Below are 72,089 nucleotides of genomic sequence, written 5' to 3' on the forward strand. Positions count from 1 at the left end.
GAATGGAAAATATGCTGAGACAAATAGGAAATTTATTCTATACTTTATCCCATTTTGTATGGCTTTCATCTTACTATTTAGTATTATCTATTACATTTCAATTTTTCTTTAAAAATTAGCATTATATTAAAATTGTGTGTATTATGCAACTTAAATTTATAAAGAAGAAAGCCTTATATATCATTAAATATTTTATATAGCATAATAAAAAGAATAACAACTGGTAAGAATAACAAAAATAATATACCCTGTGAAAATAAGTAAAATATAAAATGCATAAACTGGTTAAAAAAAACAGTGTAACTATATAAATATGTCTTCACAATTTGTTACATCTTATTAATTCTTCAATACAGGCATTACACCATTCTAGGTGATATAATACACAAGACATTATAGATCTTACACTGTAGCATGGAGAGAAATGGTTATTAATAATACAATTGTAGAACTGTATTATTTAATTGTACAGATGCATTATTTAATTATAATTATCATAAATTCTTTGATGGAGAGGAAATCAGAATCATATGTAAGAAGACTTCAGCCTTCCAAGAATGATGTCAAATGACCCCCTTCATGGTGGATTATGCACTTATTTACTATGAGATATATTTCTTCTCCAGAGATTCCTTGTTTGTGTATCAATTGTAGATTTTTGGTTTGCAGTTATTTGAAGTTTTGATATAAGAGTCTGTATGTTTTAAGTTGTTGTTCTCTTAATTGCAAGTTCATCTCCAGTGTCCTGCATTAGTACCCACCTCTTCTCATGATTTCTGATTTTGGTGGTATAATTGTGCATGGATGATTTTGAGTCTTTACTGTATATATACCTTTACTGGTGAGCCTTGTCATTTGTGGAATTTTTGGTTTCCTGTTGTTGTCTTTTCTTTTCTGCCTAGAGAAGTTCCTTTAGTATTTGTTGTAAGGTTTAGTGTTGCTGAATTCTCTTAGCTTTTGCTTATCTGTAAAGCTTTTGATTTCTCCTTCAAATCTGAATGAGAGCCTTGCTGATAAAATAATCTTGGCTAGAGGTTTTTTCCTTTCATCAAGTATATCATTCAAGGAGTTAATTGCTGGCTAAGTTCCAAGAATAAGTATGTATTTGTTTTACTTGTTTTGCTTTTTTTTTTTTTTCATTTGCAAATATATGGGGGTAGCGATTGGCTGTTTTTGTTTTCTTTTTCTTCTTTTCCTTTGGCTTTTTGTTGTCATCAGAGAATGACATAGATTATTTCCTGTTGGTTGAAAACATCCTTTGTGTCTTATGGAATCAATTTTAATGAATGTTTTATGAGAGCTTGCAAGTCGTGTGTATGTTCTATTTATTTGATACAGGGCTCTATACATGTCCTTTATATATCAAGAATATGACTTATACACTCAAGTCTTTCATAATTTTACTATTTTTTTGTCTACTTGATCAATCCATTTCCTAGAAAAGAGACTTAACATGTTCCACTGTGTCTGTGAATTTGCTGATTTCTCCTTGTTCAGTGAACCCCTTATATCCATAGATTCTGCATCCTTGATTTCAACCAACCACAAGTTGAAAATATAAAAAATAAATTTCAGAAATTTCCAAAAAGCAAAACTTGAATTGGCTATGTATAGACAACTCTACACAGCGTTTACATTGTATAAGGTATCATAAGCAATCTAGAGATGATTTTAAGCATATGGGTGGATGTGTATAAGTTATATGCAAGTATTACATCATTTCATATAAGGGATATGTGTATTTTGGTATCCTCTGGGGTCCTGGAACCAATCCCCCCAGATAATGAGGGAAAACTGTACTGGTGACATTTTTTTTTGTCTTATGTATTTGAGCTTATATTTTGAAATGAATGTAAATTTAGATTTAAGCATTCAGAATTCCTGAAGACTTGTGTCCTTTAACTCACAAACTTCTTTCTACTATTTTTTTCTTTCCTTAAAGTCTATTTTGTCTGATATTTTTAGACACATCAGTTTTTTGTTTTTGTTGATTTAGGGCTTATTTGTGTATGTTTTCCATACATTTACTTCTATATTTTCTGTATATATTTTACTTATGTTTCATATAAACACATGCAGCTGTATTTTCTAAAAGTTTATGTTTTAAATAATTTCAAACATGCATAAAATTTGAAGGAATAAAATAGAAAATATTACTACCCTTTCCTAAATATATCAGTTGTTTATATTTTGTCTCTTTTGCATTTCTATGTATGTTACACTTTTTTTTAACCGAACAATTAGAATGTAAATTGCTGGTATCATACAACTTCACTCCTAAATTGATGACTTATGCAAAATTGTATGTATTAAATATGCACACACATTCATATACACATATGCTAACTGTTTAAAAGTTGACTGCTGGAGTTCCCATCGTGGCGCAGTGGTTAACGAATCCGACTAGGAACCATGAGGTTGCGGGTTCGGTCCCTGCCCTTGCTCAGTCGGTTAACGATCCGGCGTTGCCTTGAGCTGTGGTGTAGGTTGCAGACGTGGCTCGGATCCCGCGTTGCTGTGGCTCTGGCGTAGGCTGGTGGCTACAGCTCCGATTCAACCCCTAGCCTGGGAACCTCCATATGCCTCGGGAGCGGCCCAAGAAATAGCAACAACAACAACAAAAAAGACAAAAAAAAAAAAAAAAAAAGTTGATTGCTGGGTAGAACTTCATTGATGGATAGTTCACAATTTGTTTTATCCATTCATCCATTGAAGGACATTTGGTTGTTTCCAGTTTTTGGCTAATACAAATTAAGATGCTATGAACATTTGTGTATATATATGAACAATGTTATTTTTTCCTCTTGTATAAATCCCTAGGAATGGAATGGTTGGTGGGAATGGAATGGTTTTAACTTTTTTAAAAATTGTCAGTTTTCCAAAGTGTTTGTACCATTTCCATTCCCAGCAGCAATGCATGAGAATTCTATTTCTTTCACATCCTTGCCAACACTTACTTTGGTCAATCCTTTTGATGTTGTCTATCTAATAGGTGTATATTCACATCTCATCACAATTTTAACTTACATTACCCTAGTGATTGTGTATCTTTCTATGTTCTTATTTGCCATCAGTATATATTCTTTGATGAAATACCTGTTTAAATCTTTTGCTCATTATTATTGGATTGTTTGTTTTCTTATTACTGAGTTGTTTTTTTTTTTTTTTTTTTTTTTTGCCTTTTCTAGGGTCGCTTCTGCGGCATATGTAGGTTCCCAGGCTAGGTGTCTAATCAGAGCTGTAGCCACTGGCCTACACCAGGGCCACAGCAATGCAGGATCCGAGGCACGTCTGCAAACCTACACCACAGCTCACAGCAACGCTGGATCTTTAACCCACTGAGAAAGGCCAGGGATCAAACCCGCAACCTCATGGCTCCCAGTCGGATTTGTTAACCACTGCGCCACAAAGGGAACTCCTATTACTGAGTTTTGAGAATTCCTTCCATTAAAATTTAAAATGTATGAGAGACTAAATTAATCAATAGTTCTTATCCACTTTCCAAACAAAACTCTGACCTTGGCCATCCCTGTTTTGTTTTGTGTTATTTAGAGTTTTAGTTCCACTTTGTTTCCATATGTTCATTTATCTATTTCCCCCTCATCCATCCACCTCACCTCCTTAAACTCTCTGTCCTCTTCTTGTGGAACTCCACTCAGAAATGTTTTAATTTTTCAATGTATCATTTATGTCTCAATTCAGCTTTCATGTTTTCCACTTCTTTATATCTCTATGTTGCTTTCTGGGGACTTTCCTCAAAGCCACCTTTTTATTCCTCTCCTGAACTGTGGCAGGACAACTATTTTATCTCCTATTTTAAGTTTCTTATTTTCATTTGTAGATGATTTGGTTTTCTTTCTTCTTTTTCAAGTTCATTTATCTTCTTCTTAGTGTTCCATTTCTAGAATTTCTTTTACCTTTTAAATGATCACAAAGAACATATTGAATAATTACTCTCATTTTGGTCTGTTACTATGGTTCTTCAGTTCTAACAGTCCTGTTTGTATATCAGCTAACTCTCTCAAATGGTGAGTTGTTTCCTCAGGTCTTTGTAACTCACTTTGTGTCCAGGGACCTTCTGTGGGTGTTATTTTATCTTGAGTAATTCCTGTGTCCTAGTTGTGAAAGTGTCACGGTTTGTTTTTATTCTGGTAGGTTCCCAGGGGTTCCAATAATACTGAATCAGTCTTTGTGTTAATTTGTTTCCTTGCAGCTCCCACACAATGCAGGTAATATCAATTTAAATTCCATTTCTGGCACAGGCTTGGGATTAGTTTCTTCCAGTTAACTTTTTGCTTCTTTCTACCTAAGTCTTCCAGAAAAGCATGAGCTTCCTTGAGGGCTCCATGTTCTCCAGGCGGGGTATTGTCTTGTTTCCTTGAAATGGAAGTGGCATCTCTTAGAGGATCAAGGATTCTTGAGGGAGTCCCTGATCCAGCTTCCCACCAGCTAGGGCCCAGTATCATGTCTTTAGTCCATGTTTAGTATTAGAACCCTAACCCCTGCCCTTAGAGCTTTTGTTTGTTGGGATTTTGGGAAGACCCAAATACACTATTCCCCTCTTCACCACATGCCATGTTGCTGGAAATTCCTCTTGACAGTATTTTTCACAAAAGAAACAGGGTGGCCTATTATAATAGACAAGTCCTGGAGGAGAACACATCTTTCTAGATCCCTTTCCAACCCTTTTCTAGACCTTTGCCACAAAATAATTATTTCCTAATATTGATTCTTCCCATCATTAGCTTTAATACAATAAACATGGTTGTAAATCTGAACATACCTAAATATATATATAAGTATTTATGTATATTTATTATATATGTAAATATATGTATATATTTACCTTCTGAGTTTAGTACATAAACACACTTTTAAACATGTAAATACAATTTAAATTTCCTGCCTTATGTCTTATATCTTGCACAATGCTGTTTATGCTCTCATGTTTGTCCTCAATAATCTGTTGTCATATAGTATCAAGGATGCAGCTTCATCAAAACACCTTTAAAATGGGATTCCTTGACAATATTTGAAAATACTTCATAGCCAATGGTTTTTGATGAAATTCCTTTTTTTTTTAACTGATTGAATTCTTAGTTTAAATATACTTTTATAAAGAAGTGAGAGGAGTTCCCGTCGTGGCGCAGTGGTTAACGAATCCGACTAGGAACCATGAGGTTGCGGGTTCGGTCCCTGCCCTTGCTCAGTGGGTTAAGGATCCGGCGTTGCCGTGAGCTGTGGTGTAGGTTGCAGACGCGGCTCGGATCCCGCGTTGCTGTGGCTCTGGCGTAGGCCGGTGGCTACAGCTCCGATTCGACCCCTAGCCTGGGAACCTCCATATGCCGCAGGAGCGGCCCAAGAAATAGCAACAACAACAACAACAACAAAAAAGACAAAAGACAAAAAAAAAAAAAAAAAAAAAAAAGTGAGAACTAAAAGGATTTATAAAAACAGTAGTCTCTAATCTCTTGTGCATTTTGTATAGGGAAATGTCACATCCCTCCTCCCATCCTCATAAAACAAAACAGAAGCAGCTTTAAACTGAATAAAGCAGAAACTTACCTGTGCTGCCAAGTCTGACTTTAGTTTTCTTCTTGGAAACTGGCATAAATGTAGAGTTTTCCATCAACTTCAAGTCTTTCAAGTACAGAAGGAGAAACATTACAATACAATAATGCAAAACAAGTGGAAACTTTTATAAACATTTACTTTGATAGGCACTGTGGAAACATGTTCTATGTTTACTTTATGTGGTCAATTGTAACTACTTACACAAATCTTACCCCATTTTACAGATTAGGAAACATGGGTTCCCAGAGTTTGCTGGCACCCGGGTGGTGTCAAACGGACTGTTTCCTTTATTTAAACCAAAGTACAGTCTGGTGCTAAGAAACAGTGATACCAAAGGTAACAGAGATAACACACAAAGAAAGGTCTTTGGGTTGCAAAAGATCTAAATTATGCAAGCTGCAGAAATACTGGATGGACATCATGATACCTCTTAGATCATCTTCCACCCTCCAGGTGCCAATGTACCACTATGGATTCGATTTTTTAATTCTTTTTTGGGAAGTTTTTTTTTTTTTTTTTTTTTTTTCTTTTTAGGGCTTCACTCGAGGCATATGGAAGTTCCCAGGCTAGAGGAACAGTTCCCCACATACTACACCACAGCTTATGGCAACGCCAGACCCGTTAACTCTTTACTGCTGAGCCACAAAAGGAACTCCCTTTAATCCTTTTTTTTTTTTTTTTTTTTTTTTTTTTTTGGTGTCATGGACTTTGGCCTTCTGGGGAATCTCATGGATCCCTTCTCAGAAAAAATGTTTTAAAGTGCATAACAAAAAAATAGAATATTTTTCTTGTATCTGATCCCTGAGGTTTTCAAGTATTTCTGCTCTATCCATCTCACCTCCCACTTCTACCAAACTGTTTTTCTGAAAGGAAAAGATTTTCCTTCAGAGAAGTTAAAGGAGAGATACCCAAGCAGCATTGGAGTGTGTCGGGTTGGGGAGGAGATATTTCTGAGATGACATTAGTGTCTTCCTTTTCCCTTTCGTCTAAGCCTCTCCACTTCCTGGCGTTTTCATCGTTCCCCAGAGCAAGTCCATCGTTTCTCTAGTTTTACTTCTTTTCCTTCCTCCCCCAAGTCTTGCTTAGCCCTGTGCAATTTTCCAAGCCAGGCTTCTCACCGGCCCCGCCTCCTTTTAGGTTCCTCCTCCCAAATCCCGCCTTTCTCCAGTCACTTTTCAGTTCCCTGCCAATCAGGCTGGGTCACCCTCTCGCCCCGCCCCCGAACACGAACCTAGCCTGTCCCCAGCCTTTCCTGCAGGCTGAGGGGCAGCTGCTGCGGAAGAATGGACCCTGGGGCTGGCTGCTTCTCCGAGGAGCAGTTCCGGGAGGCCTGCGCTGAGCTCCAGCACCCTTCACTTTCCGGGGCCAAATGGGAGCTGCTGGTGGAGACGTTGGGCATCAGCATCTACCGGCAGCTGGATCAGGTAGCTGTCAGCCCGCTGGAGGACTAAGGGGCACCAGCACATGGGGCCCACTGTCCGCGGGGAGTGAGGGGCTGCAGCCAGCAGTCCGAAGGTCTTCTGAAGTTGGGAGGAGCTAGCCTCGGGGTGCCTCCTGCTGACTTTGTCCCCTGCGGTCCCAGTCGCGGTGATTGAGGAGGTCATCTGAATTTAGTCTCAGGTCTGAGGCCAGACAGGGCAAGTGGTTTGTTAGAAGTTAATAACAGAGTAAAAAAGCGGATGAGCTGATTTTTAGCTTCATGCATTTATCTGCAGAGGATGTGGAGTCCATGAGCTGGGTTGATGCTGGTGGTGTGTGTGGCTGGGTATATTTTAGGACTGAATACAGGTAGAAAAGAGACTGGACTTTTCAGAGAGTGGGTGTGCACGGCTACATGTGTGGAGGGAGGTGCGTTGCTGAGAAGGGATCTACTGTCAGCTCTAGTCATTTTAATAACTTGCTTCATTTGGCTGCTGCCCCCTCCCTTGTAAACGGCCCTTCCTAACTTTAGTCTGAAGCTTCTGGAAGAAAGATTAACTAAAAGCGTAGGAGGAATGGTGTTGGGGGCCTGCTTGGAGGCCTTTGGAGCCAAGTAGCTAGACAAGAGGAATGATGGCCAGTCACCAGATGCTCTGTGTGCTAGGAGCTGCTTGGCAAGTGGGATAAAAGTCAACTTTGGGCAGAGTGAGTGAAGTCAAGGTTTTCTGGCAGGGGACCAGAGTGCTGAAGTGTTGGAGAAGGGAGGAGCTCTGAATGTCTGTGAGCACCAAGGCCGCTGTGTATAAGCGGACGAGCAGGAAGCTTATAATGTACAGCAGGTAGAATTAATTTCCAAATGTCCTTCCAACAGTTACCTTGATGCAAAAATGGACATGTTTTCAGACCACATCCTTGTATCTTCTGACCATTCCATTTTCTGCACCAGCCATGCCCAGACATTTGCCAAGTGTTGTCAGTTCTCTGCTCAGATGTGTCTGAACTTGTTTCCCATCCTTTTCTTTTCTTTACCTTTGCCACTTTGGGTGACACCTCTCACCTACAATTGCTGTGACCTCTTAACTAGCTTCTTGGCCGTCTACTTCCCTAATCCCTTCCATCTTACAAACACAGTCCAATCAAGCAGCAGAGAGAGAGGGGCTGTGATCCTATCAGTTCTCTTCCAGTGGCCTGTTGATTGCAGAATTATTAATAATAATAACTACTATAGTAGATAATGTATTGTATGCTCTGTTAGGTTTCAGGCATTGTTTACATGCTTTGCAGGCATTGATGTACTCAATTCTCACATCAGCCCTAATGTAACGTACTAAGATTGTCACTTTTTTGCCTATATGGAAATGAAGTTGTGGAAAACTTGATTGCTGGAGACTCAAACTTGGATTGGAATGTGGCTGTCTCGCTCCAGACCTGTGCTGTAAATATGCTCCTGCACTGACTCTGAAAGAGGGCAAGTGCTGCAGGTGGAGTACGCATGTAGAGCTACACTGGTCCAGCTTTATCCCCCATGACTCATCCACACACCTTCTGTCCTCCAGTCAACCCCAGCTACTTTCCCCACCTCACCCCATGGGCTTGTGCTCTTTGGTTTCTATGCCTTTTATCTCACAACATCCACTGCGTGAGCTGAGACAGAATGACTAGCTTTGTCTTGTGTATTGTTTCAGTTGTGTGTTGTCCTGTGCCAGGACCCAGCCCCCTCCTTTGAGGATGATGGGAGTGGTGTTTAGAATAGTTCCTATCCCTACCAACCAAATTGTAAGGTATGTCTTATTTCTCTATGTTCTGGGCATGAGGGCAGTCATGTTACATTGATATGTTACAAGTCTTTCCAGAAAACTTCCGTAACTTTGGAGGCCATACAATTCCCAGGTGTTGCCCTTGAGCCTCAGCAGCTAGGATGGAAGGCTCCTGCCCCAACTGTATTAAATGTGTGGAGGTCCTACTGGGACAGGTACAAGCCTTTTCCTAGAACCCTTAGTGGGTTCTAGCATATCCAGCATTATTTTCTGCCTGACCCATTTCATTTGAGCCTCATTTTCTTTCCAGGTTGACCCCCATCCTTGACTTTCCTCTTCTAAAGGAATTTCCTCTAATCTCCCGTTAGTAAGTTTTATCTTCTGAATACTGCTCCCCATCAAATGTGAATTCACCTTGTCCCACACTCTGCCTAGACTTGTACCTACCTGCCCTAAAGCCCTTTGCCCTTTTCTGTTTTGTGGTCCAGTATTATTTCATCCGTCATGCATGTTGCTGCCATTATGTGCTTCTTCTTCTTCTGTCACCCACTTTACTTATGGATGCGCATATGGACTTGGGTCCTGCAGTCCCTGACTAGAGGTCAGACCATAAGAACCTGTTTCTTTTGTCATGTTCAACTTGATTAACATTCCTGACTATTGCCCAGGCAATTCCAGGTCAAGTTCTTCTTGGCCAAATTTGCCTTCTGGGTACTTGGAATGGATTTGTTTCAGACCCTTTATTGTTGAGCCACCCAGCTTTTGATAATGCTGCGTTAAGACCTTTACTTCAGCCCCATCAATAGCCACTTCATTCATCTTATTTCTTAATAACCATCTAAAGATTTCCACTCTGCTAGAATGAGTCCCTTGATTCTCCCTGCTTCTCTCCATTTTCTTTTTAATTATTCTTATTTTCTTGCATCTGTAAGACTCATAAGGGGAAGCTGAGACAGGTAATCCAATAAGGCTTCTTAGATTGTGCAGTAGATTTTTGTAGCAGTAAGGTTGCATGTGGTACCCCTGCTGAAGTGACCCTCTTCATCAACGTTTTAACCATAACTGGGTAAGGAGCATATGCAGTGGATGAATGTCCTGATCATGATAAAGACAGTCCATCATGGTTTGTATACAAATCATATTAGCTGCTTCATCAGGAATATACCATTTGCAATTTATAGGATAGGGTGAATTGTACAGTCCTCCTTCTCAGATTTCACAGTGGATTTTATGCAGTTCAACTAGGCTGGGTATTCTCTAGGGAATAACCTGCTACCAGTCTTCTGGATCATATATAGCCAACAGTGATTGGCCAAGAAGCCACAGTGAGCCTTAGATCATGAATTTTTTATTTATTTATCTATTTATTTATTTATTTATTTATTTTTTTGTCTTTTTGCCATTTCTTGGGCCGCTCCCGTGGCACATGGAGGTTCCCAGGCTAGGGATTGAATCAGAGCTATAACCACCGGCCTATGCCAGAGCCACAGCAACACAGGATCCGAGCCGTGTCTGCAACCTATACCACAGCTCGTGGCAATGCTGGATCCTTAACCCGCTGAGCAAGGGCAGGGATCGAACCTGCAACCCCACAGTTCCTAGTCGAATTTGTTAACCACGGTGCCATGACAGGAACTCCGATCATGATCTTAATGATGCTATAACAAAGTTACTCTTGGATGTTTTGAAAATACTGAAAGAAGTGTAGAGACACTTGAAACAGTTTACAATGTAACAAATATTTTTAAATTTAAAATATTATGGCTTCTTCTAAGTAGACACAAATTCTGAATCTTATTCTTTGCTAAATGGCTACTTGTGATATACAATATTGTGATACTTCGTTTTCTTTTTTTTTCTATTAAATCACAGATTTTAGACTTAGAAAACCTTTTCAAAACCATTCTGTCCAATACAGCCATTTTTTTTTTCCTTTTGCTTTATTTCTACTTTCTTTGCCTATTCTGTTTCCTTCTTCTCACCTTCTTTTTTACCCCTCTCCATGTGGTAATGCTAATAACTTGTTTTTACAAGGTGCTGTAATATACAAAATTTCATTTATCCCCTCTCAACAAATCTGGAAGATAGTCAGGGATGGGCTTATTTTCCTGTTTTATAGATGGCAGTTAAGACCCAGAGTTGTTAAGTAAACCACACAAGATCTCATAACTAGTAACTAGACATGGACCAGTCTACTTTGATAAACTCAGTACCAGATATACAGCTTGCTTCAATTCAGAACTATGTTCTCTTTCTGTAAGCAAAGCAAAACTGGAGCAGAGCTGCCATGTATTATCTTATGTGGTAGCATGGGAGAGCATAGGTTTGGGGGACAGATGATCTTGGTTAAAATCTCTGTTTTGCCCCACTATTATTCATTTGTTCATTCAGTAGATATTCATCAAATGCCTCCCATGTAGTACTGCCCTGGCAGGCACTGGACATAAGCAGACAACAGGAAGTTGGAGCTTCTGCTTCAACGAATGAGCTTCTTGATCAATGTACTGTATTCACTGATGGGAATAAGGCTATAGTATATAATGAAACGGCAGCTGAAAAATGCTGCAAAGAAAGCAAAATGGGATAAAGGGATATAGACATGGCAAGGCAGGGGGATATCCAAGGTTGATGTGATGCATTTTAGTTAGCAGGAATCTGGAAAGTCCCTTTGCCCTGAGGTAACATTTAAATGGAGCTACAAGTGAAATGAGAGATTCTGTTGGGCAAATATCTGGAGAAGAAATGGACCAGAGAGTGTTTCTTAAAGCTCAAGTACATTAGATTCATTTGGGGAGCTCTAAGGACATCATCAAGCCCTACCCTAGAGTCCCAGATTGAATTGAGCTGGGGTGGGGCTTGGGTGGTCATTTTGAAAAGCTCCCCTATCACACAGAGGTTCATTTTTCTGTCCTCTCTACTTTTGTGTATGTTTGAAATGCTTCACAATAAAATATTTCATGGTCATTTCTTTTTGTCTTTTAATGTTACAGCTTTCCAGGAGATTTTAATGAGCATGCCGTGTTTTAAATTTTTGCAGTAGAGGGAACACTGAGTACTTAGTCCCTGAGCCAAGCTGAGTTTGCCTCTTTTTCCAGGAAGAGCCAGAAGGACACAGGACGGGGGTGAAGCTAGGGTTGGGGAGTGACCAGGAGCCAAATCTCACTTACAAGCCAGGTCTTATCAGCAGTTACTATTCTATTTGAAAATCAAATATCAGCTTCACTTGCAAAACAGGTGTAACAGTTACTTTTCAGGATTGTTGGCTTCTCACAAACATTGAATGAAGTGATATATGGCAGGGTAATCCTTGATCTTGTCCATGTACTAGACTCACCTGCAGGGCCTGTTGAAATTCACAATCAAGACCCCACTCCATTTCAGATCCAGTGGGTCTCAGTGGGGCCTGAGAGTAGGTGTTATATTCTCTACTTATTTTTCCATCTCCCTTTCCTTTCTTTTCCCTTCCCCTTCCTTCCTTCCTTCCTTCCTTCCTCCCTCCCGCCCTCCCTTCCTTCCTTTTTTCTTTCACATTTTTCTTTTTTTTTTTTTTTTTTTTTTTTGGCCATGCCTGTGGCATGTGGAAAGTGTGGGGCCAGGGATCCAATTTGCTCTATAGCAATGACCTGAGCCACAGAAGTGATGCTAGATCCTTAAGTGCTAGGCCACTGGGTCACTCCTGCATTTTATTTTTAACCAATTGCCAAGTGGTGCTGAAGCTTCTGGTCCAGGGCCCGCGCTCTGAGAACCACTGATGTAGGATGTGTGAGAATCTTGGTGCTCAATGGGGTGCTGACATGGAGAGACAGTAGAGGGCCCTAGAGATGAGAGGCAGTGGGAACTGAATGTAAGAACGAGAGAAAAAGAATACCATGAGACAAAAGCAATGTCCACTTTAAGACTCTCTCTCCTTGATTTTTAAATTAGTGGCTGCTTGGGAGCGAATGTGGCTCCCTGAACAGTGCTGAGAAGTTTTCCTGGCAGTGAGTCACTTACAAAAGCTTTCCCAGTAATCTGCAGTCAGGTTTCTTGGGCGATTTAGGCTGGTTACCATGCCAGTAGACACTGTGACTTGAAAATAGGTGATGTGAAGCTGGCCTACAGAGGCTCACATCACTGATTTGGACCAAGAAATTGTTGGACTGAAAAGATCTGGCTGATAGCTTGACCTAGTATGTTTTTAAACAAAGTGCCTGGCACTGTGGGAACAGGCTGTCCACACTGTGCCTTTGTCCTGCTAATCAATGAGTTCGGTGAGGAGCAGACAGTACTTTCCCAGGGTCTGTTCTTTCCTATGCTGTTGACCTACTAAAATACTGAGAGCCTGGTATTACTGGGGAAACTCTGTGGTTAGCCAGGCTTGGTTGAGAGAAAGTTTGCCCTTTCAGAGGGAAGAAGAGATTTAACTGCCACGGGAACAGATTTACCTCAGTAGATGAAAAGCTTCCATTCCCATTCCCCAGCTGGGATCATAATTCCGTTTGCATCAGGGGCTTCGTTATTTCTGCATGTCAGGACTATTCTGCTCCATTCTCCCACCCTTCTGCCTTTCTGCTTAGGGAGGAGTAGGCACCAGCATGAGTGATGGGACAGCTGTTGCACCCAGGACACTTAATGGAGCCACATATACTAGTGGGTAGGGCCATGATGTGTTTGGGCAAGCTGAGCACCCATGTGTAGCCTCCTTTTACTTCCTGCCTCTGATTGAAGTCATCCCTCTTTTCTTGGTCTCTTTCTTTCTCTCTCTCTCTGCTTTTCCATATTCCCAGAACAAGTGGATAGACATGTCAGAGCCTCAGCTCTCCATCTCCTCACTTCTCACTCAGGATTAACATATGATATGAAGCAGTAAAAGGATGCTTGTCCCAAGATACAGATTTGGATGAATGAAGGGAGAAGGGTGAATAGGACCTGCCACATCTGTCTCCAGGAATAAGTCAAATTTTCTGCTCCCAGCCTATCTATCACCAGGTCCCTGCATGAGGATCATTTGAGGTGACAATTAATAAACCAATACTTTAATTTTTACTGGGCTTGTGAAACCCTTGAGAGGAGAGGGGACTGGTAGGATTTGAAATTCTAGATCCGTGGACATAGCACCATACCAATACTGAGTGAACGAGGGCCTGAACTGGGGCAATGCCATGTGGAGGAAGGTTCTTGCTTGGTCTTCCAACCTGTCTTTAATTACAAAATCACCACCTATGGTCAGAAGGAGAATTCCAGAAGGCTCTGGAATTTTTACTTTGTTACTCCCCAAGCTCACCACTTGCTGGTATAACCCTTCATGGAAACTATGCAAATATATTTTTGTAAAAAAGGGAGAATCCATGTAAATATGAATCTTTGAATTTTATCCTGAGACTTGTAATGTGTTGTTATGACACACAAAAGAAAGCTTGCCTTGCCATTGAGTTTAGGAAAGACATCTTTCCATGGCTGCCTTTGGGTTGATTGTACCCTAGTGAGAATATTGGTTCATGTACCCATCCAAGCAGTCTTTCAGGAACTCTTAGTGATAGTGATGAATAAGATAAAATTCATGCCTTCCAAAAGCTTTAAGACAATAAAACAGGCACTTTTAGATTATGTAGATTTGAGTTCCTGACCTATACCATTTTTCTCCCTGAAAATTTTCTTTTAGTGTTTCTTCCAAAGTAGCCCTACTGCTGCTGAATTCCTTCAGTGTTTACTAGTCTGAAAAAGTTTTTGCTTTTTCTTCACTTTTGAAGGAAAGTTTCATTAGATATAGAGTTCTAGGTCCATGGCTTATTTCTTTCAAAACATTATATGTATATTTTTGCCACTCTTTTTTTGCAGAGTGGTTTCTGTCTGCTTTAATTCTCAGCTGCATTCCTCTGCAGGTAAAATACTCACCTCCTCCCACCAACTTTTTTTCAAGATTTTCTTTTTATCTTTGGTTTTCTGAGTTTGAATATGATTTATTTAAGTTTATTGTGGTATTTATTCTGTATGGTGTACTCAAGTTTGGCACCTTTACTCTGAGCTTGCATATTAAACCCCCATGTGATTCAAAATAAAATGTTATAAATTGGGGGCTTATGATATAAGTGTAATTGCTATACAACTCCATAGTCAACCCAGCTTTCCTGGGTTGTACGTTTTAGAATGGTGGAGGCAATGGTCTAAAACAGGGACCATGAATATGTTTTTTTCCTATAGAGAGCCAAATAGAAGATATTTTAGGCTTTACAGGCTAAGAAGCAAATCTGAGGTTATTATGTATTGACTTATATAACCACTTAAAAGTGGAAAAAAACTTCTTAGCTGGTGAACTGTGCAAAAATAGCCAGTGTGACAGATTCAGCAACCCTTGGTCTAAAGTATAGTTTGGACACTGAATTGCTCTGGGATTTTAGGATTTATAAACTTGAGACCCTCGCTGAATTTCAGCTTCCCTATCTGTAAACTGGATAGAATTCCTGTTCTGTCAAATTTGCACAGAAATCCAATGGATACATTTTGAAGCATCTAGGAAATTAAATGGTGTTTGGTCTTGACCTAGGGCAACTCTGTGTCCCAATATACCCTGCTTTACACTTGTCCTGGTGAAACATTTTATAACACCCCTTTCACTCAAAAGTGTTATGGTTGGAATGATAAATTATAAGGTCACCCTGTCTATAGCTATGTGCACTATGGAAGCTTATTGTTTATCTAATGATATGTTTGGAGAGATCAGTGACTATTTCAGGCTGTGTCATAGACTTTGAACTCTGCTGTCCTATCACTGGCTTCAAGTCTACGTTCTGTTGCAAATAATGACTTCAAGTTAAGTTTATTAGTTGTGTGACCTTGGGTGAGTTTCATAACTTCTTTTGTTTTTAATTTTAAAAACTTTCTTGAGATATCATTTAAGTAATGTAAAATCTGTTCATTTGAACAGTTCAATGATTTTTTGTACATTTAGGGAGTTTTGAACTCTTCTCCAAGTCTAATTTTAGAATATTTGTGTTATCTCCGAAAGGAATTTGTTGCCCATTTGCAGTCACGTTTGCATTGGAACAGCTTCCTCAGTAGTAAATTGGGGAGGCTTCCTGGTCCCTGAGTAATGGAAATGAGCTCTTTGTGAGAGGCAAAGAAGCTCCAGTGTGTATTTACAGGATTAGAGAGATGTGATTCACCAAGGCTGTCTTGTAGTTAATGATGTACATGCAGATACTTAAAAAATTCATAATAGTTATTAGAATGAGTGATGCCTTTCTCTGGGTCAGGAGGCAGAGTCTAAGACAGTGGCGATTACTCCTCTGCAGGAATTACTCTTGTGTGGGAATTGCAAGTGTCAAATAGAAACATTATGTCATTCTGACATTTATCGTCTGTAAACACATTATCTCTAACAGAATTTATTCTGCTTAGCATAAATAAGTGTACTATTAGCAATAATGTTTCTCTAAATATTTTAACCCTATAAATGCATTTGAAAAAAATTTGCAGTTTTTTAAAAATGCATTTGAATCACCATTGCTGAGATATATATAAGCTTGAGGTTTAGACAAGTTAGCCAGAATAACAGAACCTCTCAAAAATTAGTGATGGCAATAGCAAATTGCTGAAGCTTACCTCCACACCCCTGCCACTGCTTCACTGATCATGTGGAGATAATGTGATGCTTATTTCACAGGAATATTGTATTAATCTTTAAGCACAGTGGCAGGTGCTAGAAGTCAAATAGTTCCACCAAAATGAGCATTGCGTTATGGTTCCAAATCCTCAGTTTTTATTTATTTATTTATTTTTTTGTCTTTTTGCCTTTTCTAGGGCTGCTCCCATGGCGTATGCAGGTTCCCAGGCTAGGGGTCCAATTGGAGCTGCCGGCCAATGCCAGAGCCACAGCAATGCCGGATCCTTAACCCGCTGATCGAGGCCAGGGTTTGAACATGCAACCTCATTGTTCCTAGTTGGATTTGTTAACCGCTTAGCCACGACGGGAACTCCAGAATCCTCAGTTTTTTAATCTGGAAAAAGGAGGTCATTATTATACCTGCCTTATTTGTGAAAAGATGTTTAGTACTTAGATAGAGACACCACAGTAGGAGCTTTAGGTGGATTATCTAATTTAATCCTCATCATCATTCCTTTAGGTAGAAACTCTCAATAGACCCATTTGCAGCCGAGGAAAGCAAGGTAGTAGGTGGATGAGCTTCGACCATAACCCAGGCTGTGATTCCACGTCTGTGCTGTACCAACCACTCTATATTTCCTGGTGACAGTGTTTTTGAGATGAGTCTGGAATAATTTATGGGAAGACAGCAAGCACAGCCCTAGTTCATTGAAAGTGATAATATTCATTCCTGCCTTTTTCCTGGTCATTGTGTGAAGTCCTCAGAAGCAGCTTCTAAAAAGTACCTCTTCTGGCTGTTGGAGGTCTATTGGCCAAACACACCAGGCTCCAGGGTGCAGGGGAGCATCTCAGTGGGAGGTCCATCCTGGGGGGCCTGGGGCAGGAATGCTGGCTTGGGGACTGGAAAGAACAGGTTCCCATCCAGGCTTTGCCACCAACAGTGTCATTGGCTGACTCTTGGAGGTCACTCTCACCTTTTACATAAAGGGTGTAAAGGGTGTAAGGCTTTTTCAAGCTCTAAAATCCTGTGTCGTCTTTACTGGAATCAATAGCTTGTGATTTGGAACAATGGCTTGGAGCAAATGTGCAGGGAGAGTAAAGCTAAATTAGGAGACACTGTGGGAAGAAGGGGCCAGTGTCACCCTCTTTCTGGCTGTTGCACATGCTAACTGTAGGACTCAGGGAAGTGATGTAGCTCCTCTGAGCTTCATTTCCTCATACAAAGTGAAGATGGCACCAATGTCACTATTAGTATCACAGGGTATGCGGAGGTTACACGAGATACTGCATATAAAATTGGCAACTGCACAGTGTTTAGAAAAACGGATACTAGTATTATTGAAAGAATTTATAGCAGGTCGAAGTGATTGGAAGACTTCAAGTGCAGAATACATGGGTGTTGCAGTGACTGCTGACACATCACCAGGGAAGTACATTCCAAGCTGAAAAGTCAAGTATAAGCCTGTGCCTGTTTGTTTTCTCAGGGCCAAGAACATAGAGGGTCCCAGCAAGTCCATAAATTTTTTCCGAGTCACTTAGTCGAAGGAGGTGAAACTTTCTATAATAGATTGTGTGGAGTTTCAGACATCTCTGTGCATAACTAAATATACTTCAATTTAATATCCATTAATAGTGTTCATTATTGCTTATTTCTCTTCCTTGACAAGACATTTCAATAACATTTGTATATTTCTGTACTCTCTTAATGAATTTATACACAATCATATTTCCTTGTAAATGTTCAAAAGTCTTATCATCACTACTTTGTCAGTCTACTTTTCCACTAGCTATAATGGTGAAAATAAAAATCATTATCAATGAGAAAAAAAATGTCAAATAAAAAGCAAATCTTAGGAAAGATTTTCATTTAAAGGGATTATTGCCAAAGACTAGGGTTATGGTAAAAGGGAGAATACTTTGACTATAAGGTCCATGAGTGTCTCAGGAGTGAAGCAGGAAGGTCTTTCTTTTAGAGAGAGGAGGCAGCAAGGCTACAAGCCAGGTGCAGGGAAGGAAGAGAAAAGGTGACCTGAATGGAGAACAGAACAGAGAATATTTTACCCTGAGACCAGGCTATTCTCAGGAGGGCCTGCATGCTGGCTCAGGCTGAGGCTGGGCCAAAGTTTAGGGGTCTGGAGGAAAGAGGAAAACGTCCAGTTTGGTTATTAAGCATTTTGTTCCTATCGATCAGTGGAGAAAATGGTTTAGCTGATCTTTTATGGGGTGGTCAAAGGGAATTTAGAGGCATTGTGTCTGGCCTGGGGATAGGTAAACAAGGGGTATGTATGTGAGTCTCATCTAAGTCATGGGGGGAAAGTGGTTCTTTTAAGCTGTTTTTTTGTTTTTTGTTTTTTGGGTTTTTTTGGGCGGGAACACAAAGGGTGGGGGAGTTTTTTTTTTTTTTATTTCCCCACTGTACAGCAAGGGGATCAAGTTATCCTTACATGTATACCTTACAATTACATTTTTTTTCCCCACCCTTTGTTCTGTTGCAACATGAGTATCTAGACAAAGTTCTCAATGCTATTCAGCAGGCTCTCCTTGTAAATCTATTCTAAGTTGTGTCTGATAAGCCCAAGCTCCCTATCCCTCCCACTCCCTCCCCCTCCCATCAGGCAGCCACAAGTCTTTTCTCCAAGTCCATGATTTTTTTAACCTCCACCGTTTTGCAGGGTCATAAGAAGCAAGTGAAATTCTCAGTAAGAATCACTTGTAATAATGTGGATTGCTTTTAAAAAAAGCTACAGAGAAACAGAGGACTGGAGTGACAATAATTGAAATGAAGAAGGGTTTATTTTTCTTACCTAACAAGTGGTTTAGAGAGGTCGGCAGTTGGTGGCAATGGTTTATCTGACCAATGACACCAGTAAAACTCTTTGAGTCTTTTTACTGAGCCTTCTTATGTTTGTTGTCTCTTAGTCTCAAAAGAGCTGCTGCCATTCCAGACATCATATCCATATTCAAAATAGGAAGGAAGCATCATATAGCCACCTCTCCTTACAAAGGAGACCAGGAAAGTTTTGAGCTGTGCAAGTGGCTGTAAGGATTTTCTTAGCATGAAAAAGAGGATACCGCTCTAACTAATCTTTTGTTTCTTCTGGGAATTGTAGTCTACACATGATATTGACTGATTCTTTACCACTGAATAATCCTACTATATGATGTATAGGAAATTAAATATCCTATATATGGAGCATTAGAAAAGTATGAAGTGTGGTTTACTTTAGATAAAGAAACTGAACTATTCTTAGAAGTAGTTTTCTGGACTCAGGAAGAGCCAAGAACCTCTTGAGTAAACTTGTTTGGAATCGTTTATTGAAATGTTAGTATGCTTGGACACATATCTGCAAAAAATGTTGCACAGGAATTAAACCTGTAATTTGAAGGAATCCTACACATCAATAAAAAACAAAAAACATTGTCCAGATAAAACTTAAGATTTATGTTTTTTTCTCCTATTCCATTATTTATAGAGACAACACTTCCCCATCCTGGTGAGATTCTCCTTTGACACTGTTAAGAGTATGAATAAACAAAAAAAAAATTTTGTAAAAGTTTATAAAAAGTATAAAGAGCCTTAAAATGTTAATGTCCTTTATCCTAAATTTTATCTCTATGAAAGTATTCTGCTTTCCTAATGCAAAAGTTAGAATTATGAACCAAGTTGGTCCATATTCAATAATTGTTCCTACAATATTTATAATTGTAAAAGCATACAGAAGCAGAAATAACTTACAGGAATCACTGAATTAGCTCTGATTGTTCAGCTCTATAACTGCTAAATAATGTTGTTAAAAAAGCAATACCAGCTATTTATAACATATGACACCCATTTTGTAACATACAGAGTATTTATTTACACAAAAAAGTCAAATATTACCAGTTGGTACTTGTGGATTTTGGAGTTACATGTTATTTTAGTTTTCTTTATTATTTGCAACATTTTCTAATTTTCTTTAATGAATATGAATTATTTTTACAATTATAAAAAAATCACCTTATTTTTTAAAAGACATAATGAAAATGTGAGAATGTTTGCTGAGACTTTCTTTGGAAAGAAATGATGGGTGAAATGTGCTTTGACCCATGAATTTGGGTGGAGCTGCTCAACTCCTGAAAAGAACCTTTTCTTGATGGTCTAGCAAAGGTGTCATCCAGCATTTGTCCTCTGGGGCTCTGGCCTTTCTCAGTTCTGCCAAGGAGGGAATGTTTAAAGGAAGTTGTCACAATAGTTCATTCTTCAGTATTCACATAAATCATATTGCTCTATTTTTCTCTTCCTAGAGGGCTTTCTGTTTTTCCTTTCTGTGATATGTACAGAACTGGGGTCACTAAGGGCTGAAACTACACTCAGGAGGGAAGGAAACCAGTTCCAGGAAACAGTTTGTCTTAATTCATCCAAATAACCAGAGCCAACTCGTATGAACTTGGGGAGATCATTATCTCTACACATAAAAGGGATACTTTTGCTCAGTTATGTGTAGAAAATGGGGCCCCATTATTCCACAAAATAAGCTGATTGTCTCCCAAAGCTGATTAAAACATGTAGGTAAATGTGTGGTGTGTATAAGCCCTTACAATATTCCCATCTGTGAGCATGGGGAGAGGGGTCAGGATGGGTCCGGGGGGGAAGGAGATGTTTCTCCTTGGTCCTGCTTTCCGTGGGGCATCCGCGGCACAGCACGTAAGGGGTCAAGACCAAGTTTGTCATGTGCTTGTTGGAAACCCTTGGCATAAATTCATATACTTTTTTTTTCTTTTTATGGCCACATAGAAGTTCCCAGCTTTCATCAGAGCTACAGCAATGCCACAGCAACACCAGATCTGAACCATATCTGCAACCTACACCATAGCTTATGGTAACACTGGATCCTTAACTCACTGATCGAGACCAGTGATTGAACCCACATCCTCATGGACACTAGTCGGAAACCTGCTGAGCTACAATGGAAACTCCCTAAATCCATATATTTTTAGAGCTGAAACATCCTTATGAATTCAATTTTAACTTTGCTTTCCCTTCCCTTCCTGGTACTTCCACATACACCTGAGATTCCTAAACTGGGAAATACTCATCCTTGTGTTATGTCATTTGAGTCTGGAGACCTTGAAGCCTCAGAGTCTGTAGAAAAATTCACCATATTTATCCCTTGACTTGACATAAATCCTCCACAGGAACTGTACTTAAAAGATATTTTCATTCATATTCAATTAGCTAGTAATATTGCATTGGTATGTGGAAGTTGAAGTCTGTCTGAAAGCTTCATTTTGGTTTGTTTGTTTTGTTTGTTTGCTTTTGCACTGAGATTAATCTAAGAACCATTGGTTCAGGCTTTACAATAGGTCTTTTAGGCAGTGAAAGGATCAGGAATTGCTAGGTGCCATTGTACGGAGAGGGAAGTATGTAGTGTGCCTGACTCTAGTCTGTAACCCTCACAGATGAGGATATGGCTTAGCTTGAAAGCAGGGAAATCTCTTGTATGTAGGCATCTAGAAATGGTCTTTTTTCAATAAAAGGGACTAGTAGATTTTGAAGCTGACATTTCATCCCCTTTTCATTCTTTTATACATGTCATTTATTAAAATAAAAAGGAGAAGCAGCAGTTCTTGAAAATTCTGTCTTGGAATTGGTAAAACAAGGTGCTAGCTTTCATTACACCAATGGCTATTTAGAATAATAGTCTGTGCTCTGAATGCTAGCTGCCTAGATGAACCCCCACGGGTGTTTAACAAGCATCTCAAACTCAACATGCCCTAAGCAGAACTCTTAGTTATCCAACAGTCCACAAACCACATCCTTTGCAAGTTTTCTCTATCTAGAAATGAATCTTTCCTCTACTTGGTTGCTCAAGCATAGATTCAAAGAGTTATCTTCAATTATTTGCTTTCCCTGTGTCCACAGCCATTCTGTTGGCAATTCCTGTGGACATTACTTCCAAAATATGTCCCTAAATCACTGACTTCTTCCTATCACTGCTGTTACCTTCCTGATCAATCACCGTCATCTCTTATTTGGAATATTGCTGTATCTGGTATTCTACCCTACTCCTTGTTCACATATGATCTATTTTCTGTCAAGCAGCAAGAATTATTTTTTGAAAAATCATCCCCCTATTTAAAGTCATTCATTGGTTTTTCCAGCAGTTAGGATAAATCCTTTCCCCTGTATTCTGGTTTACAAAGCCCTTTGGGGCCAGCGTTGGTTACCTCTCTGACTCAGCCCCCCTCACTAACCCCCCATCAAGTTCTGTGTCCCCCAAGTCTTTCTTTTCTTTGATCAGCCAATCCATCAACCTGAGGGCCCTTCTCCCCCACCAGGAATGGGCTTTCCTCATCTTCCATGGCAAGCTAATATTTAGGACAATTATTCTGATAAATTCCTCTTGGAGGCATTTCCTAAAAACCAGATATATATATATATATATATGGAAACTACCACCCTAAACCCAGGAATCATTTATCACATAGTCCCTCTTGTATCCTACTTAAATTACCAGTTAGCATATAGCTCTCACCACCACTGATGCCTCAGGCCAAATCTAAGACCCATGAGAGCAAGATTCTTATCTGTCTTTTTTTTTTTTTTTTTTTTTAAACACTGTATCACCAAGACAGTGGAGGAGGTCCTCAATAATGGTGTTGCATGAATAACTGTTTTTCACACGCTGTGTAATCTCAACTTGGAAATAAATAGGCTGCCTCTGCCTGTTCTGTTTTTACAGCAGACTGGGCTTTATGAGTATAAGGTCTTTGGCGTTCTGGAGGATTGTTCACCAGAGCTACTTGCAGATGTCTACATGGACTTAGACTATAGGAAACAGTGGGACGAATACGTTAAAGGTGAGTGACACCTACACTTTTAAAAAAACAATTACAAAGCAGAATCTTGGTTATTTATTCTAGCCAGTAGAAAGCAATAGGTTTAATTTCTATGATGCTATGTTTCATTTTTAATTTTGGCCTCTTGAATTTTGACTTTACTATTCTTAGGGCTTTCTCTTTGCTTACTCTTAGAATCACTCTCCAGTTGGCTCTGAGGGCTACTTTGCTCTTACTGTAAGTTCCTTGTCATCCCATGGACCTGGGTGACCATGGAAGGCTTCTTGGAGGAGGTGATACCTAAGCTTTGTTTTAGAAGTTGAATCAAAGCTTTAGAGACAATAAGAATAAGACAATGAGAAGTGAGGGAGTGAGTAGTTTAAGGGCATTTGAGGCACAGGGAATAGCATGAACAAAGTGAAGAAGGCATGAAAGAACATGAAATGTTAAAACTATGTGAGCAATTAGGTGCCATCTTATTGTTGGGATAAAAGAATTTGGAACTGGAGTGGGAGGAAGGTTCAGCTATCCAGGGGCCTTGGCTGGCCACCAGGTACAATTCTTAGATTTTCCCTCTAGGTGATGGAGAGTTATGAGGGACATTAGATGGGAGATCTTCCTGCAACATAGAGCAGAAACCGGCTTATACCATCCCAGTCACAGTGGAATAGATCCACAGCTAGTCCAGGGGCACAGAAACTCTGACAGACCCTTGCTGTTGTCAGGACACTTGGCTGCAAATAACCAAGGTAATGCCTGGGTGAGGAAAGGAAAAGCCTTTCTTGGTTCATGGCATTGAAGTGCATGGATGTCTGGCTTCCAGGACAGCTGCATTCAATACTTAACTTCTCTGTCTTGACCCTGTTTTCTTCTGGGTTGACTGAATTCTCAGGCACATTCTTGTGTCATGGAAGAGGTGGCCACCAGAGATATAGGCTTACATTCTAATCATGCATGTAAACCTAAAGGAATAGGAATTTTCCTACTGATGCCCTCAGAGTCCCAGGATTGGCTCTCATCATTTCAGCATGGCTCATGTGTTTACTTCCTGGGGACATTTGTCACAGTTTTGGGTCCCTTACTGTTGTCAAATACCCTTCCTATCTTGGGCGAGTTGTGATGCTACCTATTCAAGGGAGAAGGTAGATATTCTCTGTCCACCTCCCAGGTAGCTGTGGTTCAGGCATGTGCTGTAGACATTGGCAGAACCTCTGATGTGTGGGACTTGGCATCAGCAGTCCATGCCATGGAGTAGAGTCCAGTGGCAGCAGCAGTTTGGGTTCTCTGGAACAATCTTGATGTTTTAAACTTAACTTTAATCCTCCTTGATCTTCTGTGAACTACTGCACTTACTAATCCACGTTTGGGGCTAAACTTACTAGAGTGGCAAGTTCAGACTGTGACCCGATGTGCCAGCCCTGAGCTATTCACCATGGCCATGTCTGGCTCAATTTCCCAGCTGTGTTGGTCCTGCTTATACCACACAGTGATGGAGGGAAAGATGATGCCCTGAAGAAGAATGAGATGCTGGTCCAACAAGGGGAGAGTCAAAGCTGAGCGGGCAAAAGCAACAGATATCCAGTCCTCCCCTTTCTTTCAAAGGCATCTTAAGCTTCTTGTGCCAGTGGGCTGGCAAGCGCTTTACTCCAGGGCCTACTTCTCATAGGTTTTCTTTTCTGAAAATCTAAAAGCTCACAGTCAGCATCTCCTCAAGAGACTCTTGGTTCTTTCAGCAGCTTTGGGGTGGCTTCTTCTAATGGTTAGTTAGAAGCTTCCTGCAGAGCTTGGAGGCAGAGGCTGCTATCTCCCTCCAGGAACTTATGCTATTTGCATGCAATAACATGGTATATATTAAAGATATTTTGTCCTTGTAGCTGTGATATAAAGTAGCATGGGAGAGAGGCAAGAAATTTAAGGATAACCACCGTTAAGCCACTTTCTAGCTCTTAGGAAGGACACTGCCCTCTCTTGAACCTTTATTTCCCAGCTGAACACACTAGACTGGGGTGACTCAGTCCTAGGCTATCTGTAATATGTCAAGAAGTCGAAGGAAATAAAGGCTCAGCAGTAAAACCATTGGTGCTCTAGTGACATCTGGTGGTTATGCATATATTTAAACTTGGAAGTTTATTTTTGAAGGCCTAATTTTGTTTCATTGCATTCTGTTTGAGGGTGGTGGTCGTGTTCTTTGATGAACAAGTTTTTTTTTTTTTGGGGGGGGGTTCTTTTATCTTTGCTGTATTTTTATACCTACTAAAACTAATCCTCTGGGCAACAAGCTTTCAGTGGTAATGAATCTGACTTTTTCTAGAATTCTGAGCGTTATACGTTAGTGGCTTTTCATTCCCTACAAGGTCATCATACCCAAGCTTCGTATTAATTGAAGCCAAAGAGACTTCCAAGTGCCTTACTTACTTTCTTTCTTTTTTTTAGAACTCTATGAAAAAGAATGCAACGGAGAGGCAGTGGTCTACTGGGAAGTAAAGTACCCTTTTCCCATGTCCAACAGAGATGTATCCTTTCCAAAGGTGCACCATCACTCACCTTTCTACGTGTTTCTCTGCCCCGTGGCCATCACACAATGATGGTACGTCCACCAGGGGTGGATAACTTTGCTGTTGTTGATTGCAGAGGCATGTGCTAAAGCTGTTTCTTCTTGTATGGTTTCCCGAGTGTGCTTTCAGGGCCTATGTGGAGCATTTGCAGCTGTGGTCACAGGAGGGCTATTCATACTTTCCTGACAAGTTTTATAGGGTTTGATATTATTGGGCCATAGATGTGGGGACCTGAAAGCAACATTTTATAAAGAGTATACAACATACCCCCTCAATCTATAAGGGAGGAAGTGAGGACCTTGAGAGGTAAAGCCTCAAAGGCCTCGGGACAAGTGTTCATGGCAGAGTGGGGGCTGGAACTCAGCTTGCACATTTCCATAGCTCTCCTCCCTTCCCCCACAACTGTTGTCTCTGGACACTGTGTTTTTTTTTTTTTTTTTCCCCCAGTTCCCTCAATTACGATATAAAGCAGTTGAGTGGGAGTTTTAGATGACACTCCAAGATCCTATGACCACCCCTTAGGACTAGCCTGGGAGGGTTTTATGGACATTAGCCGAGTGGCTAGTGTTGAGAGGTCAGACTTCAACTCCACTATCCTCTTCAATCATAGCAGCTGAGTGTTTTAGACACTGAATTTCCATAAAGGATCCTTTTAACAAAGAATCCTTGAGGATTAAAAAAAAAGGTTCGGAACCACTGAATTGGATGATCCCTGGGATCTTGTCTAGTGCTAACATGTTCTAAGTCTGTTTGTGCCTAAATAAGTATTCTCTAGAAAGAGAGGGAGTGTGGGGGCGTGTTGGTGTGTTTGTGTGTGTGTGTTTTGTTTTGTTTTGTTTTTTGCCGTGCTCGTGGCATGCAGACATGCCCTGGCCAGGTATTGAACCTGTGTCATAGCAGTGACCCCAGCCACTGCAGGTACAACATCAGATCCACAACCCACTGTGGCACAAGGGGACTCCTATGGGTATTGTTTGTGTGTGTGCTGTATGTATGTGTTCGCCCCACCTAGAGAATAAACTCCACAAGGATTTATTTCTGATCACAATTCCCACAGACTGCTAGATAGTTTGTATACGTTTAGATTGCATTTCAGCAAATTGTGGTTACTTAACCCCTTAGGTGTTGAGAGGTTTTCTCTCATCCTGGCAATGACTCTGCAGGGCAGGTGCCACCATCCCCATCAGATGTGAAGAAAACTGAGGCAAGGAAGTGGAGCACTTTGCTCAGGTTCTCCTCAGGTTCACACCACTAGTGGGCGGCAGAGGTCGGTGTAGACCCAGGTCCAGCTGTGTCCACAGAAGGTGACCTGGACCAGGGCAACCCCACCTCTCTGACCTCACAGGGATACTGTGGAGTTGTGTTCTCAGGAGTGGCCCCTTGGGCTTCTTGAAGTTGGGTTTCATTGGCTTTCCAATGCCACACGATCCCATAATGAGCTTCTTAGTCATTGTATATATACATATGTCTCCCCAATAAAGGCTGTTCAGTTTTTGAAAACAACAGTGTATTGGAAAAGAACGTTAGTTTTGGAGGGAAAGATCCCAGGTTGTGTGTGGGCTCATTTCCTGGTTTGGTTTGCTGTGTGACCTTAGAAGAGGTCTTTCACTTTTCTGGGCCTCAGTGAACTGCTGGCTCTCCAGGCATAGGCTATGTGGCACCCTGTAACTTCTAACCCTTCAAAGAGCTCTGCCAAGGGAGTTCCCATCATGGCTTAACAGTAACGAACCCGACCAGTATCCATGAGGATGTGGGTTTGATCCCTGGCACCACTCAGTGGGTTAAGGATCTGGCATTGCCCTGAGCTGTGATGTACTTCGCACACATGCCTCAGATCCCATGTTGCTGTAGCTGTGGCATAGGCCAGCAGCTGCAGAGGCAGATCCGATTCAACCCCTAGCCTGGGAACTTCCATGTGCCTTACCGACGCAGACTTGGAAAAACAAAACAAAACAAACAAACAAAAAAAACCTCTGCCAAATGGTAACCAACACATCAACTGAATTTTTCCTCAATGGAGTTTCAGGTGATGTCTATTGCATGAGCTGAGCAAGTTGTGGGAAGTCTTGGGAGAGAGGAAATCCAGAGCCCAAGCAACATCATTTCTTCCCTGACTGTTCTAAGAACTTTACTCATCAGTATATACAGACTGGGGGCAGCAGACCATCCTCCAGGGTGCCTGGGGGAGGGGCAGGCTGCTGTGGATGCTGCAGAGACTTTGAGGTGCCCTGGAACTCTGGCTGTGGATGTGTAGAAAGTATAATTGTGTTATGCTTAGAGTGATTTTTTGGACTGTTTTAAGCTCTAGATTCCTTCTAGTGTGAAACCTAAAATTCAACCATTGGAAAGTCTCATGAACACATTAAAGTGTTGAGCCCTGTGCAGCTATTAGAGTCTCACCGGGTTTTAGGGAAAGATCTGGGTTCATATTCAGCTTCCATCACTTCAGCTGAGCTATGGATCTTTGGCAAGTTAGTTTCTTTACTTCTATGAGCCTCAGTTTTCTCATCTGGGTGATGGGGTACTTAGGCCAAACTGAGGGGCTTGCTCAGGATCAGTACTGATGCTGAATGTAAAGCACATGATGTTTGCACATGGTCAGGGATCAATAAGTAGTGACTCCTGCTGTATCTTGGGTCAAATTACCTCCCTATAATAGTGCCATAGGCATAGTGGTTGTTCTGAGAGTGTTTACTGAGATGAAATGGCTTTGCTATTCTTGGTGAACCAGAACCAGGGAGGACATCTGTCTACCGAGTATCCCAGGATTTGTGTGTCTTCCTCTGATACCAGCCAGGTGTAAGTAACCTTGCCTGATCGTCCTCTGTGCAGAGATGTTAGTGTTCAGGCTTTGGGGTCGTGTAAGGGACAGAGAGAAACGGTCCCATTGTTTACTGGCTGCTTATTCTGCTCTAGTCTTTCTCCAGTGCCCCCACCAAACCTACCTGCCAGGCAGTGCGACTCCTTTTCCTGCATAGGGCAACTGAGTCTCCGAAAAGTTGAATAACCAACCTGAGATCACACAGCTGATAAATGACCAGTCCTCTGGGATGTCATTGCTTTCTTGGAGAAAGGAGGAGTGGGTTCTCCACATAATGAAAAGCAGCAAGGAAACATTCCCAGGTGGGGAGTAATGCATATTCTCAAATGAGATACCCAGGTGGGAGGACCACGGTTTGGCAGGGCAGGTAGGCAGCCAGGGCAGGAGGTGGAGCAACAGTGTGAGGGAGCAAAGTCCAAGTGAGAGGAACAAAATCGTCTCCCTATGTTTCTGGCTTGTGGACTTTCCTTCTGCCCATCTGAGATGCTGGCCTGATGTTATGCCTTGACTGGGGTGGTATGTCTATGTGCGGCAGCGGCGAGAGCTGGACTTTGAAGGGAAGAAGGTCCTTGTGATCCTGGCCCGGAGCACCTCTGTGCTGCAGTTTCCAGAGAAGTCGGGTGTGATTCGGGTGAAGCAGTACAAGCAAAGCCTGGCAATTCAGAGTGACGGCAAAAAGGGAAGCAAAGGTAAAAACAGGGCACATGTGGGTGGACTGGCCAGGGCCACACATTTGAAGGCCACCCTGGGCACCATGTGGAATGCTGGATGCATCTTCAGGTCAGAGACTGGACTTGCTGCAGAAGAAACAAGGACTCAGAGTTCCTGTTGTGGATCAGCGGGGTTAAGAACCCAACTAGTATCCACATGAGGATGTGGGTTCGATCCCTGTCCTTGCTCAGGGGGTTAAAGGATCCCACATTGCCACAAGCTGCAGCATAGGTTGCAGATGTGGCTTGGATCTGGCATTGCTGTAAGCTGTGTCATAGGCTGGTGGCCATTGGGCTATTACTCCGATTTGATCTGTAGCCTAGGAAACTCCATATGCCATCTTTATGGCCCTAAAAAGACAAAAAAAAAAAAAAAAAAAAAAGTAAGAAACAAAGGAACAAGGAGTCAACATGTGGGAGACTCCATTCACCTCCAGAAACTGGGCAAGAATGCAAGATGGATGTTTACATCAATCCATTCTTTACTGACTCTTGCACTTTCCTGATGAATTAGAACATCCAGGTGAACCAGAAGGTTTAGAAACTCATTGCAGACTGGTCCTGTACATGCAGGGCTGAGGGCTGGCAGGATCGTCTCTGAGGACTCAGCTCCTATTCAGCAAAAGCCTAGGGACTCAGGACATGCCTGCCTTGAGGTCCAGCCACAGGACAAAACCTGGGAGTGGGCCGTGCAGCCACCTGCTGGACTGGTGTTAATGTGGCCCTATAGCTATGGCAAAATCTGAACTTAGTTCTGCCGTGTGTTAGATCTGGCACCTGAATGTGTCATCTTACGTTTCTGAGTCTCCATTTTATTATTTATGAACTGGGATTTGTTTTATCAACTCCTTAGGACTAAGATAATTAATAAGAGAAATAGAGAGACTATATCCAAATGTCTAGCACTTGCCAGGTGCCTAACTTGGCTGTTTTCCAGAATGTTTGTACATAAGACTCCTGTAAGGCAAGGCCGAGGGGAGAGTCCACTTGAATTCTATGTTACCTCTCTCCTTACTATCTGGGCCTGAATATAAAAGTGGAAGGTTTACAGGGTTTGTTGCTGTATCTTTCTAACACATTTCCTCCTTCTGAATTGTCCCTTTTTTCCCCTCTCTAGTTTTTATGTGTTACTTCGATAACCCCAGTGGCCAAATTCCATCCTGGCTCATTAACTGGGCTGCCAAGGTGAGCTCCCAGGAGGCGGGGTGGAGGTTGGGGGAATTGTGTTTGATATATGTTGATTTAACCCAGGGGGGCTGTTAGGCTGAAGACAGGCGCTGTCTCAGGCCTAATGAGGCTCTTTTATGAAGCAGCTTGGTTGAGTGACTGTGGTTAGGACTGGGGTTGCCAACACCCGGGATGAAGGCTAGGACCAAAAACAAAGACTCTTTAGCCAGAATGCCAGTCCCTAGACTCTGTTAGGATCACTCTCTGGAACCTCAGGCTATGGTGACCATTCAACCTGCTTTGTGTGGTCTTGCTTTCCCCCTGGATGGCTCACCAGGTTCCTTGGGAGGGTGAAAAAGCACATAGGCTTTGTGTCAGACACATGGTGTTTTGAATCCTGGCCCTGCTTCTGACTGTAATCTAGGGAGGCCATCAATTTTTTCCCTTTGAAATGGAGATGGATATTCCCACCCTGCCACGAAGGAGTAAGTGAGACAACATTTGGGGAAAGTCTTGGGCAATGCTCAGTGCCAACTAAAGGGCGACATACATGCCTCTAGCCCTGATCCTTACCATTTCCTAATTCTGTAAAGCAAATCCTTTCTCTCATTTGTTTGGAAGAATCCCACAGCCCGGCCCAATCCCACTTCCTGGTTATTTTGTGTTGGTTTGTTTTTGTTTTCAAAGAATTTTGTCTCAAAAATACCTTAGCTTTTTATTAGCAAAAGCTAGATTATGCAACAATATCCTCCAACAGTGGCCCTTGCTGTCTAACCTTATTGTGTCACCCTGTGTCTTTCTGTCTTCCCTTTTGTCATCATCTGTGGCAATGTTCTGTTGAAATCTGGTCAGGCCTCTATTGTCATATTTCTTTTTTTTTCCTTATCTGATAATTTTATTAAGTTTATTTTTTATATTACTCAATGAATTTATTACATTTATAGTTATACAATGATCATCACAACCCAATTTTATAGCATTTCCATCCCAAACCCCCAGCACCTCCCTCACCCCTCCACCTGTCTCATTTGGAAACCATAAGTTTTTCAAAGTCTGTGAGTCAGTATCTATTCTGCAAAGAAGTTCATTACATCCTTTTTTCAGATTCCACATGTAAGTGATAGCATTTGATACTGGTGTCTCATTTTCTGACTGACTTCACTTAGCATGATAATTTCTAGGTCCATCCATGTTGCTGCAAATACCATTATTTCTTTCCTTTTAATGGCTGAGTAATATTCCATTGTGTATATGTACCACATCTTCTTTAGCCACTCCTCTGTCGATGGACATTTTGGTAGTTTCCACTTCTTGGTTATTGCAAATAGTGCTGCAATGAACATTGGAATACATGTGTCTTTTCTAGTCATGGTTTTCTCTGGATAGATGCCCAGGAGTGGGATTGCTGGATCAAAGGAATCTCCATGCTGTTTTCCACAGTGGTTGCACCAATTTACAACACCGACAGTGTAATAAGGTTCCTTTTTCTCCACACCCTCTCCAGCACTTATTGCTTGTAGACTTTTTGATGATGGCCATTCTGGCTGGAGTAAGGTGGTACCTCATTGTGGTTTTGATTTGCATTTCTCTAATGATGAGTGATGTTGAACATCTTTCCATGTATTTTTTTGGCCATCCGTATGTCTTCTTTGTAGAATTATCTGTTTAGATCTTCTGCCCATTTTTTGATGTTTTTTGTTTGTTTGTTTGTTTGTTTTGGGTATTGAGCTGTAAGAGGTGTTTATAAATTTTGGAGATCAATCCCTTGTCAGTTGATTCATTTGTAAATATTTTTCTCTGATTCTGTCTTTTCATTTTGTCTAGGGTTTACTTTGCTGCGCAGAAACTTTTAAGTTTGATTAGGTCCCATTTGTTTATTTTTGTTTTTACTGTCAATACTCTAAGAGGTGGATCTCAGAAGATGTTGCTGTCATTTATGTCAGAGAGTGTTTGGCCTATGTTTTCCTCTAAGAGTTTTATAGTGTCTGGTCTTATATCTAGGTCTTTAATCCATTTTGAGTTTATTTTTGTTTATGGTATTAGGAAGTGTTCTAATTTCATTCTTTTACATGTGGCTATCCAGTTTTCCCAGCACCACTTATTGAACAAACTGTCTTTTCTCCATTGTATCTTCTTGCCTCCTTTGTCATAGATGAATTGGCTGTAGGTGCCTGGGTTTAATTCTGGGCTTTCTATCCTGTTCCAATGATCTATATTTCTGTCTTTGTGCCAGTACCATATGGTTTTGATGACTGTAGCTTTGTAGTATAGTCTTAAGTCCAGGAGCCTGATTCCTCCATTTCCATTTTTCTTTTTCAGGATGTCTTTGGCTATTCTGGGTCTCTTGTGCTTCCAAACAAATTTTAAAATATTTTGAGTTCTGTGAAAAATGTCCTTGATAATGTGATAGGGATCACATTGAATCTGTAGATTGGGTAGTATAGTCATTTTGATAATATTGACTCTTCCAAACCAAGAGCATGGTATGCATGGTCTTTCCATCTGTTTGTGTCATATTTGATTTCTTTCATCAACGTCATAGTTTTCAGAGTACAGGTCTTTTGTCTCTTTAGGTAGATTTATTCCTAAGTATTTTATTCTTTTGGATGTGATGGTAAATGGACTGCTTCCCTGATTTCTCTTTCTGATCTTTAATTGTGTATATACAGAAATGCAGTCAATTTCTGTTTATTAATTTTGTATCCTGAAACTTTGCCAAATACATTGATGAGCTCTAACAGTTTTCTGGTAGAGTCTTTGGGATTCTATAGGTATAGTATCATGTCATCTGCAAAAAGTGATAATTGTACTTCTTCCTTTCCAATTTGGATTCCTTTTATTTCTTTTACTTCTCTGATTGCTGTGGCTAGGACTTCCAAAACTTTGTTGAATAGTAGTGGTGAGAGCAGACATCCTTGTCTTGTTCCTGATCTCATTGGGAATTCTTTCAGTTTTTCACCATTGAGAATGATGTTAGCTCTGGGCTTGTCATATATGGCCTTTATTATGGTGAGGTAGATTCCCTCTATGCCCACTTTCTGAAGAGTTTTTATCAGAAATGGGTGTTGGATTTTGTCAAAGGCTTTTTCTGAATATATTGAGAGGATCATATGGTTTTTATTCTTCAGTTTGTTAATGTGGTGTATCACAGTGATGGATTTGTGGATATTGAAAATCCTTGTATCCCTGGGATAAATCCCACTTGATCATGATGTACAATCCTTTTAATATATTGTTGGATTTGGTTTTCTAGTATTTTGTTGAGGATTTTTGCATCTATGTTCATTAGTGAAAGTGACCTGTAATTTTCTTTTTTTGTGGTATCTTTGTCTGGTTTTGGTGTCAGAGTGATGGTGGCCTTATAAAATGAGTTGGGAGTGTCCCTTCCTCTACAATTTTTTGGAATAGTTTCAGAAGGGTAGGTGTTAGTGCTTCTCTAAATGTTTGATAGAATTCACCTGTGAAGCCCTCTGGTCCTGGACTTTTGTTTCTAGGAAGTTTTTTCATCATGGTTTCAATCTCAATACTTGAGATTGGTCCATTCATCTTTTACATTTCATCCTGGTTTAGTCTTGTAAGATTGTGCTTTTCTAAGAATTTGTCCATTTCTTCTAGGTTTTCTGTTTTATTGGTGTATATTTACATATAGTAGTTTCTTATGATCCTTTGTATTTTTGTGATGTCTGTTGTTACTTCCCCTTTTTCCTTTGTAATTTTATTGATTTGAGTCCTCTTTTTTTTTTCTCATTAAGTCTGGCTAAGGGTTTATCAATTTTGCTGATCTTTTCAAAGAACCAGCTTTTTGTTTCATTGATCTTTTCTACGGTTTTCTTCATTTCTATTTCATTGATTTCTGCTCCCATCTTTATGATTTCTTTCCTTCTACTAATTTTAGGTCTTGTCTGTTCTTCTCTCTCTAGCTGCTTTAGATGTAAAGTTAGCTTGTTTATTTGAGCTTTTTCTTGTTTCATGAGGTAGGCTTGTATTGCTATAAACTTTCCTCTTAGAATAGCTTTTGCTGCATCCCATAGGTTTTAGAATTTTGTATCTTTGTTGTCATTTGCTTCTAGGTAGTTTTTAATTTCCTCTTTGATTTCTTCAGTGATCCATTGGTTGTTTAGTAGCATGTTGTTTAGTCTCCATGTGTTTGTGTTTTTTTGCAGTTTTTTTCTTGTTGTTGATTTCCAGTCATATAGCATTGTGGTTGGAAAAGATGCTTGACATAATTTCAATTTTCTTAAAGTTAGCAAGGCTTGATTTGTTGCCCAGGATGTGATCAATCTTAGAGAATGTTCCATGTGGACTTGAGAAGAATGTGTATTCTGTTGCTTTTGGATGGAATGTCCTATAAATATCTATTAGGTCCATCTGGTCTAATGCTTCATTCACGGCCTCTGTTTCCCTATTGATGTTTCATCTGGATGATCTGTCCATTGCTATAAGTGGGGTGTTAAATTCCCCCACTATTATTTTGTTATTGTTGATTTGTCCTTTTAAGGTTTTTAGCAGTTGCCTTATATATTGTGGTGAACCTATGTTGAGTGCATAGATATTTAAAATTGTTATATCTTCTTCTTGGATTGATCCTTTGATCATTATGTAGTGACCTTCCTTGTCTCTTAAAATATTCTTCATTTTAAAGTCTATTTTGCCTGATATAAGAATTGCTACTGAGCTTTCTTTTCTTTTTTTTTTTTTTAACTGTGAAACTGAGCTTTCTTTTGATTCCTGTTTGCATGGGGTATTTTCTTCCATTCTCTCACTTTCAATTTGTATGTGTCCCTAGAAGTGAAGTGGGTCTCGTGAAGACAGCATATATATGGGTCTTGTTTTTGTATCCATTCAGCTAGGCTATGTCTTTTGGTTGGGGTATTTAGTCCATTAAAATTTAAGGTAATTATTGATACGTATGTTCTTATTGCCATGTTATTAGTTGCTTTGGATTTGTTTTCGTTGCACTTTTTTCTTTGCTTCTTCTCTTGTTCTCTCCTCTTCTTGTTTGATGACTCTTTAGTGTTGTATTTGAGTTGACTTTTCTTATGTGTTTGCGTATCAATTGTAGATTTTTGATTTGCAGTTACTCTGAAGTTTTGATATAAGTGTCTATATATATATATATGAGATTGTTTTAGGTTGTTGGTCTCCTAATTTCAAGTGCCTCTCCAGTGCCCTGCATTCGTATCCTCCTCTTCTCATGATTTCTGATTCTGGTGGCATAATTGTGTGTGGATGATTTCATATCTTTACTGTATATATATACCTTTACTGGTGAGCCTTGTCATTTGTGGTATTTTTGATTCTGGTTTCAACCTTTTCTTTTCTGCCTAGAGAAGTTCCTTTAGTATTTGTTGTAAAGCTGGTTTAGTGTTGCTGAATTCTCTTACCTTTTGCTTATCTGTAAAGCTTTTGATTTCTCCTTCAAATCTGAATGAGAGCCTTCCTGGTAAGATAATCTTGGCTGGAGGTTTTTTCCTTTCATCACATTAAGTATATCATGCCACTCCCTTCTGGCCTGCAGAGTTTCTGCTGAAAAATATGCCAATAACCTTATTGGGGTTCCCTTGTGTGTTATTTGTTTCTTTTCCCTAGATGCTTTCAATATTTTCTCTTTGTCTTTAATTTTGGTCAGTTGGAACAATATGCGTCTCAAGGTGTTCCTCCTTGGGTTTATTTTATATGGCACTCAATGTGCTTCCTGAATTTGGGTGAGTGGTTCCTTTCCCATGTTAGGGAAGTTTTCGATTATTATCTCTTCAAATATTTTTTTTGTCCCTTTCTCTCTCTCTTCTCCTTGTGGCACCCCTATAATGTGGATGTTGGTGTGTTTAATGTCATCCCAGAATTCTCTGAAACTCTCTTGATTTGTTTTCAATCTTTTCTCTCTTTTCTGTTCCACATCAGTGATTTCCACTAGTCTGTCCTCCACCTCACTTGTTAATTCTTCTGCCTCTTGTATTCTGCTCTTTGCTGATTCTAATGAGTTTTTTATTTCAAAAATATTTTATTTTTTATATCTAATGAATATTTTATTTATCGTATTTTGCATCTCTGCTTGCTTAAATCTTAAATCTTGTATTTTTTTTTTTTTGCTCACTGTTTCCTGGAAATTATCCATCTTTGACTCCAGTTTATTTCCAATGTCTTGCATCATCTTCAGCATCATCAGTCTAAAGTCTTTTTCTTGAAGGCTGAGAATCTCTAGATCACTTAGTTGTTTTTTCTGAGGTTTTGCTTTCTCCTTTATCTGAGTTATAGTTCTATGCCTTTTCATTTTTTAAAGTTTTGGTGTGGTCTCCTTTTTGCAGACAGTAGACTTGTAACCTTTCTTACTTCTGATGTCTGTCTTCCCTCCCATCCCCATTGGTTCTGGGGCTTGCTATAGGCTTCTGATGGGAGGGACTGGTGCCTGCCCACTGGTAGGTGGGTCTGATTCCTATCCCCCTGGTGGGTAGGGCTTTGTTCCTGGGTGAGATTAGAGGTAGCTGTGTGCCTAGGGGTCTTTATGCGGCCTGTTTACTGATGCGCAGGGCTCTGATCTCACCTGGATTGTTGTTTGGCATGGGGCTTCTCAGTGCTGATAGGTGGGACCAGATTTTCCCAAAATGGCCACCTCCAGAGAAATGCATGCTGATGAATACTCCTGAGAGATTTGCCTCCAATGTCCTTCCCCCACAATGTGCCATAGTCACCCCCTATTTTCCCAGGAGATCCTCCAAGAACTGCAGTCAGGTCTGACCCAGATTCCTATGGAGCCTCTGCTTTGCCCTGGGACCTGGTGCACATGAAAGTCTCTGTGTGCCTTTTAAGAATGGAGTCTCTGTTTCCTCCAGTCCCATGGAACTCCTGTGCACAAACCCCACTGGCTTTCAATGCCAGATGCTCCCGGGGTTCATTCTTCCAATGCCAGATTCCCAGGCATGGCGACTTGATGTGGGGCTCAGAACTCTCAACTCCTGTAGGTGAGTCTCTGTGATACAGGTACTTTCCAGTCTGTGGGGCTTCCCACCAAGGATGTATGGAGTTGCTTATATCATGTAATTGCCCCTCCTACCTCTTGATGTGGCCTCATCTTTGTCTCCTGTAGTCGGATATCTTTTTGAAAGTTTCCAGTCCATTTGGTTGAAGATTGCTCAACATTTGGTTGTAATTTTGTTGTTTTTAGGAGAGAAGTTGAGCTCCAGTCCTCCTAATCCGCCATCTTATCCCCTCTATTGTCATATTTCTTATTCTCAAAGCCATCTTCCTTTACCTCTGCCACATCCCTGAAGAATCAGGAGTAATCACTGTGAGGACGTAGAACTGACAGTTTCCTTTCCTTTGCAGAGTGGAGTTCCTAACTTCTTGAAAGACATGTCGAAAGCCTGTCAGAACTATCGCAAGAAAACCTAAGAGAGGGAGTGGGGAGCCCTGCGTCCATGGAATGATGTCTCTGGAAGTGCCACGACTACTGAAGCTCAGCCTGCCTTTCACTTTTCTGTCCTCAGAGGCCTGCACACTCTCCAGCACCTTTTTCCTGAGCATGCTTGCCTGACCCCCAGCTCTCTTTCCCACTCTCCCCACTCCTGTACCAGCTGCCTCCTTTCACTGTTGAACATGGGTCAGATTAGGGGAACCCTTGCTTGTTTATTTTTAAGAAGGGAAGTCCTCTGTAGGGTGCATAGTGCCATTCTAGGGGGATGTTGGCTGCAGGAAGACAACAACCCCTGAGAGTGACTGATCCCTGCAAGCTGGCTCCTTTCCACATGTGGTTTCTTGCAACCCAGGAGGGTGATTTCCTGCCTTTCCTTCAGAGCTGACTCTCAGGGTACCTAAACTGGGAGACATATGCTGATGCCCATTTGCCTTCTGCTTTGCTGACTTGATTTGCTTGGGAATCTAGATGATCCCACTAAATCTCTCTTCATTCCTACTTGTGGAGGTTCATGAACTTTTTAAATTTCAAACCATCTTGAAAAACATTGCCGGCCTCACTAAGTGCATAGTGTGACAGCAGTTTTTTCTCTTCATCTGTATCTGGATTTTTTTTCTCTCCCATATGCCACTGCAGGAAGCTGTCTGTACCTCACTAGTTCTGTATTTTACTGGACACTGAGGCATCAAGACAGCTCTGGCTCTTAGCAGAAGCCAACCTGCTTTGCACACAGCATTGAGATAAAGATTCTTTATTATGGAATAAGTGAATTTCCCTTCTAGAATGTTGGGGATGTTGAAGGGATAATCATTCACATCCAGGGAAATATTAATTAGTGGTGTGGCTGACTCTGCACCTTTTCTCAGGAATCCTACATAAGTTACCTGCCTCTTCCACCACCAGGAGGCTTCCCGTGTCCTACTTTTCTCTTGAATTTTAGAGGGACAGATATTCAGTGGCCAAAGGCACTATCTTATGATCTCAGGGAAAAATTTTAACTGCTTGACAGTGCCTAACCTTGATTAATGGGCATAGAAATTCAGAATATAAAGCTGGAAGCAGGGAATTTTTAAAATGGGATACCTCAAACTGCATGTTTTCTCTCTGGAAAGAGAAGTGTGTTGAATACCAAATAAATACCAAGTGACTTATACTCGTCCTGTCTGCCTTCTCCTTCCTACATTCTCCCTTCTGTGAGATTGAGCCTGTTAGGTATCTTTGGCTTGTAAGCCATATCCAACCTACCTCATGGACTTGAACATAAAAAGGAATTTTAGGGAGTTCCCGTTGTAGCTCAGTGGTAACAAACCCAACTGGAAACCATGAGGATGAGGATTCAATTCCTGGCCTGGCTCAGTGGGTTAAGGATCTGACATTGCCATGAGCTATGATGTAGGTTGCAGACATGGCTCAGATCCTGCATTGCTGTGGCTGTGATGTAGGCTGGCAGCTGCAGCTCTGATTTGACCCCTAGCCTGGGAACTACCATATGCCATGAGTGTGGCCCTAAAAACAAAACAAAACAAAACCCCCAAAAGGAATTTGAGCCTCACTTACATGCAAGGCCAGGTATAGGCTGGTCTCAGGTAGGGGTTGATACAGGTGCTAAAATTGACAGTAGGAATGACCTCTCTTCTTTTTCAAGTTTTCTTTGATGTTGAGTTTTGGTGGCAGGATTGCTGCTAAAAGCAAATGTAGACCTGCATCTCCCTAGGCTCATGCCAAGTCAAAAACAGACAGTATTTCTTTCTAGTTGGTCCCAAACCATGTCTCCCTCTAACTCATGTGTCAGTTCCTGCCCCAATCACTGTGGTCAGATGGATGGAATTTTGCAAATAAGCGAATACTTTATAAACTTATCATGAAAGTATCATTAGACAATAAGTTCATTGTGGATAGAAATCCTTCTTTCACTTTGATTACTGGCTCCTAAGGGAGTGTAACTATGCCTCCAATAGCAACTAAATGAGTGACTCTAATGGCTTTGAGATGATGGACCAAATGACACATACCTAGAAGGCTAAACTCATCCAGATACAGAGGTTTGATTTGATTACTTTAAGTATTACTTTAATATTTGATAATTTAATTTAATTTAAGCCCAATCATTTCTCTGAGTCATCATTTTTAGGGGTTCTAGATTCATCAGGTTCCCATTGGGCTTTCTTTGAAAGAACATGTCCTTTGTTTATTAAGGGGTGGATCTGCTGGACTTGTTATGGGTTATGCTTTAGTATTAGGAAATGGTGCAGTGTAGTTGAGTCCAGCTGAGATTAGTCAGGATTTCAGGATTTTTTTGACAAAAATAACACTACCATCAGTGCTATTTTTTTTTCCACAGGCAAATAATTCTTGCTGCATAACAATTTAAAGCTAATGAACACCTTGTAAGCTAGGAATTCCAGCAGGGGGTCTCTTTCCTTGAAAGTGTGGGCATGGTTCCCTGGCTGAGATTCCTCATCAGAATCCCCATCTGTAATGCCTGCCTTTCAGAGGGCCTGATTCCCAGCTGGGTAGGAGAGACAGGAAGCTGGAGAGCCGATTGAGTTCTCATGTTTCTAGTAATACCATCTGGTTGGTTCAGAGAATTATCTTTAAAAGCTTTGGGATGTGTGTTCAATTAGCAGATATTTCTCAAGGGTCTGGTGTCTGTCTGGCAAGGGGATGGGCATAGCAGTTCTGGGGTGAGTGAGATAGATTTGGTGTCTGCCCTCAAGAAGCTTATGATCTAGCAAAGGGGACACAGTGGACAAGCTGTTGAAAGGGTGATGAGTTGTGACAAAGGGGAAGTGAAGGGTGCTAGAGTCTAAACCTGGGAGCACTAGCAAAGTTTGAGGGGTCAGGAAGAGCCTGTTGGAATTGGCTGGATGAAGGTTGGGGAAGAAAACTGATCCACAATGAAAAGAACCATTTCTGTAAAACCCCTCAGTCAAGTCATAAAACCCCAGTCAGATCTGAGGAACTACCAAAGGTCAGGATGTCTGGGCAATAAAGGTAAAGGAAAGCATCTCACCTGTGGCTGAAGAAAGAGGTAGGAAGTCAGGCTGTGGGAGATCTTGAGAGCTATGGAAGGGACTTCGGACATTATGCCCAGAACACCAGTAAGGTTTGAAGGATTTTAATCTGAGCAGTGACCTGAAAATACATATTCATTCCTAACAGCCGTTCATTTTCCCCACGGTTCTCCATGATCCCCAGCATCCTTTCAGCATCCCCATGGGGGTGCTCTCCAAGGTGCTCTATGCCTTGTCAGTCTGAATCCTCCCCAGTGTTAGCCAGCATGCTGAGTTGCCACACTCAAACCTTGTTTTGAAGGTGGAGTATCAGCCTCTGAAATTTAACTGGAGGAAAAAATGGATCCAGAAACCACCATATATATGGCCCCCATTTCTCCTGGTAAATGCTGTTGTCAACATGCCCTCCAGTGTGACCACATCATATAGCCCATCAGAGCAGAGCTGTTACAAGAGCCAGAAGTGGCAGAGGAAAAGGAAGGACATAAAACATGTAAGCAGGTCCATTTTCCCCAAAGTTTCTTTTTCCACACTCTTCCCCAACTATAAGGAGGAATATATATAATTGAGAATATATTACATATTATGGTACATAATACAGAAACACATTCTTTGCTTAGGTTCTCAGATTTTAGAACCAACCAAATGAGAGGACTTCAGAAAAATTATTTATATTGCTAACTTACTTGTATTTTTATGTATATGTGCTTGGATACACATAATGTGTGCTCCATTTTATAGACATAGAAATGGAAGAACAACTACATCGAATGTTATGTGAGTGACCTTTGCAAGTTTTCTACATGATATGCCAAGTTCAGTGCTAGGCAGTGCAGTTCACAAAGGTGAACAAATCCTTCCCTTAGGGAATGAACAGTTATTGGTATTGAGAGCCTGATGGAAAATGTTTTAAAGACCTTCTTTGCTAAGATAAAATGAAACTATACAATGAGAGGGGAAAAAACAAACAAATAAAACAAAAAACAAAACAGAAAACCCTCTGTAGCCCTAGTGGATGGACTTACTCAAAAACTCCATAGACACACAGCTCTAAATCTAGAACATAGAAATATTTGATTTCTGTGTTCGTTGAAGATCTTCTCCCTCTTGTAAATATAGAGAAGGAAGATAATGTAGTTGGATAGATGCGGCAGCATCTCTATCATTCAGGTTACCACACATTTCTTTGAGGAATTAAAGATAACTGTACTTGTCTTACAAATCAACACTTTATAAAAACAGGAATTAGCCTCTAGAAATAATTTAAAGTCCACTTATTCTTTCTATCAATTTCCAAATGTATGCTTTTCATATCAAAAAATTTTTAGATATTGTAAAAGTTCTAGTCTTAAGAAATAAATGTCCTTGGTGTGGAGTTTCCATTGTGGCTCAGCAGTAACGAACCCAACTAGTATCCATGAGGCCTCAGGTTTGATCCCTGACCTAGCTCAGTTGGTTAAGGATCCTGCATTGCCACAAGCTCTGGTCTGGGTAGCAGATGCAGCTTTGATTTGGCGTTGCTGTTGCTATGGCATAGGGTGACACTTACAGCTACAGCTCACTATTTGACCCCTAGCCTGGGAACTTCCATATGCCCTAAAAAGACAAAAAAAAAAAAAAGTCCTTAGTGCAACTTACATTCTTTCCTTTCAGATGAAAACATTCCACATAGTTTTCATATTTTTTCTTTTTTTTTAATTCTTAATTCCCTAATACAATTGTTTTTCTTCTGTACAGCCTGGTGACCCAGTTACCCACACATGTATACATTCTTTTTCTTCACATTATCATGCTCTGTCATAAGTGACTAGACATAGTTCCCAGTACTATACAGAAGGATCTCATTGTAAATCCATTCTAAAAGCAATAGTTTGCATCTATTAACCCCAAGCTCACAATCCATCCCACTCCCTCCCCCTTCAGCCAGGCAACCACAAGACTATTCTCCAATTCCATGATTTTGTTTTCTGTGGAAAGTTTCATTTGTGCCACATATTAGATTCTAGATATATCATATGGTATCATATGGTATTTGTCTTTCTTTTTGTGACTTACTTCACTCAGGATGAGAGTCTCTAGCTCCATCCATGTTGCTGCAAATGGCATTATTTCATTATTTTTTATGGCTGAGTAGTTTTCCATTGTGTATATATACCACATCTTCCTAATCCAATCATCTGTTGATGGACATTTGGGTTGTTTCCATGTCTTGGCTATTGTGAATAGAGCTGCAATGAACATGCGGGTGCATGTCTTTTTCAAGGAAAGTTTTGTCCGGATATATGCCCAAGAGTGGGATTGCAGGATCATATGGTAGTTCTATGTATAGTTTTCTAAGGTACCTCCATACTGTTCTCCATAGTGGTCGTACCAGCTTACATTCCCCCCAACAGTGCAGGAGGGTTCCCTTTTCTCCACAACCCCTCTAGCACTTGTTATTTGTGGACTTATTAGTGATGGCCATTCTGACTGGTGTGAGGTGGTATCTCATGGTAGTTTTGATTTGCATTTCTCTGATAATCAGAGATGTTGGGCATTTTTTCATGTGCTTGTTGGCCATCTGTATATCTTCCTTGGAGAGATGTCTCTTCAGGTCTTTTGCCCATTTTTCCATTGGGTTGTTGGTTTTTTTGCTGTTGAGTTGTAGAAGTTGTTTGTATGTTCTAGAGATGAAGCCCTTGTCAGTTGCATTTTTGAGGCTATTTTCTCCCATTCTGTGAGTTGTCTTTCTGTTTTCTTTTTGGTTTTCTTTGATGTGCAAAAGCTTGTCAGTTTGATTAGGTCCCATTGGTTTATTTTTGCTTTTATTTCTGTTGCTTTGGGAGACTGACCTGAGAAAACATTTGTAAGGTTGATGTCAGAGAATGTCTTGCCCATGTCTCTTCCAGGGGTTTGATGGTGTCCTGTCGTATATTTAAGTATTTAAGCCATTTTGAGTTTATTTTTGTGCATGGTGTGAGGGTGTGTTCCAGTTTCATCAATTTGCATGCAACTGTCTATGTTTGCCAGCAACTCTTGCTGAAAAGACTTTTTCCCATTTTATGTTCTTGCCGCCTTTGTCAAAGATTAATTGACCATAGGTGTCAGGGTTTCTTTCTGTGTTCTCTATTCTCTTCCATTGGTCTATACGTCTGTTTCGGCACCAGTACCACACTGTCTTAATGACTGTGTATTTGTAATATTGCCTGAAGTCTGGGAGAGTTATGCCTTCTGCTTGGTTTTTGTTTCTCAGAATTGCTTTGACAATTCTGGGTCTTTTGTGGTTCCATATAAATTTTTGGAATGTTTGTTCAAGATCTGTGAAAAATGTCATGGGTAATTTGAGAGGGATTACATTGAATCTGTAGATTGCTTTGGGTAGGATGGCCATTTTTACAATATTAATCTTTCCAACCCAGGAGCATGGAATATTTTTCCATTTCTTTTGATCTTCTTTAATTTCCTTGATTAATGTTTTATAGTTCTTGCCAAATAAGTGCTTTACCTCCTTGGTCAGGTGTATTCCCAGGTATTTGATATTTTTGGGTGCAATTTTAAAAGGTATTGTATTTTTGTATTCCTTTTTTAATATTTCATTGTTAGTATACAGAAATGTGACTGATTTCTGAATGTTAATCTTATATCCTGCTACTTTGCTGAATTTCTTGATCAGTTCAAGTAGTTTTTGGGTTGAGTCCTTAGGGTTTTCTCTATATAGTATCATGTCATCTGCATACAGTCTACATAGTTTTCTTTAGGAAGAAAGATAATTCTTATGAAAAGGAGGAAAGAAGCTATTTTGAAAAATTAAGACTATGAAAAATCTTAAATGTCTCTTTTACTAATAAAACTGTCAGATCAGGTAACCTTAATTTATTCCATCTGCCAGAAACACAATGGATATAACTGTTCTTTTCCAAATTAATGAGTTTCATATTATCACATCTGTTTCATGGATAAAATATTTTAGTGATAGCTAAGGTCTCTGTTTGCCTCTGTCTGTATATTTTTGTATACTTATATCAGTATGATATAGATAGTGATTTTTTTTGTACCACTGAATAGTATTTCCAGAATTATTTTTAAAGGCTCTATTTAATTAGCTTAAAAGTGAACAAGCATTATATAAACCATGTACTGTCAGAAATATAGAGACTAACTCAAATATTTTCCAAATTCATGTAAGGATACATATCACTAAGGATAATCCTTAGTTAAAAAGAAAAAGTAGTTTATAGGGACAGAGGAACAGTGCTACAAAAACAATGGAAACTTCCTGCATTTTAATCTGATTATATGCCCAAATTTCTCACCAAGAAATCACTCAGCTATAGAAGCCAATTAAATTACTACAAACCATTCCTTTATCTGTAAAGCAGTTCTTATTTCCTTTGCCAACTAAAAATTGTCACTCGCCATCTGGTACTGCAAGAATAAAGTTGTTAGGCACTGCAGTCAATGACCTTCAACATACCCTGAAAGGAGTTCAGGGAGAAGATCAGGCATGAGGCACTCTGTGCTCTAAGAAGATCTGGCAGGTCAGGCCCTCAGAGAGTTGGATATTTGCAGAAGTTTTTATGGGTCCAATTTCCTGAATCTTCTCATATCTAGAAAAGCACGAAACCCATTCATGGAGACATCATGACTGGCAATGACCTTTCTGTGCCAGGGAGAAATCCCCTGCAAAAGGTGTGCTTGATTGCATGTGTCCCCCTTCACTAAAATCACATGCGTCCTGACCTCCCCCCCTACCTCTTCAGAGTAGTTCCTCAGAAATATCTGAGAGGCTGTCTCTTGGGCTATTTTCCTTATCTTACCCCCAGTGAAATCTAAGTCACAACTCATGTTGTGCTTTTTGGGGGATACTGTACCCGCAGCATATGGAAGTTCCCAGGCTAGGGGTCAAAGCATCAGAGCTGCAGCTGTCTGCCTATACCACAGCCATAGCAACCCGGGATCCGAGCCACATCTGTGACCTACACTGCAGCCTATGGCAACGCAGGATCCTTAACCCACTGGGTAAAGCCAGGGACTGAACCCTCATACTCACAGACACTATGTCAGGTAGTTCTTAACTTTCTGAGGTACTACAGGAACTGCCGTGGATTTTTGTTTATTGGTTTTTTTTTGTTGTTGTTGTTGACAATTTTTGCCACCAACAAAGGGGCTCAAAGCAGATTTTTCTGCTTTATCTGAACCCCGAGGGGCCAGAGCTTGGTAGCAGAAATCCCTTGTGCCCATCTGCCTCTCTGAGAGTCCAGATGAATTTGGGTGAGTCTCTCCTGATTCTCAATCTCCCATATTTGTTGATGATCTTGAGTTGATGATCTTGAGTTGATCTTGAGTTGATCTTGAGTTGATCTTGAGTTGATGATCTTGAGATGATGATCTTGAGTACATGCACACCGCTCCCCCCCCCACCAAGTGAAAGATACTGGGATGGTGCCCACAGAGCTGAAAGATATGAAGTGGGGGCAGTTGAAAGACACTGAAGAAGATTCCCACCCTGTTGAAAGGTACTGGGGTTTGCTCAGTAGCTGAGAGGTCTAGGCTGAGTTGTTAAGGAGGAGGTTAAGCTGACACATTTCCTCAATTCCGTTGCTTTGAGTAGAATTTGTTGGGATAAAAGTGAAGATATTAGATGAGAGATTCTCTGAAGAAGAGTGACAAGACACCTCCCAGTCAACTATGGTTTTTCCAGGAAACCAAGACATTTACAGGAGTGGCGGAAGCAGAGGTAGAAGTCCCATAGGGAAAATTACTCATGAATTAAAAGACTTGCTCATTCAGGGATCATGAATAAGAATCCACATCACATCCAGTAACATGAGCTTCCACGTGGTCTTAGACCACTGAAAGGAGAAACCGAGACACTTAAGAGGTGTCGAAAAGACTCTAGGTTGATGCCTAGAGGAATTAAGTTCATAAGCAGCACACTAACCCACCACACAATTTCATCCCTGATCAGTCTTATCCCTGACGAGTTCACCTTCAAACTGGGAAATAGGAGTTCCTGTCGTGGCTCCGTGGTTAACAAATCTGACTAGGATTTAGGGCAGTGTCCTTCCTAACAGCTAAAAAGTGGCTTGACTGTGTCTATCTGTAATTTTCTTGCCTCTTTCCATGTTGCTTTATTATCACAGCTACAGGGACCAAATCTACTTAATATCCATCACACTACTGCGTGCAAAAAGCATCGTTCCTGAAGGCAAAAGGCAAAGGAATTCTAGGATAGGCACAGCCTCTGCCCTCAAACTCTGCAGGAAGCTTCTACCTAACCATTTAGAGAAGGAGCTACACCAAGGCTGCTGAGGGAAGAGTCCCTTGAGGAGATACTGAGGGTGGAATTTATTAATTTAGCTTTTGAGAAAGGAAAATCTACTATAAGTAGAACCTGGAGTAAAGAGTTTGCCAGCCCATTGGTACAAGAGGCTTAAGATGCCTTTGAGGAGTTCCCATTGTGGCTTAGTGGTTAATGAATCCGACTAGGAACCATGAGGTTGTGGGTTCGATCCCTGGCCTCGCTTAGTGGGTTATGGATCCGGCGTTGCCGTGAGCTGTGGTGTAGTTTGCAGATGTGGCTCGGATCCCACGTTGCTGTGACTCTGGTGTAGGCCGGGAGCTTCAGCTCTGATTAGACCCCTAGCCTGGGAACCTCCATATGCCATGGGTGCAACCCTAGGAAAGACAAAAAAAAAAAAAAAAAAAAAGATAAACTGGGAAATAGAGCCTCTCATACAGAGGAACAAAGGGCATAAGAAAGCCAGTCTCTGACTGATAGCACAGTTTATGTACATACAAAATGTATAATTATAAGTACTTGATTGGGAATTAAAGGAAATTTTTGTCCTGAAGATGAACAATATGGGCTTTCCATTGTGTACACAGTTGTTGGAGAAAGCTAGCCTGATAAAACATCTTTTAAAACTTGCTTTTCTCCCCCTTTAGAAATAAATGTTCTATCAGGGTTCTCAGGAACACCAATTTATATAAACCATATTTAGTTTCTGACACTGAAGGGGGGAAAAATGGGAAGGGAGGCCTTTTAAATTTAAATTATTCCAACTGTTATTTATAAACTAGTGAGTTTTATATGGTAATATCTGATTCATGACTAAGTTTAGAGAATGCAGTGTTGATATCTCTGGTCGTGTCATTCTTTTTTGTCTATGTGTATGGTATTATCAAAATTAATTTATAACTTAGCTCCAATTAATTGACTTTAAGGAAAACAAATACTTGTGTAAATTCTCATAAATATAAAAAGAAATTGGCCAGAATGAATTTCAGGTTCGTGTGAACTAGGAAATATTGACTATTAAAGTAATACATAGTCTTAAAGTTAATTTGTTGATTTAATGAAATGGACATGTCTTTTGAGTCATCATTATTAAGTACAATACTTTTATTGTAATTAGGTTTAATAGAAGTCAAATAAAATTCTATTATATGTTGCAAATTTGTCAGCCAGAAAAATAACTTAGTATGATGCAATTTTTTTAGGTAAATTATATGTAAATGAGATAAGAGCTTTTGGGTGAACTCTGTGGGGATAATTATGCTTTAGGAATATATACTTAAAAACAATCCTGCAGATTTTGGTAAACTGAAATTTTAGATTTATGCTAAATTAATAAATTAAATGAAATGATAGAAGTTTATTGGATAGGTCATTTGCAAATAAAATAAGATACTGAAACATTAATTATTGAACATTGGCTTCCTTTTAAAAGGTAACTAAAGATATTCAGGACTGTTAACAAATGTTTGGTGCCACAATGAGGTGTTTTCTATAAGAAAGAATGTTTGTAGAAATTATTATTGGGCATTTATGTTTGCCAGTCTACAAAATGCTATTGTAAAAGCTAGTTCAAAATTGCTTATTTCTTAGTTTTCACATAAATTAAGATTTTTAAGAGTTGGAGGGTTCAAATTTAAATACACAGTTAAAGATACTAGAAATAATAAAGAAAACATTTTAGTGTATGACAGCAGGAGAAGCTGTGTGTTTTCAGTAAAAGAGGGTATGAAGAATGGAATTACTTTTTATTAAGGGAAAAGAAGGTAATTTTGCCTTAGAGCTGGTTGTTTCTGGATGGAAAAAAGTGAGAGACAATATGGGTACAGAAAATCTGTAGAAGGAAGGTTTGTGGAAAAGGAACCCTGAGAAAAGAGTTTTGTGCATAGGCAGGATTGGCTAAGCACAGAGTAAATTTAATTGTGTAAATAAAATTTAAGAGAAAGCTGATGCAAAATCTGAATTTGTTCTTCTCTCTATTAAGAGGACAAAGTTTTCTAAAAATATTGATCTATTTTGCTAACAGAGTGTAGAGTTTATTTTACCTTTAACCAATACTCTGTGATAACTCTCTTTTGGCCTTGAAATATTTTATTGTTAAGTGCATAATATTGATTCATGGTGATCTATGATTCTATTTGACCAAGTGTTTTGAAAGGCTTTGATATTTTTGGTAAGTTTCTGAAATCAAATGCTAACAAAGTTAACTTGGGGATGCTTCAAAGAACGCCTGAAACATTGCAAAGAGAGAGATTAAACTAATTAGGTTCGTTCAGGTTGTTAAATTACATGGGAAATATTGTCAAGGGAGTAATAAATCTTCTTAGGTTAGAGTGTATGGGTAAATGCTATCAATCTAGACATTCTAGAAATCACATGGAATTCTTAAAAAGCTGGTCTGTCCTAGTAAAAGTTTATTAGTCATAATTCTAGTCATTATATTAATATGCTGTATGTCACAGCAGTAACCAAGTTTCTTTGTTAATTGCACTGTAAGCAGGTCTTTAACCATGGCTTCTTAAGCTTTTTGTCACTCATAGGCAGTTATTATTTTCACTCTAATGCCTTTGAAAGAATGCTTCCCCTTCAAGAAAATTTTGGCAAGGACTTTTTGACAAGTACAAGTTTCAGACAACTTTCAGATTATACTGTTAATCTGAGTAAGAAATTATGGAACTCTAATGGAAAATCTGATGGCTTCTTAAAACTGTTAATAAAAAGGATTGCTTATACAGGACTATGTGAGCTGATGAATATGCTTATAGTTTTTATGATTTCTGTCTGAAATATTACTATCTTTTAATCTGTGTTTCCAGATACAAGGAAATCCTTCCTCTCAAGCTAATTATGACAGCAATTTGGTGAATTATACCTTTGTAAGCAAAACTGAAACATTTATCTTTTCTTTCTATCTGATCCTCCAGAGATTGGAATCTTAGGTTCCCAGCAACTTTAGAAATTGGAAGACCATCTCTCAACAGGTACAGGAAACTCAAAGTATTTTGGGGATTTTGAAAGGGGATGAATCCACACAAATCCGTAAGTATCTCAGGTGAAATCTGTGAAATTATTTATTTATTTATTTATTGCTTTTTAGGGCTCCTGAAAGTTCCCAGGCTAGGGGTCAAATTGAAGCTACAGCAGCCAGCCTACACCACAGCCACAGCAATGTGGGACCCAAGCCACACATGTGACCTATACCACAGCTCATGGCAAGGCCAGATTCTTAACCAACTGAGCAAGGCTAGGGATCAAACCTGTATCCTCATAGATACTAGTCAGATTCATTTCCACTATGTCACAATGGGAACTCCCCATCAAATCCAATTTTAAAAGAGCCTATGTGATCATCTATTCTTACATAAATCATCAGAACAAGCTTATTGCAATCAGAATTATTTTGCAAAGTAATTAGTCTTAATTTGGCTGTGTCTGATAGAAGTGAGGGTAAATTTTTTTTTGTCTTTTTTTTTTAAGGATCTCACTCATAGCACACAGAAGTTCCCAGGCTAGGGGTAAAATCAGAGCTGTAGCTACTGGCCTACACAATAGCCACAGCAACACAGGATACTAGCCACACCTGTGACCTATACCACACCTCATGGCAATGCTGGATCCTTAACTCACTAAGCAAGGCCAGGAATCAAATCCATGTCCTCATGGATACTGGTTGGGTTCATTATTGCTGAGCCTTGATGGGAGCTCCAAAATGAGGGTAATTTTAGAGAGAAAAAGTTTATGTTTCAGTGAATATTACGTTTGAGTTTTGTTAATGGAGATCTGTATTTACTAAGACTGACTTCCCAGATAGCTTCTTGCTGTTGCATTATTGTAAAGGTTAATTGAATTATTAAAAGGACACTCTAGTTTGTTTTTAAAGCTTATCTCATTACTCTATCTTTGGATGAAGATCAGATGCCCCATGACCTGCCACCAGGGGATCATGGAATACTGGAAAAGACATCATTTAAAGAATTATCTCCAACATAGATACATAGATGGAGCGACCCTTACCACTTACTCTTAACTGAAACTAAAGAGAATTGACTCTTGAATTAATATTTCCACTTAGAAAGGACACTTGCGTTGGACTGGCCAATAGAGAGGACTGATGAGGTCAAAATCACCTTGAAACAATGCTCAAACAGAGGAAAAACTACCAGACGAAGATGAGAAGAAGATGATATTGGAGGGAGACAGCTGACTCAAGCTGTGGGGCCTGGCCCACACACCAGTTACTTTGATAATTTCTCATATGTGGCTTACGACTAAATGTTTTTCACAGTCTTATACAGAGGTAGTTAATCCAGTTGTTGAGTTCGTGGTCAGTTATCCATATCTCATACTTCTGGATTACCTTGTTGGATTTCTCCACTCCAAGGCCCTTAGGAAATTATTCTAGAAGAAAGAAGTTATAGGTTTGTTTAGGCCACTATTGATATTACTGGATGAGACTCCTTCACTGGGCCATTCAACCATACTTGCTCTGACCATCACCATAAACATAAATGTTCTTTGAGATTTTCTCAAGCTCAATCAGAGCAACATGCAAAATTTCGGCCTAAGAATATAACCTCTCCATTTCCAGTTTGGAGATGGATTTATATGAGTAATGCCAGACTATGATCATTTGAGTTTAAGGCTCCCTCTATGTTGGGAATAATTAAAACATACTAAGGATGGCCAGCCTAATAATACTAGGGAATTTGGATGGATGCCTTACGAACAACACCAATATATCATTTCTTTTAAAGGTTAGGATTGGTATAGAACAAATTAACTCAAATGACCTAGGGATATTCAAGTCCACACCTAATGGAAGTTCCTAGCTTAAATTCTTACTTATAACCTTGCAAACACTACTAGCTATATTACTTGTATTCTTCCTATGTTATAAGATTGCTGTTTCATGTGTTACCAAGTGTGTGACTGAGCCTCTGACAAAATGACGACTAGACAACTTGAAGCAGTTGACCAGAGAGATAGTTTTATAAAAGATCAGTGATGATAATCAGGTAAATTTACATATGGAAAGAAGCAAGAAGAATAATTTTCTTGATCATAACAGACTACCTTGTCAGACACTTTTGGCTATGGCTAATAGGGCCTAGTCTAGTAATAGCACACTGAGTGGCCTATCAACAAAATATTCCCCTGACCTAGGAATAAGCATTCCTAGTACTGTGGGACAAAGAGATCATTAAATGCCTCCCAGGCCATGGTCCAATTTATGACCATGAGGGGCATTCCCAACTAAAAATTGTCACTTGCCATCCGGTGCTACAAGAATGAAGTCATTAGCCACTGCAGTCACTGACCTTCAAAGACACCCTGAAAGGAGTTCAGGATGGAGGTCAGGAATGAAGCACTCTGTGCTCTGGGAAGATCTGGCTGAACAGGCCTTCAGATAGATGTTTTCAGGAGAAGATTTTAAGATCTTCTCATATCTAGAAAAGCACTAAACCGTTATTGGAGACATCTGCTCCTCATGACTAGCAGCAACCTTCTGGTGTCTGGCAGAAACCCCCTGCCAAAGTGTGTGCTTGATTGCACGCATCCCCTTTCACCTCTGCCTCGTCTCGTCTGAGCAGTTCTTAAGAGCTATCTGAGAGGCTAGCTCTCTTCTGGGCTATCGTCATCATTTTGCCCCAAATAAAACTTAACTTACAACTCTCAGGTTCTGCTTTTTGTTTTCCAGTCCATACCTTCAAAATAAAATTTAAAATAAAACGTCTTCATGTTTGATAAGCAGCTTTACCACCAGTCTCTGTTATCCTACAACATTCAACACAGGCAACACCTCAGGAGGGTTGGGCCAAAAACAATTCCAAGGTTCTCTGCATACCTAAGATTCTCCTTTTCATGAAGGGTCATTCTGAAAAATAAAAGAGTATGACTTCATGTAAGCCACAGGGTGCTTCATAATTCTCCAGCACTAAAGGAAAACTAAGATTCCTAATAAAAGCTTGCACCCACTTATCAAAAAACCAAAGTAGTTTAAGTATCTTAGTTTAATTAAAACAAGAATATCTATAGAGTTTTCAGCAATAAACACTTAACTGTTTGCTAAAAGCCAAATAAACTCATGCAATCTGTATTACAGAATTTGTCAGCAAGAAAGATAACTGAAAGTGATTGTTAGCTATTTTATGTCTCATGAAATTTTCATGTGATATAAAATAATTGCTAAGAAGAAGGAAGGTAAAGAGACATAGATAAAAGTTTATAATGTAAGGATAACTTGATCCCCTTGCTGTACAGTGGGAAAAAAATTTATAAAGTTTTCAACAAGTTTATGTTTCAGGCTACATGTACTTAATAGTTTCCAAAATGGTTTCCAAAACGTTTTTGGGGTCTACATAATCATGTAAGCCAATGCCTTGTGATAAATCTTGACTTTGGACAGCAAGCTGACAACATTTGGGGAGGATTTCCTTTGAAATGTAGAGAGGTAAAAGGAACAGCTTGAGGCAAAGCACAGAGGCAGGAGATGGAGAGGCAGAAAGATAATGTGCTGTTGAGGGTAATAGCTAATAATAACAAACATTATTGATCACTTTCTAAATGCCAGGCACAGACTGAGCACTCCCACATATGAGATCATTTCATCCTCACCCTGTACACTTAAGACTCCAAGAGGGCATGGAACTTTGTCTTATTCACATACATTCAATATATATAACACACAAAATACTCAAAATTCGCTACTGAAGGAGTGACTGAATCAGGATAACACTATGATCCAATGCCAGAAAGATGGGTATAAAAATTTCACTTCATCTTGTGTTCCACCTAATTTTTAGCAGAAGAGTGAAATTTGAGGACATACATTTTTTAGAATTTTTAAAAGCTAGAATTGTTTTGTCTTTCAGGTTTTTTTTTTTTTTTTTTTTTTTTTTTTTTTTTTTTTGCCTTTCCAATCTGATTCAACACTTTGGAAGACTTATACAGACTAAAACTGACATAGTAGAAGGTATTATTGATGTAATTGAGGGAGAGAGAGAAGTAGGAGGCAGGGCAGGAGGAGAAGAGAAGCTTGTTCCTTTTATTTTATTTTATTATTTTACAGGCCAGGATCCAGGAAGGTAAGAAAATCTATATCCCTCTAGGGACAGATATGGAGGTTGTTGGGGGTGGAGGCAGCCACCAAGCCTTGTTCTCATGTCTCATGTCTATTTTGCACAATTCCTGTCTAGTGCTTCCTAAACTGAGAAAAAGCCAATGAAATCCAAGCAGGACAAAAACAGTACTTAGAGCTCAGAGAAGGGCATACAGTTTTGTTTATGTCAGAGAGCTTCAGAAGGGCTGTGTCTGTTTCTAAGTGGTCCTGGATTCTGCTTCACAATGGATGTGGAATTTCATTTTCCCGGGGACAGTGGATAGTACTCTTCATTAGGAACCTTTATTTCAGACCTCCGTTGAATAATTACTGGATGGCTGAATGCATCCAATTAGGAGCTCTCCCTCCACTGCACTGCTTGGCTCATGTTCCATTCCAGCTACTTCAAGCTCATATAAACAGCGTTCATTTTCCATTACAAGCTAGGAAATGTGACTGTGCAGCCAAGATGCCTGGTCCCTGGAGAGGGCCTGCCTGGAAGGCCGTTTTCTCACATCTTATTTTAGTTTGTAACTCGCTGGCGGGGTTGAGTAACCACTGAAGCTCCATGTCTTCCATCCTCTTCTGTTCCACTAACTTATGAAACAGCCAGTGACCTGCTGGAGGACTCGCAGATCAGCCAGATGTTTCCTGAGCAAAGAGAGCATGCACAGCATCTTGCGAGGGGGGAGGGCTGACGGGCACTCACCCTGTCTGACATCACTGGGTGAGGCAGCCTGTGGGGGAATTTCAAAGCGGAGCCGCTTGGCCAGGGGAGAGCTCAGCTGGCAGCTCTGTGCTGGGATTAACTGACCCAGATAACCAGGGAGAAGGGATCAGCAATCTCAGTGTGTTTATCCTCCGTGAGGGGTTAGACTTTCCCTCCCTGAATATCCATGAGCTGTAGGAGACCCGCCCCCAGGGCTCCACAGACACAGTCAGCATCACGTTCACTGTACTGACTCTCATCCCCACTCCCGTTGCCCCTGACTTTTCCTGAGACTGAGCAGGACGATCTCAATTGGTTTCAATGAACAGTAATGAAATATTAATAATTACTAATAAATCAACTAATCCTTCTTCCCCAGACGATACAGGGGAGGTCAAATCCTAAAAACTCAGATTTCAAACCATCTCCTTATAGATCACTAGCTTGTCAGATTCACAGTGTTAAAGAACTAGTAAAATAACAGAACATTTTTTTAATCTTTTATTTATATACATATTTTTTTTCTACTGTACTGCATGGTGACCCAGTTACACTTACATGTATACATTCTGTTTTCTCACATTACATGTCCCATCATAAGTGACTAGACAGAGTTCCCAGTGCTAATCCATCTCAAAGGCAACAGGCTGCCTCTATTTACTCCAGTTCCCAGTCCCTCCCACTCCCTCTCCCGCTTGGCAACCATAAGTCCATTCCCCAGGTCCACGATTTTCTTTTCTGTGGAAAGTTTCCTTTGGAACTGCCCCCTGCCCCTTGAAGGTTAATAAAAGTACATCAAGAAACAAATACATGAAGTGGGATGAATGTAACCTTTGCTATCACTCATAGAAGAAAGGTTAATTCAACCTCCCCTACTCAAATCCCTCCAAGGGAATTTTCTTCATATTCATAATCTAGTCCAAACTACTGAGACCTAAAAAGCTCCATACCCCTGCCTACTTTCCATGCTCCATCTGCTCCTTTTCTTATTTCTCTCCAGCCTTTTCTCTGTCCCTCAAACATGCCTTGGACTTTGCGTTTGCTGTTCCAACATCGGGGGTGCTCCCCCAGATCTGTGGACCACACACTCCTGCAGTTAGAAGCTTTCCAGTGATCTCCCTCCTGGGATTTATATCTGTTTGATCCCTTCCCTGGTGTGTCAGCTGGACCTAGTGACTTGCATGTAAAGAAGAGACTAGAAGATACTTGCGATAAAGAAGAGTAACAGTGATGGGATGTCGGCTAGAGATTAGGCTATGAATGACTGTGACATCCTTCTTGCTCGCTCCCTCTCTCTGGCTCTTCTCACTTGTTCTGATGAAGTGAGTTGCCATTTGTTAGCTGCTCTCCAGAGAGGGTGATCTGACAAAGTACCGAGGGTGGTCGCTTGGCCAACATCAGTCAGGAGCTAAGACCCTCTATCCATCAGCCTGGGAGGAACTGAGTCCACCTACAATCTCCTGAGTGAGACTGAAGAGAACCCTTCCCTGTCCTGTCTGGCTTTCAAGGATTGTAGTCCCAAGGGACACCTTGACTGTATCCTCGTGATAGACACTGAGCCAGACTCTGGGACCAGATCAGCCACACCCAGGTCCCAAACACACTGAAACCCTGAGATAAGAAATGTTGTTTTTAGCCAATAAGTCCTGGCATAATTTGGTCCACAATGATAGGCGAATTTTCCTTCACCTCATTTCATTCATGTCTCATCTCCCTGTCTAGTCTTTCACCTCCAAAACCAACAAAACCAACAAAATTAATCCCGCATATCTGTAGCCATCTGCATTTTTCCCTTATGGAAATGATCACTACTTACATTTATATTATATATTTATTTATTAGCTGGCTTTCCCACTAGAATGAAAAGTCAGTGAGCACCAGGCCTGTTATGAATATATATTTGTATCAATGTTGCTTAGGTCTATTTGACAAATACTTATTGTAGGACTACTATATACCAGGGCCAGTGACCACAGGTTCTTTCTTCCTGTTCCCTGATATCTGGGCCAATTAATTTCAGTCTGTTGGCTAAACATAGGTAGGTAGATAGATAGATCTTTTTCTTGTTGTGGTTAATGATGGCGTTGTTGTTGTTAAGTGGCTCTGTTTTGATCATGAGCGTTTCCATACCGTTCACTGAATATTGAATTAAAATGGCAAGATTTTGTCACGCTGGAGTTTGTATGCGCTTGATTGAAGTCCAGTGTTAGAAGATCATAGTTTGAAAACTATGCTGAAGTTTAACTTCCTGCTACCTTTATCTACTGGCCTTAGCTTTACTCTCAGGAATAATGAAGAACATATTCATCCTGTTTCCACAAGCCCAGTTCTAAATGTTCTATTAACTCTCTTTCTTTGGGTGTAAGATTTGCTTGTCGAATTTATTATCTCTTTTTACACTATAGAATTTTCTTGCATGTTTAGTGTTCGCCTTTGCAGTTGAGCTCACAAGTCAGACTTTCTGCTTCCTTAGAGGAAGTGTGAGTGCTATTGCTGAGACTCATTCTCCCCCAGTTCCCATTATTAGCCAGGCCTCCAGGGAGTGTCTCCTGTATCCCAGCACCTCGGAACTGCCCTGCCTGTCTTCCTGAAGCTCCCACATTCACTCTTCTTATCTCAAGGCAGATTCCTCTGTTTCTGGTGTACGTGTGTGACAGACAGCATTTAACTGGCCTGGCTACTTTCCTACTCTCATAAGAGACACCAGAGGTAGACAGTCCCTGATCATGGATATCTGTGCTGTTTTTCCTGTTTTACAGCTGTGTTCTTCCATGGGAGTCCTGATCGCTAGCTTTCCCTGCAAGTTTATCTCATCCACCTCCTGTCTGTTTCTGGAGTAGGAAGGGTAACAACTCATATTAAAATCCTTAGGATTTAATTCACATGTGAGTGTGTATATTTTATACATTAAACATGTAACATATGACTATACTTATACTTTATATATATATATATATATATATATACGTACATGTAAATATACTCAGCCCAGCTGCCATCGTGAAAGCATTATCTCCACTTCATTTTCTTTCAGCCCTTCAAATATTTGAAGGTCATTATCACATTCTCCCCTATTCTCTCTTTCTTAGTTTATAAATGTAAATTATTCCAATCTCCAATAATTTTCTCACTTTTTCTCACTCAAATCTTCCTCCTCTATTCCTGTACACACATAAGATTCACTCACTAGCACTATTAGGCTCCTGTGTAAGAGGACTACTCAGAGTACACTGGGACAGTTGCTTCTTGTAATTAATTTTTTTTTTTTTGTTAGTGCTAAGTATGGTTTATCTTTTTAAACCACATATTTATTCTACTGGCTCATAATAATCCATTTCCTTTCTACTCTTTCACATTTTAAATATATGTATTCCACTAAGCAATTGTTCCCCCTCTTCTACTTGTGTAACTGATCACTAACCAATGAGTTTGATATGTTAGTTTTAACCTCTCACACTCTCTTGAAGTATGTCAGGTGATGCAGAAACACTAGCTTATTTTTGTCTTCACTTAACTGACAACCCTCTGATATATTGATCCCTCATGAATTGTGTTTCCTTCCATCTATAAAACATTTGTTTCTCTCTTATTAACCTATCAGAAGTATACCACATTAGCTACTTTAGCTGAAATCCATTTTCATTCACTGGTACTACGTCATTCATTCATTCGGTGAAGATTTACCAAAGGCCAACTCTGTGCCAAGAACCAATCTGGGCACTGGCTCTACAGACATAAATAAACAAATGTAGTTTTTGACCTCATGGGACCTATGGTACGATATTCTCATTTTTATAATTGTTTATAGACTTATTAATATACTTACAATTGCTGGTTTTTATATAGTCAGAATTTTTTTAAAGGACCAATCTTGATAAAGAAAAAATAACACAGTGTTAATTACAGAATCTAGTTGGTGGATAGACATGTTGTTCACTGTACATTTATTTCTACTTTCCTGTTTATTTGAATTTTTTCATAAAAATTTGGAGCAATGTCTGTGATCCTTGATTTTTTTCTCATTCCTAAGATGGGATAATATTCACACCCTAAGTTGTTGTGAAGAGTAAGTAAAATTAGGCACACAATCACTTAATATATTTAAAATGCATCTGCCCAACTTCCACCACTTTCTCCACTTAGCCCCCTTGCATGAAAAAATTTATTTCCTTCCATACAAATCTGAATTATGTGGTCAATACCCATTCATGATTATTTCTTTCTTTACCTTTTGAAAAAGAAAAGTCAGCCAGAGGAAAGCCCTCTCAGAAACAACTGTAATACGTTTGTCTGCAAATATGGTATTGGAAGAAGTGAGTTCATCCATAGCCTCTGGAGTTTCTTACAATTCAAGTGTGCAATTGATGTTGAGGAAGTGCCATGCTTATTCTGACCAGGTGGTGGAAAATTGCAGCTACTTTATGAATACTGTGTTGCCAACTCCTCTCTTGATTTAGCATGTTTATGGCATTGTCTGTGTGTCCTGATTGCTTTGTCTTCGGTGTTCTCTTCCCTTTTCAAATCTGGGAAATGCTAGCACTTCTGCAGAACAAGTTCAGAGCTACCTCCTCCAATAAAAGCTTCCTGAATCCTTTCCTCCGTTTTTACTCTAATGTTTCCCACTGTATTGTGTCATACCTGAAAATGCCTTGCATCGTTTACTACTAGATGCTAAACACCAGGCACCCAGAGGTAGACACTCTTCTTCTTTCCCTCCCCAGCATATAGGACTGAGAATAGCCAGTAGGCACTCATTAGGGAAAATTTGTAGATGGGCAAATGGCTAGAGTTCATTGTCCTTGGACATCAGGTTTCATCCTCTATGAAATAAGAGAAAACCAGGTCCCTTAAAAAGCCTGTTTGAGCACCAAAATGCTATAATTCTTAGTCTTTGTGCTATGGTATTTGAATGCAGTGTATCTTTTTAAATTTCAAGTATTAATCTTAAAGCCAGCAGATTCTGTATGGTCAGAGGCCTCCTGATTTTTAAGGAACTTAGATTTGGATGTTTATACAACCACTCTCTCTCTGAATCTTTGCTTGTAATTGCACCAAGGATATGGCCAAGTTGATGTATACCTCTTCCTGACATATCCCCTGCTCAAAGCAAACATAAAAGCATCTCTTCAGCTCCTTCACCCTCCATCTCCCTTCTTACGTATCTTAGAACAGTTCACCTGTCGTGTGTCCTAACTCTGAAAAAGGTTGAATGGATTACTGTATCCTGGAGGCTGCTGGATCTCTACATGTATATTCAAGTGATGCTGGCTTTCTGAGTCTCAGAATGTTTTATCCTCTAGTGATTGTTCTGTCCAGTTGCTTGGAAGACATCTAATTCTAACCTAGGATGCTGTGAGGTCCCAATAATTATTGGGGAGAGTCAGCCACACCTAGGGAGGATGAGGGAGCATGTCAGGGAGGTACACAGTCTCATAATTCACCCCCCTCTGCTCACCCTTTATGTTCCAGCCACGCTGAACATATTTATATTCTCAGCACTCTACACTGTCATTTAGTCTTCTCCCTCTACTTTGACACACTCTTCAAATTCCCTCTACTTTCTTTGTCTGTTAAAACTTATTCATCCTCTGGGTCTCAGTGCAAAATATCCCTTCCTTCAGAAGAAGTCTTTTGATTCTCTTATTATAACACTTAGGACACTCTTGAGCAATAGTCTGATTATATGTATGTTATCTACAATTAATTGTTAAGTTTCCTAAGGGAGAAGATGCCACCTTTCTTGTTTATTGCTATAAAGAGTAGTATAGTGCCTGACACAATTCTACTGAATGAATTAATGAGTGTAGGATCCATGCTCTCATGAGGATTGGAAAGTAATAAGATACACAAGACAAGAAAACAAGTGATCAGTATATGCATGCTTCTCACTAACAATTCCTAAGGAATATGTGGAGTTACTGCTCTTTCTTCCATTGTGCAGAATGGAAGATTTAGGTTTAGAAGTTATAGCATTTTCCAAGAGTACTCTTCTGTTAAAAAGAGGCAGAACTGGATCTGAACTCTAGTCTTCGGATAGCAAAAAAAGTATTCCCTACCTACTGTTGCAACAATATGCAGCAGTGTCACAAAATTTGTACAAAAATCTACTGCTTTTCAGAAAAGGTAAAAAAAAATCACTCCTAGATAAGATAGCATCTGAGCTTGAATCTGGAAGATGAATCAGCTTTTTTTTTTTTTTTTAAAAAAAAGACTATTTTTCTTTACCAAAACTAATCAAGCAACCCTTATGTGTTAGAATAAATTCAACTAATACAGACATATGTAATACAAAAGTGAAAGTTCCTCCCCCTCCAGCTCTAATTAATTACCAAGACATAAACCATCATACACCATATCTGGTATATCTACATGATATGGTGGTTTTGCTTTATTTGTTTTAAAAGGAAGCACAGGAGTGTCTGCTGTGACACAGTAGGTTAAGGATGTGATGTTGTCTCTGAGGCAGCACATGTTCCGTCAAGGCTCAGTGCAGTGGGGATCCAGAATTACTACAGCTGTGATGTAGACTACAGTTGTGGCTTAGATTCAATCATTCAGTCCCTGGACTGGGAACTTTCATGTGCCAAGAGTGCAGACGAAAAAGAAAAAAATAAATAAAAGGAATCACAGCATAAATGCTCTTTTACAGCCTATTTTTTCTTAAAATTCAACACAACTTGGACAAACTCTATGTGGTATATTTATATTTACCTACTGCTCTTTTAATTTCTGCATTTCATTTCTTTGTCGGAATGTTCCCTAGCAGGTTGAACCTATCTCCTATTGCAGGTATTTTTGTGGTTTTCTACTTTCTCCTTTATGAATAATTCTGCAATAATCCTCTTGTATATCTCTGAGCCCTCTTTAAAGGGTTTCTGTCCATCAATTCTGAAATATATGCTTTCTTATGTCATGAGTTACCTGCCTTTAAAATTGTAACTAAAACTTACAAAAATGTACATAATATGAAAATTTTCCATAGGAGGGCAAAAGATATTCAAAGTGGGAAATGTCACATAAATAAATGTTCAGAAAAACATAAGTCACTTTCCTTTATTTCTCCCAAGAAATTTCAGCAGTTTGACCCTTTGTATGAGCTTGAATGACAAACTCCAGGACCTGCCAACTGACCACATGCTATTTGTCAGTCTGTCTCTTATCCCTACTCCTGTCTTTTCAGTGATGAATTCCCCTAAGATTAAACACACTAATTAGTAATCTTACCACTAAAATCCCTGAAAACCAGTGTTTGCTTGTGCTTTCATTTTTTATTTTAATGATTCCTCACCATACAAAGACCCCTCATTGTGCTAGTCACAACTTTCCAGATGAAACTGAAGGCTCGATTCAACCATAGTCAAAGAAAACAAATTCTGCACAATTGCATATACACACACTAACTCTCCACATTCCACCTGCAACTAAAACTTAAACTTGATTGATCATGACGTGGGATGTTTCTAAAGAGCTCCCCCCTTTCCTTCAGTTTTATTAAAGGCATGAATGTGCAGTCACATTTAATGGTGTTTAGTTGGAAGCATGCAATGTTTACTCTTGGAATCTATTATGCATCTCTCATCTTTCAGAGAACAAAAGGGCCATGTAACTCCATGTAGTCTGACTGCTTACTTAAGTTTAGGTCTGCACTCAAATGTGAAAAATGCTTGAGTATCAGACATCTTGGAATCCAAGAGACTTATTCATAGAGCATGTGGGGCTCTATTCATAAATGATTTATGTCTTTGCAAAAAGGGAGTGGGGACTGCATGTGTGTGTTGCTCAGAGAACCATCAAATGCCTCTCCTGAGTAATTTATACAAGATCAATATTTATTAAAGTGAGCCAAGAATTGTGGCATAACCCTCTGACAGCCAAATACTTCATTTACAGTTCCTTCATCCATGAAAGGGAACATGACAAACTGAAATGTTTGTGTGAAGCCTACTTAAAGAGGTTCTCATTTGGTTCCTGTTGTTTTAGATATAGTGTGATGCTTTGGCTGACATGACAGAATTCTATCATGGATGCTGGTCATGAAAAACACATAGTAGATGTTCAAAACGTATTTGTTGAATAAGCGACTAAATGAAAAGAAGCAAACTGTTTTCAGTGTTCACAAAGAGGAAAAGTGGGTTGCCAACTGAATGTATTCTTTTGAGATATATCAATATATCAATTGAGCACCTGATAGGCATTTGGAATTGAGTGAGGACAAAGTTGTCACTTGGAGTGATCTTCTAGACATATGTGTAAAGCAATGAGGTCCTATTGTACAGCATAGGGAAGCATATCTCTTGGGATAGAACATGATGGAAGATAATGTGAGAAAGGGAATGTGTATATATATATATAATATATATAATATATATAATATATATAATATATATATATATAATATGACTGGGTCACTTTATTGTACGGCAGAAATTGGCATAACACTGTAAATCAATTATACTTTAATTAAATTAAAATAATGAAAACATAATAACAAGAAACTCTGTGTTCTTTTAAAGTTTTAAAAAGTGTTCTGGAGATCCAGAAGAAGGATCAACTAATTCTGCTCAGAGAAGTTTAGGAAATATTAATAATCTGTAGGAATTAAGCAGACTTGTAGTATATGGGGAAGGGAATTTTAGGAAGAAATGATAGCATGAACAAAAGAAACATAAAAAACCTTCATATTTGCAGAAATGGGATGTGTATTGTCATAAACTATTAAAATACCTGTATTTTATTTAACTCTGAACTCTTCCATTAGAATTGGATAGTAAACAGCCTGATACACTCAACCAGTGAGGTGTTACCTTCTTTTGTAAGCAAGAAGTGACTCTTGTAGGTTTTTAAACATGGAAGTGACATAATCAGATTTCCCTTAGTGATGTATCTTTGGTGGTACAATCTATTCTTTCTACAGACAATCTGGTGGAGAAGGATAGAGAGAAGTTGACTAATGAGTTTCCACTTGATTATCAAGTCTAGCAGAGTGTCAATGAAATGTGTTTTGAGGACTTCAGGACTGAATCTGGTCTCATCAGGAAAGTCTCCAGTAATAAAGGAGTGATGCTTATTATAAGAAGAGAAAGAAGAGAAAGTGGCAGCAGGCATAATCTAAGCAATTGCCATCCCCGAATTAACAAGATGTTAGGAAAGTCCAGGTGAGAAATCATAAGTACTAAATTAGGGCAACTCATTGTATGAGTGGGAGGCAAAGGAACATATTTAAATATTTTATAATATATATAATATGTATATTGTGTCTATATATCTATATACACACATACACACATACTCATGTATACAGAGGGTTTGAATTTTAAGATAGAAGAATAGAAGATGACTTTATAAAGTTTGTAGTTTTAGACAGGACACTGCAGAAAAAAACTATCATTGAGTAAGAAAAGGAAGAGGAGCAGGAAAGTAAGTTTAGAGTGGTAAGGCATTGAAAAGGAAGATGATGATTTCTGTTTTGGTCATAATATGTTCTAGGAGTCCAGAAGATATCCAGAGAGAGGTATTCCATAAAGTGTTTGAAGTATGGGGTTGAAGCCCAGTTAAATGTTCTAGGATGGATTTATAAATTTTTAATTTGTCAGAATATGGGGAGCATTTCATGCATTGCATGGATGTTATCTCTCAAGAAAAAATTCTGATGAACACAAACATTGAAATAATGGACAAAAAATGGGGAAGATCCATGTGTATGATTTAAAACATCCAAAATCTGTATTTACAATTTTAGAAAAATGTGATGTTATCTCTCAACCTGTCATCAGCATACACACATAGAAAAACAAAGGGCTTTTTGTTTTGGGCTGTGATAGACTTGCTTCTTTCAGACCAACAATGCTGAAGAGAATAACTGAAAAGACAGATTTTTAAAAAAAATCTGTTTGAAAGCATAGGATAACTACAAAGGAAAAGATGACTTAGGTGCTAAAAAATCCAAGAAGTACAATTAGATGAACATGATATTAAGGCTTTATATTTCCTTTTGATGTTTTTGCTAATTTATAAGTCAAGGCAAAGAAACTGAGAAGCAATAAGATCTTAGGCAGTCTTATGGAAGGTGTGAAGCAGAATAGAGAATTCAGAACAGATGCTTGTAAAATACAGATTTTAGTACCAGAGCTAGATCTCAAGTGAGGCAAATCAGGTGTGTATTGGAGAAAAATTTTGGGCTGAATTCATTTCTTAAGTCCTATGCCCTTCATACATTGCTTTCCTCACATTAGTCCTGACTATTTGAGGACACTTGAAGGGTATCTACAAGTTGTAAACAAAATCCGAAACTAGATCCTACTTCACAAAGGCCAGATCTAAAATAGATCAATCCATAATTGTATTGTGACCTGCCTCTACTGTAATTACCTGATAGAAGAAAAGTTTTATCCTTCCTAGAGCAAAAGAATGTTATCCAGATGTTCATATTATTACAATTTTTTTTTCTGACAAGATGCAGAAATTTACTAGGTATGCAAGGATATAAAATGGAATGATTAAAAGAATAAAAGCATGCAAGTGTAGTAGATCTGAAAGAAATTCAGATCTAGAATTTATAAAACTTAGACTTCTTAAAAACTAGGATTTCCACATCCCAATTATTAGACTGGAAGATAAACAGACGAAAAATTTTATCTGAGAACTAGAATACGTTAAAAATCAAATGACAGAACTGAAAAAATAAAACTGAAATTAACAACCCGATATGAGATCATAACAACAGATTCAATATAAACAAAGGGAAAATTAATGAATGTGAAAATAAGACAGAATCCACAGATATAATCATGGAGAGAGAGAAGAGAAGAATGGAAAATACAGAAAGATATGGATCAAAATGAAAAATGTGTAATTTTGGTACCATAAGAGTAAAATTATATAGTACAGCAGAAACAACTATTGAAGAGACAGTGGTGGAAAGAACTTCTAAAATTGCTGAAGTACATAAAACTCTAGATTCAAGAATTGTTACAAACACTAAGCAGGAAAAACTACAAAAGAAATACATTTTAACTCATCAAAGTATTAGCTTATGAAAAAAATATCAAAAGCCATCAAAGAGGGAAATAAAGACATCTTTGATTAAAAAAATCAGAATTCCCATCATGGCTCTGCAGTAACAAACTTGACTAGTATCCATGAGCATGTGAGTTTGCTCCCAGGCCCCTCTCAGTGGGTTAAGGATCCAGCATTTTGCTAGGAGCTGTGGTGTAGGTCACAGATATGGCTTGGATCCTGCCTTGTTGTGGTTGTGGTGTAGGCTGTCAACTGCAGCTTTGATTCAACCCCTAGCCTGGGAACTTACATGTGCTGTGGGTGCAGGCCTAAAAAGACAAAAAGAAAAAGATAGAAAGAAAGAACGAAAGGAAGAGAGGAAGAAAGGAAGAAAGAAAAGAAAAAGTCCAAAGACATTCTGCTGAATTTGTAATGATGCAAGCTAGAAATAATTGAATGGTATTTTCAAAATATAATAGGAATAAAACCCTGCTGAACTAGAATTCTACACACCAAAAATATTCTTCAGAAATTTTGACATAATAAGAATATTTTCATAAATCACAATCTGAAGGAAATTATCAAACTCATAGTAGATAGAATACTAAAAGGGTATTTTTGCCTAGAAATAAAATGATTGCAGATTAAAAAAGGAAACTAAAGAAAATAAAGAGTAGCAACAGGAAGATTAAATTGTGTTTAAATCTAAAGGAAAGTCAGAGTTCCCATTGTGGCACAGTGGAAACAAATCCAACTAGGAACCATGAGGTTGCTAATTCAATCCCTGGCCTTGTTCATTGAGCTAAGGATCCAGCATTGCCATGAGCTCTGGTGTAGGTTGCAGACCCAGCTCAGATCCCACATTGCTGTGGCTATGGCATAGGCCAGCAGCTACAGCTCCAATTCGACCCTTAGCCTGGGAACCTCCATATGCCGCGGAGCGGCCCAAGGAGAAAAAAAAAAAAAAAAAGAAAATAGGCCTTAGGACAAAATCATTAATAGAGATGCTTAAAAACATTACATGATGATAAACGGTCATTCCACCAGAAACATAGTGCAAACATATATTTTCACACACTCAATAATATCATTTCAAAATTCGTAAAGAAAAAAATTGAGAGAAGTAAAAGGAAAAATTACAACTCTAACATCATAGTGGAAAATTTTAATATACCTCTTTTGGAGGTGAAAAACAAGCTAATATGTTTAATAAGAATACAAATCTGCAATATACAATGAGGAAATTTAGTAACATATTTGGGATTTGACTGTTTGGTTTTGCTTTTGAGACAGCATATAATAAGTCCATTCTCTCTTTCCCTCCCTTCCTACCTCCCTCTCTCTCTCTCTCTGTGTTTGTGTGTGTGTATAGTGTGTGATTTTTAGAAAAATTTCTTTGGTCTAATTGGAGAGAATAATACTTTATGAAGAATGAAACTATTTTTATTCTCCTCCAAGTAAAGGGAAGGCAGGTTATTGTGTTTTCAGGGAAAGGATTTTCCTTATCATTCTAGAAGGATAAGAAAGAAGCCAGTTACTTGTGTTCTTTTTCAAAAGGCCATTGAATTCTTTAAAATAGACCACTGAGCCTTATTATTACAAAATAGGAGCAGAATGAGAGCTTTTCCATTCAGAAATGCAAGTGAGAAATAAGAGACTAAGACTCAAAGATCTGGATACTTGTACATCATACTTGAGAGGTATCCCATAAGGAGAATGCCAGAGATAGTGCCCCAGGAAAGGGACATTAACAGTCTTGTGTTGGAATTACTGGTTTATCCTGGTTCCCAAAAGTCTTTTGAGTACATCTCTTCCCAACTCTGTGTAAATCACATTAGTAGCTTAAAATCACTTGTGGAAGATAGATTGAAAGCGAAGGTATGAAAAAAGATACTTCACGCAAATGGAAATGACAAGAAAGCAGGAGTAGCAATAGTCATATCCAGCAAAATAGACTTTAAAACAAAGGCCAGAAAGAAAGGTAAAGAAGGACAGTATATAATGATAAAAAGATCAATAGAAGGAGAGGCTATTACACTCATCAACAACTATGCACCCAACAAAGGAAAACATAAATACATAAAGCAAATATTAACAGATACAAAGGGAGAAATTGCTGGGAATACAATACTATTTTGGGACTTTAACACCTCTTTCATGTTAATTGAAAGATATTATTCACAGAAAATCAATAATACAAAATAGGTTCTAAATGGTGCAATAGAACAGTTAGACTTCACTGGTATTTTCAAGCCATTACATAAAAATCCCCAAACATATCCTTTTCATGTGAAAATAGAAAATACTTTAGAATAGACCACATACTAAGACACAAAACAAACCTCAACATATTTAAGAGGATAGAATTTATCTGAAGCATCTTTTTGACTGCAGTGGCATGAAAATTACAGATTTAAATAAGATGGGAGACAATAGCACGTGTTACAGGAATGCTTCAAATTCTTATACATAATGACTACAGAATTGAAGAAAATCTATTTTACAAACAATGAAATGATGTAAGTACATTTTCCCTGTTAACTCTTCATTTTTATCCAACAATTTTTTTAATGGCTTCAGACTGCACCCATGGCATATGGTAGTTCCTGGGCCCAAGGACTGAATCTGAGCTACAGCTGTAAACTATGCCACAGCTGCTCCAACACCAGATCTTTTAACCCATTGCACCAGGCCATAGATTGAACCCATGCATCTTCAGCAACCAGAGCCACTGAAGTTGGATTCTTAACCCACTGTGCCACAGCAGGAACTCCTATGCTACAATTTTTACTTCATTGTTTGTTATACTGTATTCTTTGATCTGATAAACAAGCACAGAAATACATGGTATATAAAATGATACTAAAGATTTGTAACAATTACTTAGCAGTACACTAATCCACTTTTTTTTTTTTTTGCCACACCCAGGTTACATGGAAGTTCCTAGACCAGGAATTAAACCCTTGCCACAGCAATGACAAGGCAGAATCCTTAACCCGCTGAGCCACCAGGGAACTATACTAATTTACTCTTAAATAATAATGTAATACTGAAAATATCTCAGAAGATATTCTATGACTTATACATTGTCCAAGGAGCAAATATGCTCCTGCTTTTCATTTCTTACATACTTATCACAAAATCATCATAAAATGTAATTGATATTGGGTAAAATTATACAGAGTAATTTTTCATAAATAAAAGAACAGAATATAAAAATATTTTACTAGTATAAAAGGTGAAATAAATTGAAGAAAATTACACTTTCTAGAGAGAATGCAGAATAAAATTAAAGAATAAGTGAATATAATAAAAAGCAACCATGTATGAAGTTTACATAAAGATAAATACTTTGGATGAATTTTTTTTGACTGTAAAGAAATTATGTCACTCCTTCTCAAACTATTCCAAGTGATTGAAAAGGAGGGAACACACCCAAAGTCATTCTATGGCTACCACTCTAGTATCAAAAGAAAATTACAGGCCAATATCAAATTGAAGAGAATTTAAAAAATGGAAAAATATTCCATGCTCTTGGATTGGAAGAATTTAATATTGTTAAAATATCCATACTACCCAAAGCAATCCACAGATTTAACGTGACCTATCAAATTACTCATGCTACTTTTCACAGAACTAGAAAAAATAACCAAAAAATTATGTAGAATCATAAAAGACCCAGAATTACCTAAACAATCCTTTGGAAAAAGAATAAAGCTACAGGCATAACACACCCAGACTTCAGACAATACTACAAAGATACAGTAATCAAAACTGCCTGGCATGTTCAAAAGCAGACATATAAACCAATGGAATAGAACATAGAGCCCATAAAAAAACACACACACTGAAGGTCAATTAGCCTTTGACAAAGGGGGGCAAAAATATACAATTGGGAAAAGATAGTGTTCTTTGCAAGTAGTCCTGAGAAAGTTGGACAGCTGATATAAATCAGTGAAGTTAGAATACACTTTCATCTATTGAGATGATCATATGGTTTTTGACCTTTCTTTTGTTAATGTGGTGTATGACATTGACTGATTTGCATATGTTGAACCATCCTTGTGAACCTGGGATGAATCCCACCTGGTCATGGTGTATAATCTTTTTGATATGTTGTTGGATTTGGTTGGCTAAAATTTTGTTGAGAATTTTTGCATCTATATTCATCAAAGATATTGGTTGATAGTTTTCTTTTTTGGTGGTATCTTTGTCTGGTTTTGCAATTAGGGTGATGTGGGTGCCATAGAATGTCTTTGGGAGTGTTCCTTCTTCTTTAACTTTTGAAAAAGTTTAAGGAGGATGGGTCTAAGTTCCTCTTTGTATGATTGGTAGAATTCACCTGTGAAGCCATCTGGTCCTGAACTGTTATTCGTAGGGAGGTTTTTATGACATATTCAATTTCATTTCTAGTGATCCGTCTGTTCAGTTGATCTATTTCTTCTTGATTCAGTTTTGGCAGGCTGCAGACTCTAGAAAGTAATCCATTTCTTCTAGGCTGTCAAATTTGTTGGCATATAATAGTTCATAGTATTTTCATATGTTTTTTGTATTTCTGCAGCATCCGTTGTGATTTCTCCTTTTTCATTTCTTTTTTTCTTTTTTTTTTGTCTTTTGTCTTTTGTTGTTGTTGTTGTTGTTGTTGCTATTTCTTGGGCCGCTCCCGCGGCATATGGAGGTTCCCAGGCTAGGGGTTGAATCGGAGCTGTAGCCACCGGCCTATGCCAGAGCCACAGCAACGCAGGATCCAAGCTGCGTCTGCAACCTACACCACAGCTCACGGCAACGCCGGATCGTTAACCCACTGAGCAAGGGCAGGGACCGAACCCGCAACCTCATGGTTCCTAGTCGGATTCGTTAACCACTGCACCACGACGGGAACTCCTCCTTTTTCATTTCCTATTTTGTTTATTTGGGTGTTTTTCTCTCCTCGTCTTGGTGAGTCTAGTCAGAGGTTTGTCAATTTTGTTTACTTTTTCAAAGAACCAAAATCCAACATCCATTCACGATAAAAACTCTCATCAAGTGGGTATAGAGGGAACATGCCTTAACATAATCAATGCCATTTAAAACAAACCCATAGCCAATATAATACTCAATGGAGAAAAGCTGAAAGCCTTTCCACTAAAATCTGGAACAAGACAAGGATGCCCACTCTCACCATTGTTATTCAACACAGTATTGGAAGTCCTAGCCACAGCAATCAGACAAACAAAAGAAATAAAAGGCATCCAAATTGGAAGAGAAGAGATAAAACTGTCACTGTATGCAGATGACATGATGCTATATGTAGAAAACCCTAAAGACTCAACCCAAAGACTGCTTGAACTAATCAACAAATTCAGCAAAGTAGCAGGCTATAAGATTAACATTCAGAAATCAGTCGTATTTCTGTACACTAACAATGAAATTTTAGAAAAGGAACACAAAAATACAATAACTTTTAAAATTGCTCCACAAAAAATCAAATACATGACCAAGGAGGTAAAGCACTTATATGCCAAGAACTATAAAACACTAATCAAGGAAATTAAAGAAGATGAAAAGAAATGGAAAGATATTCTATGATTGTGGGTGGGATAAATTACTATTGTAAAAATGGCCATACTACACAAAGCAATCTACAGATTCAACGAAATACCTCCCAAATTACCCATGACATTTTTCACAGATCTAGAACAAACAATCCAAAAATTTATATGGAACCACAAAAGACTCAGAATTTCCAAAGCAATTCTGAGAAACAAAAACCAAGCAGGAGGCATATCTCTTCCAGACTTCAGGCAATATTACAAATACACAGTCATTAAAACAGTGTGGTACTGGTACCAAAACAGACAGACAGACCAATGGAACAGAATAGAGAATGCAGACATAAACCCAGATGCCTATGGTCAATTAATCTTTGACAAAGGAGGCAAGAGCATAAAATGGGAAAAATTCTTTTCAGCAAGAGTTGCTGGCAAACATGGACAGCTGCATGAAAATCAATGAAACTGGAACACACCCTCACACCAGGCACAAAAATAAACTCAAAATGGCTTAAATACTTAAATATAAGGCAAGACACCATCAAACTTGTGGAAGAGAATATAGGCAAAACATTCTCTGATATCAACCTTACAAATGTTTTCTCAGGTCAGTCTCCCAAAGCAACAGAAATAAAAGCAAAAATAAATC

The 72,089-nt window shown here is 39.2% G+C and overlaps 1 protein-coding gene and 1 long non-coding RNA gene across 6 annotated transcripts; one reads left to right on the forward strand and one right to left on the reverse strand.

Annotated features, from left to right (window-relative positions):
- Positions 3,402-6,729, reverse strand: LOC102166553. The gene is made up of 3 exons (XR_306512.3): positions 6,483-6,729; positions 5,566-5,640; positions 3,402-4,377 (listed from the first exon to the last, which is right to left on the reverse strand). It is a non-coding gene; the product is annotated as an uncharacterized LOC102166553 (long non-coding RNA).
- Positions 6,808-52,944, forward strand: PCTP (phosphatidylcholine transfer protein). 5 transcript variants are annotated; one of them, XR_002337189.1, is made up of 7 exons: positions 6,808-6,998; positions 23,055-23,172; positions 25,585-25,664; positions 29,045-29,216; positions 30,355-30,422; positions 50,031-50,145; positions 51,017-52,944. XR_002337189.1 is itself a non-coding variant. In XM_021067255.1 (7 exons), the coding sequence occupies exons 1-6, from the start codon at positions 6,858-6,860 to the stop codon at positions 50,043-50,045; spliced, it is 594 nt and encodes a 197-aa protein (XP_020922914.1). In that variant the 5' UTR covers positions 6,808-6,857; the 3' UTR covers positions 50,046-50,087; positions 51,017-52,944. The 5 variants fall into 5 exon arrangements, 3 of the variants coding, with proteins under 3 accessions (XP_020922914.1, XP_020922915.1, XP_020922913.1); XR_002337190.1 differs by having other exon boundaries at positions 51,022-52,944; XM_021067255.1 differs by having other exon boundaries at positions 50,031-50,087.

Source organism: Sus scrofa, chromosome 12 (genome assembly GCF_000003025.6).
Source record: "Sus scrofa isolate TJ Tabasco breed Duroc chromosome 12, Sscrofa11.1, whole genome shotgun sequence".
In the NCBI taxonomy this organism is placed as follows: domain Eukaryota; kingdom Metazoa; phylum Chordata; class Mammalia; order Artiodactyla; family Suidae; genus Sus; species Sus scrofa.

What these genes read in the sequence shown, in the direction of transcription:
- PCTP (XM_021067254.1), top strand. Translation starts at nt 6,858, where the DNA reads ATGGACCCTGGGGCTGGCTGCTTCTCCGAGGAGCAGTTCCGGGAGGCC. An exon ending in GTGGGACGAATACGTTAAAG is followed by an intron (nt 23,173 to 25,584) that starts GTGAGTGACACC and finishes TCTTTTTTTTAG; the next exon opens with AACTCTATGAAAAAGAATGC. An exon ending in TCATTAACTGGGCTGCCAAG is followed by an intron (nt 30,423 to 37,727) that starts GTGAGCTCCCAG and finishes TTTCCTTTGCAG; the next exon opens with AGTGGAGTTCCTAACTTCTT.